The sequence below is a fragment of the Tiliqua scincoides genome, chromosome 5 (genome assembly GCF_035046505.1).
Source record: "Tiliqua scincoides isolate rTilSci1 chromosome 5, rTilSci1.hap2, whole genome shotgun sequence".
In the NCBI taxonomy this organism is placed as follows: Eukaryota; Metazoa; Chordata; class Lepidosauria; order Squamata; family Scincidae; genus Tiliqua; species Tiliqua scincoides.
In genome coordinates this window covers 132,535,345-132,596,526 of record NC_089825.1, presented here as the reverse complement: position 1 = coordinate 132,596,526, position 61,182 = coordinate 132,535,345, and the positions used below count along the sequence as shown (strand labels likewise).

The window sequence follows — 61,182 nt, the reverse complement described above, 5'->3', positions numbered from 1 at the left end:
ATCTTAAATCCACCTCCCCGTGGTCACACATTATGGGAGGAAGTCTGGCATCTTAAATCATTACTTAAGTGTCTCCTACATTACTGTATTCATTATATTGTTTTAACCCAATCACTGTTTATGCAAACTTGAACTGCCTTCTTATTCATTGTATTGTTTCTAGGAAGCCAGCCATAGACCCCATTGATTTTGCTGATAACGGATCCTTTCAATGTTTTACTTACTCCCAAGTACCCTGCTGTGTGGTAGTAAGCAAGCTACAATCCAGCTCAGACAGTCAGCAAACCCTTTTTTAAGAGAGGGCTTCCTCCCACATGCTCTCTCTCTCTGGCTTTCCCTCCAAGGACCAACACATCTGTGTTGTGTCAGAGGGTCCTCTACATAGGACTTCTCCCCCCAACTGCTCTACAGGACAGGTAACTATCTTGCACCTGGAACTCTTTCCCTTCTTCCCCCCCTTTTTTCTCCCCTTCTCTCCCCATCTTTAGTTAGCAGCTGGGATTGGCAGACCAGGGACCCCTAAAGTCCTTCCCTACAACCTTTCCTTTTTCTAATTTCCTCAGATGCACCAAATACTCTCCACACGCAACCACCACGGAAGCTAGGTACACTGGATTCAAGTATTAGGACCAAGAAACATACACTTATCATTTCTCCATGTGCATTGTGTTTACCTTTGTGCTTTTGTAATAAGACTATAATCTTTTATTAAAAGTTATCTTTCTCTCAGTCTCTTCTTTAAGCAAAAGGGAATTTCTCTGCATTACGCCATCTTGTTATCCAGCCTGCAATCCTGAGGTTCCAATAAGGGCAGTATAATAATTCCCCTAAACAAAACAGCCCTTTAGGTAACACAACCATCATATTCAGAATAGGGACAACTTTGATGACATCAGACGAAGAAGAAATGTGCTAATTTCCCATGACCAAAGCCCCCACAGTATAGCAGGACCAATGCTACCTTAAAGTTGAGTGCTGGACCAAATGTTTCACAAACCTGATTCATATTTAGGCAAAGGCTATGTCTTTCTTCCAAAGGCTTTCCGTAGGGCTTCTTTGACATCGTGATTTCTGATAGTGTATATGAAAGGATTTAGTACTGGTGCAACCATCATATTCAATATGGCAACCACTTTGTTAAGGCTGAGAGCAGACGTTTTGACAGTGGGTCTTAAGTAAATGAAAATGACAGCCCCATATAAGATACTGACCACAGCGAGGTGAGAGGCACAGGTGGAGAAGGCCTTCTGCCGCCCACTGCTTGAAGACATGCGGAGGATTGTGATGGTGATGAAGATGTAGGATAACACTGTCAGGAGCAGAGAAGTCAGCGTGATGGCAGAACCAACGAGAAAGAAAAGGACTTCAATGTGCTTGGTGTCCCCACCTGCAATCTTCAGCAGTGGGCCAAAGTCACAGTAGAAGTGGTTGATGATATTCGAGCTGCAGAAGGGAAGCCTCACTAACATTAGGAATTCAAGAAGGATGGAGAAAAATCCCCCACACCAAGCAACAAGTGCAAGCTGAAGACAGACATTGGAAGTCATGATGGAGTTGTACCTCAGTGGTTTGCAGATGGCTAAGTACCTATCGAAGGACATGACGGCCAGAATGAAGAACTCTGTGGAACCAAAGACGAAGTAGAAAAAAAACTGCGCCATGCAGCAGTTGAAGCAGATCGTGGTTGTTCCTGACATGAGGTTGGCCAACATCTTGGGCATGAATGCAGTGGTGTGTCCAATCTCAATGACTGAGAAGTTGCAAAGGAAGAAGTACATTGGTGTCTGGAGGTGGTGGTCCAGTATCACCGTGACAATGATGAGACCGTTACCGGTGATGCACAAGAGGTACAGCAGGAGTACGACGACGAACAAGGTGCTGTTCATTTTCTCCAGGTGTGGCAATCCAAGGACAATGAACTCTGTCACTTGTGAACAGTTGCTCAAATCCATAACTTTGGGGTTTCCATAAAGACTGCAAGAAGAAAAGACAGGTGGAGAACTCGTATTCCTTCAGGTGTTTATTTCAATCTAAATCTGAATATTTAGAGCAGAACTTAAAACAATCTCCTCTCCCCATATTGTCTTCTGAAAATGTGATGGAGAAAAACAAGATCTGCCTCAGATCATCTTTTCAACTTAAGACTTAAAAAAAAAAAAAAAGTACATACATACATACAATTCTGTATCTGCAGATCTCTGTATCTTTACACAGATAAATCCACACAGATAGACCCTGGGAATAAGGTAGAGAATATAGCAGATGGGGAGAGAGAGAGAGAGAGAGAGAGAGAGAGAGATTGTCCAGCTACTAGACCGGGGTGGGCAAACTTTCAACTTTAGGGATCCTGGACCTTTAACAATTGTATAGGAGAGGCAATTTCAGCAGGAGAAGCTTGTCATTATAACATTTGCAGGTACAGGTATGGATGCAAAGGGATTGATAGATGGGTGCGTTAGAAAGGAAGACAATATCAAAATATGATGACATTTGTGCTAGGGAAAAAAATTCATCTACAGTTTTATAAAAATCTACTATTGCATTTGTAGGTGTTCCGGTAAGGAAAGCAAGAGATTCTTGTTGCACCTTAAAGGAGAATTCATCCTAAGCTTTCATGGAGTATCTGTAGATTCCGTAGACATTTATCTCAAAAAGAAATGTGTCGAAAAATCTGATTAACATGCTCAGCACGTTAAAGGAATATCCCTTTCTTTTGTTTTTCCTGCGCTATTTAAAGGCTTTGCTACCAATTGACCAGGGAACATGCAAAATTATCCACCATCTCCTGCAGAAGCTCTGGGATTCTCCTACCAAAAGATAAACCTACCTACCTATCTCCTACCAAAGATAAACACTTTAATGAGTTCCTATGAGTACAGTCCGCACATTAGGATAGGAACAGTTTGTCTTGCATCAGCCCACTGGTTCATGGTATTAAACACTGGACAAGACTTAACGGCACAATCCTAGGCATGTCTACTCAGGAGTAAGTCTCACTGATCTCAATGGGACTTATTCCCAGTTGTCGATGGATAGGAGTGCAATTTTAATAAACTTAAAAAAATGAATGGAAGTTGAGATGCTTTGTACTTTTTTGCTGACATCTCAAGACAGCCTGCTTGAACAGTCACAGTAGAAAACCTGCCTTGTCTGCATTGTATTAATTTGTTTAAAGTATGTTTACCCTGAGTTTCCTCTGTCCAAGCAGGCAACAAGATTAAAGAAGACCATACTACTCACCCAAGATGGAAAATAAATATGAACCTGATAAAAACTCATTACATTCCTACAAACATGGAAAAGGATAGCTCCATATAACACACCACCCATTGAATGCCTGAGCACATGTGCCACATTTATCGTGTCATCTCAAAACTGGCATCTTGGCAGCCAATGACTGCTTCTGGAAAGGTGTCCTTCAGCCTTGGCCTCAAGTCTGGTTTGTGCCTAGTTGACCTTCCCATGGGAGCAGCATCCCATTCAATGCATGTGGGTTCTGCCAGAAGTCAAAGTTATGCATGCATGAAATGTTATGTATGTGGGCAGGTTGAGGTGTGGTTGGGAACTTGAGCTATTGCCTTGCCTGAAAAAGCTGAGCAGGATTGGTTGCTTAGATGGGAGGCAGAGACAGTGGCATCACTAGAGAGGTGTGGGGGGTGCGGGCTGCACCGGGTGATGCGCCAGGGGGGTGATGCGACCTGGGGGGGTGACGAGCTAAAATCACAGCATTAGGAGCTACCCCAGCATGCCATAAACCGTTGGATGCAGAATGTCCAGCGGAATGCAATGCAAAAAAAGAGAATTGAAATAGCTCCTTTCCTTCAAAAGTTATGGCCAAAAAAAGGAAAGAAAAAATGAATGGATCCCTATGGAAAGTGAAAGTGAGCCGTATCGCACGTTTACTAGTGAGTAGGGAAACTTGCCTTAGTCCGTCAGAAAGGGCAGACTGAGAGGAATCCAAGGATGCCAGAGTGGTACTGATCCAATGAATGCAGCCCCCCAAAACACAAAAGGGAGAAGGATATCCCTCCCTCCCAGCTGCAGTCTACTGAGCCCTATGGAAAGCGAAGCAGCCTCACAGTTGGTTTACTCATGAGTAGGCAGATGTTCCTTGGCTTGTGGTCAGGTCAGGCAATGGGGAACGTGAGGACATCAGAATGGTCCTGATCCGATGGAACTGGAGCGCAACAAAAGCTCCAGAAGGCAGCCCCCCCCCACTAAAAAGGACAAAAAAAGAGGCTTCAACTGTTAAGGGGAAGTTTTCTATTTTGCACTTGCAAAGTCAGGTGGGTCTTTATCTTGATATGCTTGAAATGGAAGAACTTTAAACTGGGCACTGGGGAGGGCTGGAAATCTCACTGATTCTTTTTTGGGGTTGTTATTGCAGGCAGGCTACAGAGTAAGCTCCATTGACCACTATGGGACTTACTTCAGAGGAGACATGCATACGATTGGGCCCACAGGCCGCAATCCTACCCACACTTTCCTGAGAGTAAGCTCCATTGACCACTATGGGACTTACTTCAGAGTAGACATGCATAGGCTTGAGCTCACAGGTTACAATTCTACCCACACTTTTCTGAGAGTAAGCCCCATTGACCACTATGGGACTTACTTCAGAGTAGATTCACTTAGTGGAACAGGACTGGCTCCCCCTTATTTAATTATTTCTTTTATTTTAATTTAATCATTTATAATTATTTATTTTAATTTGTTTGATGATGTCACTTCTGGCCATAGCATCACTTCCAATGGGTCCTGATTGTTATTCTAAAAAGTGGGTCCCAGTGCTAAAAGTTTGAGAACTGCTGCAATAAGGTGTTAGGAAGTTGATAAGGTGTGTGTGTGTGTGTATGGGACTCTACAAGTTTTCAAAATCACTAAAATCAGAGTTTGGAGGAATAATCCCATTATGTTATATATCAATCAATGCGTAATTTCATGCAGAATGCAATGAAACAAACCACATTGAAATATCTGTGTTCTAACAAAAGGTACAGCCAAAAAAACAGCGGGGGCGGGGCAATGGCACATCACCACGCCCACCACCTGAGGCGTTGCCCCGCCCATTGCATGGGGTGACGCGAATCCTAGTGACGCCACTGAACGGAGGCCTCGGGGCTTGTCTGGGGAGCAAAGTGTGGAGGAGTCAGTGGGCAAAGAACTCCCAGGTAACATCCTTGAGAAGCCAGTCTGAAGCTTGGTTCCTTCTGCCCTGTGAGAGCTTGGAAAGAGCCAGCAGGCAGGATGACTTCATGATGAAGGGAAGCACTTGGAGAAATGGAGGTTCTTTGAGATTGTCTCATGGAATAATACTTTTTAAAATCTCATTGGAAATGGATTTATGTTCAACCTGCCTATGTAATCCACCTTGAGTCTATTGAGAAAGGTGGTATATCAATATTGTAATCAATAAAGAAAACCTACACACAAGTAAATAGTTCTCTTTGGAGCTCAGCCCGTATGTATGTATGTATGTATGTATGTATGTATGTATGTATGTATGTATGTATGTTTCTTTCTTTCTTTCTTTCTTTCTTTCTTTCTTTCTTTCTTTCTTTCTTTCTTTCTTTCTTTCTTTCTTCAGGCAACAGGATACTCCACGATCTAAGGCTGCTCCATTTGATCAGTGAGTTAGGGGAAGCACTCAACTGATTAGGGGTCCCTAAACCCTAACCTTTGCCTGCCACCCCCTTCCAGGCTGCTGCCAACAGAGCCCACTTCCATTGGCTCTCTGATTCTCTTCCACTTGCTGAATAGGAAGAGGATCCCAGCAGCCGCCGCCACCACCTCAACCTTCTCTTTGCCCATCTAGCTGCTTAGGAAAACAGCCAGCTGGGCAAAGAGAGGAAGAATGTGGGGATCCTGCCTCTGCTCCATCCCCTACCTTCAGCTACAAAATGAAGAAGCCGCCATCTCACCTTCCTCCTTACCCATCTGATGCCTAGGAAAGCAAGTTGGGACAACTGCTTCCCTGGCCCTGCAGGGTACAATGGCAGCCATTCCTGTGCTTCTGTCCCACTGGCGGGCAACCCAGTTAGCAGTGGTGGGCCTAGAGGGGAGCAGGGAGGCTAAAGCCCTGAGCGCCATGCCCGAGTGGCATTGCAGACACCTCGGAAAGCCTTCGGAGGCTTCTAATGCGATCTTAAGCAGTACTTCCGTTTTCCTGGAAGTACTGTTGAAGACCGCATAGGAAGCTTCAGAAAGCTTTCCGAGTCACCGACAACACTGGGTGAGGTTGAGGTTCTGTTGAGCTGGATAAGTATGGGTAAGTATGATCTTAGTAAAACTAAGTAAAGCTAAGATCATGGCATCCAGTCCCATCATCTCATAGCAAATAGAAGGGGAAGAAATGGAAGCCATGACAGAGTTTATCTTCTTGGGCTCCGAGCTCACTGCAGATGGAGACTGCAGCCAGGAAATTAGAAAACACTTGCTTCTTGGGAGGAAAGCTATGGTAAGCCTAGGCAACTTAATGAAAAGCCTTCACTGTGTTGACCAAGGTCTGTATAGTCAAAGCTATGGTTTTCCCAGTAGTAATGATTGACTGTGAGAGCTTGACCATAAGGAGGGCTGAGTGCCGAAGAATAGATGCTTTCGAATTATGGTGCTGGGGAAGACTTTTGAGAGTCCCCTGGACTGTAAGGAGATCAAATCAGTCAATCCTACAGGAAATCAACCCTGACTGTTCATTGGAATGTGAACAGATGCTGAAGCTGAAATACTTTGGTCATCTTATGAGAAGGGAGGACTCTTTAGAAAAGACCCTGATGCCGGGAAAAATTGAAGGCAAAAGGAGAAAGGGATGGCAGGGGATGAAATGGTTAGATAGTGTCACCGAGGCAATGAACATGAATTTGGACATACTCCAAATTAGTATGTGGTAAGTTAGTTAATGGTTAGTGGTTAGTGGTAGTTAGTTAGTGGTAGTTAGTGATAGTTAGTGATAGTTAGTGGTAGTTAGTGGTAGTTAGTTAGTGGTAGTTAAGGGGGCCTGGCGTGCTGTGGTCCATGGGGTCACGAAGAGTTAGACACAGCTTAATGACTGAACAAGAAGTATGGGGGGGCGGTGTGGTGTGGGGGAGTGGTGTGGTGCGGGGGGCAGCATCATGGACTTTTACCCCGGGGACACGTCAAGGGGCAGGTTTTTTCTGCCAGTTAGCATTGGGCTGTTATTCTGATTTATTCCAATAATATATTGCCCTTCACCAAATATCAATAGCAATGAATGAAGATGATTTTAAATCGTATACTCCACACTCTATGTTGTTTTCTTATGGGAAATCCCAGGGCATATCCTTGTAGAGAAAATCCCAGCACAGTCCTATAAGGTATCTGGAGAATATCTTGTTTGCACTGAACAATCTATAGCTAGTGCTTTAAACAGTGCAGAAAAGGGGGGCAAAATCCTGCACATAAAACATTCATCTCATGTGCTGGGCATCTTAATTTGATTTTACCACCCATTTTTGTGGGGCAAAGGGACATGAATGCCTAGCTGGGTAGATAGACCCAGGGTAGGCAGGAAGAAAAAGCACAGGATAGGAAAAGGAACTGAAGAAATCATGATGAAAAAGATAAACTAGAACGAATATTGGATTGATTTCCAGAACCCTTGCAGGAAGCCTATTGGATTTAAAGTCACAAGAATTTCAGTTTTGAATTTTGGTGTGGAACTTGAAGAACATTTGAACTTCTGATTTTGAACTTAAATTTGTACCTCCAGCATATTTTTGATAGATCCATCCATTAGCGCGTGAGTATCTAGATGTTTCATAATCTGGTCCTTAGATGGTTCATAATCTGTTTTGGGGTTTTTCAAGAATACGATAGTTCCAGTTATGAACTTATTTCCGACAGAAGTTTGTGAAACTGTCAGTTGAATTTCACATCATCTTCTCAGATGAGAAAACCCATCTGCTGAGGGAGGTTATTTTTAGAAGTATCTATCTATCTATCTATCTATCTATCTATCTATCTATCTATCTATCTATCTATCTATCTATCTATCTATCTATCTAGCAACTGTAAAAAAATAGCTTTTACATGCATGAATCTAAATACACAGTCAGAAAAATCACACCATCTACATTTTTTTCTTCTATTGTAGGACACACATGGTGTAACTTTTCCAGTTAAAAATGTAGATGGTGTAACTTTTCCAGATCCTGCGTATTTAGATTCATACATGTAAAAGCTATTTTTACAGTTGATGATAGATAGATAGATAGATAGATAGATAGATAGATAGATAGATAGATAGATAGATAGATAGATAGATAGATAGATAGATAGATAGATAGATAGTACACTGAGGACTCAATCCTATCCAACTTTCCTGCGCTGATGCAGCTATGCTAATGGGTTGTGCACTGCAGTGTGTGGTAGTGGGGCAGTCCTGGAGGCCTCTTCAAGTCAAGAGAATATTTGTTCCCTTACCTATGGGTTGGATTGTGGCTGCATTGATGCTGGAAAATTGGATAGGATTGGGCCCTGACAGCACAATCCTGGCCACTTCTACTCAAAACTAAGCCCCACTGAGCTCAATGGAACTTGTTTCCAGGTCTGTATGTATAGAATTGCAGCCTCATTAAAAACTCTGATGCAGTCTTTAACCATCTGTCAGCCACTGAGTTACAATACCATCATGACCTCCAGCATTTTCCGTCAGCTTGCATACATCTTTTCATCTTTACTTGAAAGTAAGATCCACTGTGTTCAATGGGGTGTACTCTCATCCCATTGTCATTAATGGGCCTTATGTCTGAGCAGACACACGTAGGATTGTGCTTTCTAATCCAGTGGTTCCCATCCTGGAGCACATGTATCCCCAGGGGCACTTGCCAGGACCTTTAGGGGTACTCAAAAAAGAATTGAATAATGGAGAGAAAAGGCAGGTCTGTATGAGAATGCCTTGTGGGGCTGGCAAGGCAGAAGGAAGGCAGCTAGCTAGCTGTGAAAGCCCCAGAAACGGCTAGTTCCTGGTCCTCATTTTATCTTTTTATTATCAGATATGGATCAGTAGTTGAAAACACAAATTAGAGATAACAGAAACTATATAAATTACAAACATTTTGCTAATCTGAGGGGTACAGTTTATGGGCTTCCAAGGGGTTGTTGGCAACCTTCAGTCTCGAAAGACTATGGTATCGCGCTCTGAAAGGTGGTTCTGGAACAGCGTCTAGTGTGGCTGAAAAGGCCGATTCAGGAGTGACAATCCCTTCCACACCGGGAGCAAGTGCAGTCTGTCCCTGGTCTGTCTCCCTGGCTAAGGGCCTTCCTTCTTTGCCTCTTTGCCTCAGACTGTTGGCCAAGTGTCTCTTCAAACTGGGAAAGGCCATGCTGCACAGCCTGCCTCCAAGCGGGCACGCAAGTGAAAAAACACTGGGAACCACTGCTCTAGTACAGGAAACTGGAAAGATAAGTTTGTATTCTGCTCTGTCTTTAAGGGAAGACAGATAAAATATCTTCAAAAATAAGACCTCCATCTCTCCTCTCTTATTTCAGTCTCATGACAAAGTGGTCATGGATTTGAACAACTGTTCGCGGGCGACAGAATTCATTCTCCTTGGATTCCCCCACATTTGGGGAATGAATGTCACTCTGTTCGCAGTAGTCCTGTTGCTCTACATTTTGTCCATAGCAGGGAACGGCCTCATCATTGTGATGGTGCGGCTCAGCCACCAACTCCAGAAGCCAATGTATTTTTTCCTTAGCAACCTCTCTTTCCTTGAGATGTGGTACACCACGGCTGTGGTCCCCAAGATGTTGGCCAACCTCGTCTCAGCCAAGACCACCATCTGCTTCTACTGCTGCATGGCGCAGTCCTACTTCCACTTCCTCTTTGGCATCACCGAGTTCTACATCCTCACGCTCATGTCCTTTGATCGGTATTTAGCCATCTGCCAGCCACTGAGGTACAACACCATCATGACCCCCAGCGTTTGCTATCAGCTTGCGCTGTGTGCCTGGTTTGGGGGCTTTTTGACCATTCTTTTACAGACCATCTTGGTGGTAAGGCTTCCCTTTTGCAACTCCAATGTAGTCAACCATTTTTACTGTGACATCGGACCCATGCTGAAGATTGCAGGTGGGAACACAGAACTCATTGAAGCTCTTGGCTTCCTGATTGCTGTTGCGGTTATACTGACCTCTCTGCTCCTAACGGTGGTATCTTATATCTTCATCATTTCCACAATTCTCCGCATTCCTTCAACCAGTGGACGGCAGAGGGCCTTCTCCACCTGTGCCTCTCATCTGACTGTGGTCAGCATCTTGTATGGGGCAGTCCTTTTCATCTACTTGAGGCCAACAGCCATGCACTCTTCTTTCAGCCTCAACAAAGCTGTCTCTGTGCTGAACACGGTCATCACCCCAGTGCTAAACCCTTTCATATACACCATCAGGAACAATGAAGTCAAAGAAGCTTTACGGAAAGCCTTAGGAAGGTATTGACTGTTCCTCATGTCCAAGTGCTGGGCTTTGTTGGAAAGGGTGGCCTGAGCTTCCAAGGCTGATGCAGTCACCACTACATCACTTGGGTGAAAATCCCAAGTCACCACTCTTATCATTCTTTGTCCAGAAACCTAAATTAATCGTGGTTGTGTATGCTACACATTGAGGTTCTTCTTCCAGCACCATTTTCAGAGCAGCCTTGGAATAATGGGGCAAGGGTTTTTTTCCCACCTCTTCAGTGTGGATCTCAAGGGGTTGGCTCTGGGTTGTAGGGGTTTCCAAGGGGTTGGCAATGGGTTCTAGGGTGACTAATTCACTAGAATACCCATGAAGAACAGGGAGAGTCAATAGCAGGTATTTCTATTAGGAAAAATCTTATCAGTAATACATTTTCTTTCAGTCTAAATCCTCCATGTATATTGAAGGACTGTCAGCACTCAGAGCTCTATCTCAGGCAAAGAGTAGACTTTTCTGAGGTGGTCACCAGCAGTATTAGGCAACGGAAGGAGAAGGGCCCTTCAGAGTCCTACAAAGCCTGGGTATGCTTTTTTTGGGGGGGGGAGGGGAAGTACTTTTATGAAAGGACCATTTGCACACCTGCAATTTCTGGTCTCCCTTACCACCATATTCTAAAATGCATTCTCTTGTAGCACAGCTGGAGGGGATGCAAGGCACTGTTTTGCAGGTACCTCACCACCTCCGTTTTGCTTCCCCTGCCCAGAATGGCTCCAGAGGGGAGTGGGAGGGAACGCTTGCATGGCACTATGAGACTTTCTAGAAAACTTAATGCTCTGCACCCCCTCTAGCTGTGCTACTGCATGCTGGGTTACAACCCAGTGAGGTAGCCAGAAGGTGCAGAAGTTGTTGGTTGGCAGCCTTCAGTCTGGAAGACTATGGTATAAGCCTACAGCACCCAGTATTCCAAGGCGGTCTCCCATCCAAGTACTAACCAGGCCTGACCCTGCTTAGCTTCCGAGATCAGATGAGATCGGGCATGTGCAGGGTAACAGTTGCTACAGTTGGCGTGGAGCGAAGCAGGTGGATCAGGGGGCTTTGCAGGGGGGGATGGCATGAATGGGAAAGGACGAGCTGGGGGGTCTCACCAACATTGGACAGCACATTGTGGACCACCCCAATGGTTCATTCTTTGTTCACCCCAAGTTCATTCTTTGCTTGCAAGAAGCAGGTTGCCATTCCCAAGACACAGTTATCTAATCATGTTCATGCAAATATTCTTAAACCCAGAAAATTCCCAAATCCAGAAAACTTCTGGTCCCAAGATGTCCAGATAAGGGATGCTCAACCTGTATATGCAGACATGTTGAAACAAGTGTACAGAATTCACTTCAAAGGAAGGCAGAAGAGAATGGAGGGGTATAAAATCACACAGTGCTTTGGGCTTCTGGTTACCAGGTTGTTGCATGTTGTGGTGTGAATGCATTACTTAGGTGTGCCTGCATGGTCAGTCAGCGTCCCTGGCTCTATTTGTGAGTGAGAGAAAAGATGTGAGATGTTTGTGAGATGTTATATGAACATGCTTAGAGTTCTTTCCCAGCAGTTGGGATGTGTGGAATCTATTATTGTTGGCAACCTTCAGTCTCGAAAGACTCTGGTATTGCGCTCTGAAGGGTGGTTCTGGAACAGCATCTAGTGTGGCTGAAAAGGCCAATTCAGGAGTGACAATCCCTTCCACAACGGGAGCAAGTGCAGTCTGTCCCTGGTCTGTCTCCCTGGCTATGGGCCTCTTTGCCTCAGTCTGTTGGCCAAGTGTCTCTTCAAACTGGGAAAGGCCATGTTGCACAGCCTGCCTCCAAGCGGGCCACTCAGAGGCCAGGCTTTCCCACCTGTTGAGGTCCACTCCTAAGGCCTTCAGATCCCTCTTGCAGATGTCTTTGTATCACAGCTGTGGTCTACCTGTAGGGCGCTTTCCTTGCACAAGTTCTCCATAGAGGAGATCCTTTGGGATCCGGCCTAGATCACGTAGAAAAGGCCTATGTATTTATAGTTGTATTCTAGGGTGTTCTTTTGCAGAGGTCAGGCAATTTTGCTCCCCCACCCCAAGTTTATATCATGCCTGGAAAGGGGGGGGGGATCGAGAGAGACTAGATAGGGAGTGTTCCTCATTCGGGGAGCAAGAAGGATCTTCACAATGGATGCAGTGGTGGATATCTCTATCCACAGGAAAACAGGAAAGAAAAATAAGAATATAAAATACGCATCCATAACAACCATGTATGGATTGCTGGCTAAGGAACATAGCATTTTAGATGTCCACAGTACCACAAAACCTTGTGGTAACAAAATGAATCTCAAAGAAGACGTTAGCAACAGCCACCTCAATTTTCAGTCTCTTTTCCCATCTAGGAAACCACTAGAGGTATCGTTTTCACTTCGAGTCAGACCTGGATTGAATGGTGTCATCCAGCTGACACCTGCATGTGGGTTTATGGAAGCCCTAGCTCACAAACCGACCTTTGTGGCTGAGACTGGGACCTCTTTTGCTTTTTTTTTTTTCCTGTAAGTATCACATTACAATGGGAAAACCCCAGTGTGGGATGTATCAAGTACTCCTCTGCGGGTTGATTCATCACCTTTGCATTTCTCAGCTGTCTACACCTGGCCTGCCCAGGACCCCAAAATGGCTCATTTTTTCATTGCCTTACTTTCGTGTATAGCAGTGGTTCTCAAACCTTTCGACTGGCAGCTCCCTTGACCTAGTGGCCCATTGGCCAAGGCTCTTCATTAGGGCTACATCTTCTACAAAGTACTATTCGGCAATTTTTTCACCAGGATTTCATGGCTTCCCTAGTTGATTTCCACAGCTCCCCAGGGTGCCACCGCTCACAGTTTGGGAACCACTGGTGTACAATATTTGAGGATTGTCCACTGTGCTGCGGACACACACTCTCATCTCATCATCTACCCAGGAATCTCTGTGCCAGACCCAGAGTATAGGAAACTTCCTTCTTTGTCCTTTCTTCTCCCACCTGCTTCCAAGGATCAGACAAGTCTCTGCCCAGTCTCCATTGGGTTTGCAACCTGAAAGCTGCCTCTTGACTCTCTCACTCGGAAAGCTTTAATGCCACAAATGGCATCTCCCTCTCCTTCCTAAAACAGGCAGGCCATTTTTTCAGTGACACTGGGTTCACCTGTTAAACCCTTCATTGCCCACCTGCTTCTCCCATCTGTATCCCCAAAAACTGCTGACCCTTGGCTACCCTCTCTCTCTCTCTCTCTCTCTCTCGCTCTCTCTCTCTCAGCTTCTATATTCCAGAAAGCTGCAGACAAAAGAGTCGTCAACTTGATCATTAGTCCCACTCCCTATTTTCTCTTTCCCCATACATGGTCCATTGGCAATGCGATTCCATGATCCTTAACTATGTCCTGATATCTCAGCTTGAGCTCCCATTTCCTCCCAGCTTAGTTCCCCAGTTCTCCCATTTCTGCCTTCTTTACTTCAAAACCACCATTAGCTCACTGATCTGCCTCCAGGTAATCACCTCATCTTCAAAAAACACTAACTGCTGTCCATCCCCATCCTACTTTTTCCTGTGCCTCTTTCACTTCCTTGCATGTCTACCTTCCCCCTCCTTTTCAAAAGTTTGATTTTGTCCTATAATATTATTTTCCTTAGAAACAGAGGCATCTTTTAGCTGAGTGTGTTATACTAGTTGGCAACCTTCAGTCTCGAAGGACTCTGGTATCGCTCTCTGAATTGTGGTTATGGAACAGCGTCTAGTGTGGCTGAAAAGGCCAATCCGGGAGTGACAATCCCTTCCACACTGGGAGCAAGTGCAGTCTGTCCCTGGTCTGTCTCCCTGGCTATGGGCCTTCCTTCTTTGCCTCTTAGCCTCAGACTGTTGGCCCAGTGTCTCTTCAAACTGGGAAAGGCCATGCTGCACAGCCTGCCTCCAAGCGGGCCGCTCAGAGGCCAGGGTTTCCCACCTGTTGAGGTCCACTCCTAAGGCCTTCAGATCCCTCTTACAGATGTCCTTGTATCGCAGCTGTGGTCTCTTTTAACTGAGTGTGTTATATATAACCTATAAAATCACTGCTTGTTTATTTCACTGCATTCTTGATCCCCCTTCCACTAGTTTTAAACTAACCACCTCCACCCCCAAAAAAATCAAATTACTGTGTTTGAATTTATACCTAACTCTTAATTTCCTCTGGGGAGACATGCTAGTGTCCCAAACACCTGTAGAACACTCATGTCTTGGTGAATGTGTGTGTGAACTGACAATTCATGATGCAGAAGGCTACAGCTTTCTGTATATTGAACAAAGGCCATCATAGCTGGGGGCTCTTTTGCATTTTTTTTTCAGATTATGGGACAGCCCCCCCCCCCCTTCATTTGTTTTCCTAGGCAGGCTACTTCATCAACTTAAACATTGCTATGTAAACATTGTCATGATTTATTAAATCATTTTATTCAGATTTCCTAATACTGAATACCAGAAGAAGGAAATGGAGCAAGGTAACCTGCTCAGCACACAGGACAAAGTATAGCACCCCCCCAACCCACATGGGTGGCAGAAGGAGGAGAGTCACTGACTCTCCCCCCAGTTTCAGCCCCTCATGAGGATCGAGACATAACACTACCAGCTGTCTTGAGGCAAGAGGCAGACATCTGGGCACCTCTTGCCCATCAGTTGGGAGGATCCTATGCTTGGCAACACAGTCCTAGTCATCTGGGAAGAGCTTGGCTGGGCCCTGGAGTACCTACATTGTCCCTTCTTCTCGGGGAGGCAATGATCATCAACATGGGGGCCACCTGGATAGCTCTTATTCAGGGACCAAAGGACCATAAGAACATAAAGAACAGCCCCACTGGATCAGGCCATAGGCCCATCTAGTCCAGCTTCCTGTATCTCACAGCGGCCCACCAAATGCCCCAGGGAGCACACCAGATAACAAGAGACCTGCAAGGCCTCCTGGGAATTGTAGTTTAAGAACATAAGAACAGCCCCACTGGATCAGGCCATAGGCCCATCTAGTCCAGTTTCCTGTATCTCACAGCAGCCCACCAAATGCCCCAGGGAGCACACCAGATAACAAGAGACCTCATCCTGGTGCCCTCCCTTGCATCTGGCATTCTGACATAGCCCATTTCTAAAATCAGGAGGTTGCGCATACACATCATGGCTTGTAACCCGTAATGGATTTTTCCTCCAGAAACTTGTCCAATCCCCTTTTAAAGGCGTCCAGGCCAGTCACCATCACCACGTCCTGTGGCAAAGAGTTCCACAGACCGACCACACACTGAGTAAAGAAATATTTTCTTGTGTCTGTCCTAACTCTCCCAACACTCAATTTTAGTGGATGTCCCCTGGTTCTGGTGTTATGTGAGAGTGTAAAGAGCATCTGCCTATCCACTCTGTCCATCCCCTGCATAATTTTGTATGTCTCAATCATGTCTCCCCCCTCAGGCGTCTCTTTTCTAGACTGAAGAGGCCCAAACGCCGTAGCCTTTCCTCGTAAGGAAGGTGCCCCAGCCCCGTAATCATCTTAGTCGCTCTCTTTTGCACCTTTTCCATTTCCACTATGTCTTTTTTGAGATGCTCAAAAAAGGGTATGATGAGGGTATATGAGGGTATGATGTATATGATGTATATGAGGGTATGATGTATATGAGGGTTGAGGGTATGATGAGGGTATGTGAGCCGTATAATATTAGTCATGAGGGTCCGTTTCCTGCCTTTTTTTTTCTTGGGGGGGATCAAGACCCACTATTTGCTTATAAATTGTGTGCCAGTTTCAAAGCATAACTCCTGGGTCCAGCTTGCTTCCTCCTCCATGAGCTTAAGCCATTCCCTTCACAAGTCCTTTGAAGTCAAGTTCCCCCCCCCCCGGGCAAGGAGGAGGAGGAGGATGAAATTCACTTTTAATTATGTATGTAGTTCTGAAAGGATGGTACCATTTTGATGTCCTCTTCCCTATTTTCCCCACCTATCCATGACTTTCCCTTTTCAGAAGGAGGGATTTTTCTCCATCCAAAAAGTTTATGGACTGTGAATCACCCGATGAGTCAACTTCAAATACTTACAGAAGGAAGACTCTGCCATTCTCACTGAGTTTTCCCATGGAAATTTGATTTTTTTTTTTTTTGCCAACTTGGATGCGTATTGAAATAAACCCCAATTCCAATCAACTCCAACACAAGGCCAGCTTGTAAGCTACATGAACCTTCATGTAGATGAAGCAATCTTCATCTACAGATGTCAAGCAAGTGAAGGTTAAAACGCAGTCTAGGTATGACTGGAAATGGAAGCAATATCTCTGGTGCTTTCCCACATGAATGATGATCAGGGTTGAGAGAGGGGGGAGTACTACATCCTACTACTCTCCTGTCAGCCTCTACTGTCACCATGTGGCTGACACGCAGTAGAACACCATCTGTTCAATTTCTTTGCATTTTATTTCCTCCATCTCATTATCAGTTACATATGTTCATGGACACACACACATAAGGGCTGCTGTGTTTTTGTTCTTGAAAATGCAACCTTAGAGTCTGCCGTCTGATTTATTGTTCTGACGGACAAGTCTTGGGCCTGAACACTGTGAACTACATAGCTTGCAGGTGTCCTCACAAACCTTGACTGCACTGTGGGTATTTAAAAGAGTCATTACATTTTATTGCTGCTTGCAGAGTACAAAATACAACCGCTAACTGTGAAAAGCAGTGCCTTGCAGTAAAAATCCAAATGGATGACTACACAATATCCTTGTCTTTCTTTCATGTTTCACGTTAGCAGATTGTTGTGGGCCTGGGATAAAGTCCTGCCCTGGCTCCACGTAGCATTCCCTGCCCGTCAACTGATGGCACACTGGAAGCTGTCACTGGTATGGGGATTCAGGGAGGTGGTTGTTGGCCATCTGATGGTTCATTTAAGCCAGTGCCTAAACCGGATGACCCCATCTGACCCTATCCACTCGAGTACAACATTCTCCACTGAGAGCTTTTTGATTCAGTCCTAGTATGATTTCCAAACCATTTGCACAGGTTTATTTACTGTATTTATAGCTCACTTTTCACCCATGATAGGACTCAAAGCGGCAAAGATAAGCCTTCCTAGGTGCTATCCCATCCCCCAACACAGGCCTAATTCAGCACATGAGCATGTATGTGTGAGCCGGCCTGAATGTAATCCCATTGCCACACCAAAGTCAATCATTGCAATAAGGCAGTGGTTCTCAAACTTCCAGGGAGGTTGAGAACCACGGTGAGTGCGTGCGGGGGAGTGGGGAAGACAGCGGGGCGGAGGGAAGGCAGTGACGCAATCCCCAGGATTGCATCACTAAGGGGGGGCAGGGGCTGTCATGTGCTTGCCAGTCCCTGCAGCCGCCTCTCGGGGGTGCGGGGAGCCCTGCACAACCCTCTGCAGGCTTCCCCAACCTTCAGAAAGTGGAGCACTTGCAAACCGGAAGTGGGGTGCAATCGCTCCACTTTCAATTTCTAAAACTCGGGGAGCCCTGAGGAGGGTCATGCAGAGCTCCCCGCACCTCTGGGAGGCTGCTGCAGGGACTGGTAAGTACATGCCAGCCCCTGCGCCCCCCTTAGCGACGCTCTGGGGACAGAGTGCAGGGCCTTCAGGCTGGGGCATCATGATGCCTCAGTTTGAGAACCACTGCAATATGGGAAATGAATGAAGGGGCATCACACTGGTTGTAGACCACTTGGTGGCAGCAAAGGTCTAACAACCAAAAGATGAAGGGCAGCTGTTTTTAAGTGAAGCTTCTTTTCGGAAAACCACAGAAAGTTTCAATATCACTCGATGGGCCAAACTTATTTTAGTCCTGTTTTTATTTTTTTGCAACTGTCGCTTTCGGGTTTGGTAAAGAAGTTGTGGGGGAGGGGTTAGTCATGCACAGTCCTGCAGGTGGCGCTGTTGCACCACCAAAGTCATGGAGCTTGGTTGTGAAGCCATCATAAAGGATGAGGCTGGGCAAAAGTGACTTTCTGTGGGGGAGGGGAATTTAAGTTGTGGGCCCTATAGTTCTGTCTTTAAAAAAAAAAAATGAATGGTTTCAGAAAGCATGTTCTATTTTTTTTTTTTAATCGGGTTTTATTTATTTCTGTGACAATGCCCCAGCTCATATGGCTTCCCGACACAAACAAACAAACAAGCAAACAAACAAACAAACATTTATTTATTTATTTGATAAATAAAAAAAATATTTATTTATATCTAATTTAAATAAGATATAAATTATATCTAATTTAATGAATGAATGAATGAATGAATGAAACTAAGTGCATCTGCAAAAGACTGTGTGTGTGCTAATTTTACAAGTAAAAGCAGTGAGAGGATGTGGGCATTTAACCAATTTCCTGTACACTGTTTTCTCAAAATAAATCATTTGCTTCACAACTGCTATTTGCTCCCTGGAGAAAACTACTGTATTAAGTGAATTCCTGCAGGGATAGAACCTTCTGGGATGATCTTTCACAGAAGCATCTCCCCAGTGCAGGGCTCTGTGGTTACCTGGCATATCAGCAAGTTACTGCAGGCCAGTGGCGTTGCTATAGGGGTGCAGGGGGTGTGGGCCACACGAAGTGACTGGCAGGGAGGGGGGGTGATACCTATACTGGGCAATTTTTAAAAATCCTTGGTATTTTTGAATGATACCATCATGCTATATATCATTCGATGTGTGATTTCATGCAGTACGCAATGAAACAAACTGTCTTCAAATATCTCTATTCTACCAAAAGTTATAGCCAAAAAACAGATGGGGTAAGTGCAGTGCTGCATCAAAATGCCCACCCCCTGGGGTGTTGGGGGAGGACCATCATGATGGATGACATGCTGGCTTCGTGCACCAGGTGATGCAAACCCTAGCGCACTGCTGCAGGCTGGAAGATTAAGGCTTAGACTACAGGATGGAAGGTTAAGGCTTCCCCACCACCATCCCATGGGACAGATGAAATTGTGCAGTGGGCTGGATGTGACCCAAGGGCCATGATTTGGGGAGCCCTGTTATAGGAGATTTCAGTTATGAGAACAAATAGGTGGGAAGTGTACATTTGTATCTGAAATGCCTGTTGATAGCTTAAGTCATTTCTTGTGATGTGAGTGAACTGCTAAATTCCATGTCTTTGGAATCCATATCTAGGACTCCTAGAGAGATGTTGACAATGACCAAGTTGCAGGAGTAAATACTGTACAGTAACCGGCATCATGTTACGTCACAGCTCCTCCCCACTTAAGGAGGAGCCCACTTAAGGCTGATTAGTTTCCCTGGTTTTGCTCACCAGTGCAGCAAGCAAAAGTCAGAGTCAGTTCCCAGTCAAATCAATGAAAGGTGCCAAATCAGAGTCCAGATCCAATATGTCGAGTCACAGTCCAAGGTCAGTTTCCAGGTAAGCCAGTCCAATCCATCAAAGGTGCCAAGTCAGAGTCCAGAGCCAATAAGTCCAGTTACAGTCCAAGGTCAGTCAGTCTCCTCTCCTACCTCCAACCTGCACTCCTTCTACAACCCACAAACCCTTCCTGCCTCAGGTGCTCCTTATATCCCTGAGGGCCCTATTGCCTTCAAGTGGCTGCAGCTGTGCAGCACACTCTGCTGGATGCCCAGGCCTTACCCTTAAAGGGGCCGCTGCTGACACCACATCTACCTCCTCATCAGATCTTCCTCGATTCCAATACACACCATCAGGACTGTGAGAGAGTAGATGTGCAAGTAATGGGCAGCCCAGTCCTGAGCTGCTCGGTGCCCAGAGGAGCAGTGGCATGAAAATGGCAACTGCTGCATCCTGAGCATATCAGTGGCTCCTCGGGGGAAGCGGACATTCATCCCCTTCCCCCGGGTAAGGGAGCAGGCCCCACAATGGGGCTACTCAAGACTGCCCCAGATATTTAGCTGGTGCAAAGTTGAGCGGCCCCGTGGCTGTCCGGGAGGCCTGATTTGGGGTTCTGGATCTGGCAGAGCAGATCTCCCCTGGTTCCACCTCCTCTTGAACCACTCCCTCCTCCCTAGCCCTGCCTTCCTCCACCCGCCATCCCAGAACATCTCCTCTCCCCCCATCCCCACTCACCTTTCCACCACGCAGAGTTCACACTTTGCTCCAGGTGGTATACGACAGGCTTCCGGCTGACGCTAGATCTGGCTCAGCGTGCACTGGCACTGAATTGGTGCCAGCACTGACTCAGCGTTGAGTGTCACGGGTGTGCCATACAGGCATGTTTGCGACACTCAGCACCAGCGGATTGGGCCCTCTCACAACATCACATACTAGATAAACAAATTCCAATATAAACATTGCAGGCATTAACCAATTCCATTTTCCGGAACCTTACCGCAAAGAAAAACTCATCCATTAAGTTGATTCTCACATGAAATTTATTCAAACGAAACCAAAGTTCTAGAACGTTTTCCAGACAGATTGTCAAGTAGAAGAAAATAGCGTCTTGCAATTTTCTGTGGTCCATCTGATGAAGCAGACATGAAAGGATTTAACACTGTTCATTGTTTTTACTAGTCTAGTCTAGTCTGGACTAGTCTGGCTAACCCCCCCTGAAACCTGCAACTAGCTTTTTCACAAAGGATGCACAGATGTACACATGTGAAAGTGCATATAACATAGCTGGCACACAGCTATGGTTCCAGTCTAAACCAGTCTCTTTTCAATGCCTTGAGACTTCTGCTTGTCTGTGGAACTCCTTGCCACAGGACGTAATGATGGCATCTTGCCTAGATGTGTATAAGAGGGGATTGGACCAATATCTGGAGGAAAAGTCCATCACAGTTTACAAGTCATAATAGGTATATGTAAGCTCCTGGTTTTAGCGGTAGGCTACTTCAGAGTGCCACATGCAGGGTACCAGAGGATGCAGGTTGTGTCTTGTGTGCTCCCAGAGGCATCTGGTGGGCCACGGTGAGATCCAGGAAGCTGGACTAGATGGGCCTTTGGCCTGATCCAGCGGGACTCTTCTTATGTTCTAACAGTTATGTTGATGACAAGCATATTTTTATGGCCTTGCTTTGGCAAGAATGGTGGTATGTTTCAAAGTATCTCTCAAGACCTCCTTCACTTTCTCATTTCGAAGTGTATATATGAAGGGATTAAGCAGCGGGGTCACCACAGTGTGAAGAAGGGCGACTGCTTTGTAGAACCCCGACGAATGGATGTTCTCGGGGAGGAGATACATGAAAATGGAGCATCCGTAAAAGACAGAAGCCAGCGTGATATGAGCCAGGCAGGTGGAAAAGGCCTTTTGACGGCCAGTGACGGATGGAATACGCAATATGGTGTTGATGATGTACAAGTAGGACACTGAAGTTAACAGAAGGGAACTCAAGACTATAATGGCAGTGGACGTGTAGCTCAGCCTTTCAAGAACAGCGGTGTCTTTACAAGCTACATTCAGCACCGGTATGATGTCGCAAAAGTAGTGATTAATTACATTTGGGCCACAGAATGGGAGTTGAAAGACAATAATTGTTGATGGGAGGACAGAACAAAAAGCTCCAAGCCAAGTCCCCAGAGCAAGCTGGAATGTGAAGCCACCGCTCATGATGACGGAGTAGCGCAATGGGTTACAGATGGCCACGTATCGGTCAAAGGCCATCACAGCGACGAGAATGTAATCACAAGTTCCCAAGAAGAAGTAGAAATAAATCTGGGCCATGCAGCCCAAGAAGGAAATGACTTTGATCTCTGTGATAATGTTCCTCATCATTTGAGGAACAATTGTAGAGGTGAAGCAGAGTCCCGAGAAGGAGAGATTGCACAGGAGCCAGTACATGGGGGTGTGAAGACGGTAATCCCTCCACACTAAAAATATGATCATGAAGTTCCCAAGTAATGTCACCATGTAGGTCAGCAGTAGGGTTAGAAAGACAAAAACCTTCATCTTCCCGATCCCGGGAAAACCTACGAGGATGAATTCTTTTACTGTTGTGTAGTTCTCAAATCTCATGGCACCTTCACAAATATTATCTGTCGGGATAAAGAATGCTGGGTTGGTTCAGAGGCAGCTGGCCTACTTCCAGAGATAAATCTGTAGCAGAGTTGAAGTTAGTACTTCATGAAGTTAGTCCATGAGTTAGTACATGGACTTAGAAATGGGCTGTGCCAGATGCAAGGCAGGGCACCAGAATGAGGTCTCTTGATATCTGGTGTGCTCCCTGGGGCATTTGGTGGGCCGCTGTGAGACACAGAAAGCTGGACTAGATGGGCCTATGGCCTGATCCAGTGGGGCTGTTCATATGTTCTTAAACTACAATTCCCAGGAGGCCTTGCAGGTCTTCTTGTTGTCTGGTGTGCTCCCTGGGGCATTTGGGGGGCCGCTGTGAGATACAGGAAGCTGGACTAGATGGGCCTATGGCCTGATCCAGTGGGGCTGTTCTTATGTTCTCGGAATTCATGAGTAATACTCTCACGTCAATTCAGTTTTATTGGTTTCTCATTGACGACTGTGCAAAAACCTCTTTCTGCCACCGTTCCATTCTCTCCCACCCCTTCCTGACTCCCCATGCCAGACCCCTGCCTCAGGGGGTCCAGCAAGCTCCTCTGGCAGGCTCTGACCTTTCTGCTGGCGCTCTGGTAGCCTGCTATTTTGCATGTTGCCTGACTGACATTTACAGTAGCCAAATGAGAGGTCGCACTGGTGGAAGACTACTTCCACCAGTAGATTGGGCTGCCAATCCAGTGCATATTTACTCAGAATTAAGTCCTATTGTGCTGTATGGGTTTACACCTAGGAAAGTATGCTTAGAATTGTGGACCAAAAGAGTTGATCATGGATTGCATTTCATATGGAAAGGCTATTTGCCACGTAGGTAGATTGAAATTGGTTGAAATCTATGAGATACACCACCCGGGGCCCGATCCTATCCTTCCCCCCCTCTCCCGCTGGTGCAGTCATGAATGGGTCAAAAATGGGTGTGCTGAATCCAGTGGGCAGGGGGATTGGGAGGCTTTGGAGGGGAAAGGGGATTTAAATACCCTTACACCTCCATAATCCCCCCCCCACAATGAATCTTCTCAGAACTGCATCAGCTCTGTAGCTTTTGCAAGTCTGTGGAGAGAAAGTGGGTAGGGAGAATGCCCTCAAAGGGGATAGGATCCAGCGCATACCTTCACCAGTGGACCCACCTCCTCCCACAAATCTCCTGCCCAGTTCTGCCCCATCCCCACCTTGTTTCATCCCTTTCTGCGAGTCTGAACAAAGTCCCTGCTGTCTTGAAACAGTGAGTACTGCTTAACACACAGTTTCCATCAAAATCACATTTACGCATTATGACTAAAATTTGCTATTCCCAAATAAGCAGTGCAGAGTTCCTTTAAGGAAGGGTGGGATTGAAAAAAAACACGAGGCCTCTTTTGCTTGATGAACCTCTTTGAAAACTGTTTTGTGGAGAGAAAGAGTCTAAACTCTTATAATAGCTTATAAACTTATAAGCTTATAAACTCTTATGATAATTTAAGTTTTCACCATGATTTCAAGAACGCCAACTCACAGTGCAATCTTGTGCATGTCTACTCTGAAGAAGTTCCCACTGAATCCAATGGAATTTATTCCCAAGTAAGTATGGACAGGATTGCAGCCATATTCTCTTTTATATAGAGGTCCATGTTTGTCTCTTTTCCATCACATACCTTAAGAGATATTCTGCTGTCGTCCTGGTAAAATGAATTCTGCTGTCCGAAAGAGATCCAGCCAGATAGAGGTTTAACACTGATGATCATAGAGGGACCATTCAGAAGAGATACAACCAATCAACTGCTCTTGTAATTACAATGGAAGATTCCTCTGCCATAGAATCTTTTGTTTGCTGAACTATAATGTCTCATCAAAGTCACCATCCGCACTGTGTTTTTGCTGCAACTGTGCACCCAAGTTTGTCAACAGGGAATATAAATGGATTAATGAGATATATGTCTCACAGGAAATACAGATTGAAGTTGGAATCCCAAGGTATTGAAGGGTGTTTTTGCCCCGCTGTCCAACTACAAGACCATGGAGAGCAGCTCTCTTTTCGTGATTTTACGAATAGTAAAATTTTACGAATTACGTGATTTTACGAATAGTTCACACGCCAAAAACTCTAGAGCTCTACCAGCAGTGATCTGATTATTTCATATCAATATTCACTGATTTCTCTTCCACATTTCCATGACTTCCTTGGCTTGGCTTGTTCACCCACAAGTCCTTCTGTCACTTCAGTGTTGGAACATCACCATCCATAATCCCGAGCACCCCATTAAAGAGGTGGTCGGAGTTTGTTTGGCCTGGCCGGGACACGAGAGTCCAGTCCCTCCCCAAGGGGGAGGTGAAGGGGGCGGTGTCTGGCAGCCACGGCAGACCTTTAAAAGGGGACGAGACCCAGCCCTCTTCCTCCTTGTGCACATGGGCACCGTGGGAATACCCGCCCGCCCGCCCTAGAGGCAGTCTGAGTTTAACTGGTCGCCGTTTGGGGCCGGGTAGGAATTTTTTGCTGCCTGCCAAGATTGGCCAAAGGGCAGGCAGTTTTTTCGCCTACCCCAGACTGTTATGGGCCTGGGGGTTACACCCCCCCTGTTTGCAAGCTGCCATTGGTCACTTTAAGAGGGCAGGTGGTGCGGGTTAGGAGGCGTGAATGGGACTTTGGCATGCACCTTCAGGCGGCATAGGCAGGGCAGAACCCTATTTCAGTCCTCAGGGGCTTGGCGGCACGAGGAAGTAGACGGGGCCCTGGACGGGACCGCGGGGCACACCTCAGAGGCTCAGCGGCTCGAGGTGGCGCAGTCTGTGGTCCGGCTGCCTTCCCCTTAAGGGATAGACATGGATGAGACGCGCCGTCCCAGCAGCGGGGCGCGACTCGGAGTCGGGTGCATGCCCACCTGGGGGCAGAGGTTTCTGGTACCACCCAGAGGTCCCTCCCCGCACCACAGGGGCTTTTGCTGCCTCGGATGCTGCAGGTCTCAGCCTCTGCTTCTCTTGGTAACATGAAATAAAGTTGCCCTTTCTCCCATATCTGTTGTCTCGAGTGTTCATTGGACAGTGCGGAAACAAACAGAATAAAGCTTCTTCGTCAGCCATGTCAATAGAAAACTCTCAAAGGGCTGTCAGTACCTTTCAGATTCATCAGCTTCTGGGTTGGACCAATGGGTCCTCCATCTCTGCAGAGGTCAAATCCTCTAAAGGCTTTCAAGCCGAAATCCCAGCAGGTATGATTTATCCCCAACAAGGGAAGCACGAAAGGATTCCCCATCTAAAGATCACTGTCATGGGCAGCGCAATCTTGAGCTGCCTGGAGTGCAGGGCCGCTGCAGCAACAGCTGCTTCCACTGGGTCCTCAGGAGAAAGGGACTTTCATCCCCTTCCCCCAGGTAAGGCAAGTAGCCCAACAATGGGGCTACTCGATTCTGCAGTGGTTCCAGATGCCTCCCACGGGGCTCAGAATTCGGTAAAGCTGAGCTCCGCTGGTCGTGGCCCCCTCCCGCCCGGCCCCCTCTCCCCGCTATGCTTCCTCCCCACCCTCGCCCTTCTCCCCCATCCGGGAACACCACCCCCTGCCTCGCCCTCACTCACCTCCCTACTGCCCAGCGGAGTGGGCAAACACCAGGTGGTGAAATGCAGGCCCAGAGCTGGCCCAGAGCAGGCTTGCGCTGGGCCAGCTCTGGCGATGGGCTCGTGGTAAGGCTCGCAACATGCTTATGGCACATTTGTGACAGTGCACACCTGCAGTAAGCTGGCAGACATGGCTCAGGATCGGGCCCTCCATCTCCACGTTGATCAGCCCACAAGACTGGACAGAGGCAAGTGTGTCACTACGAACAGGTTGACTCCCACTCACACTGTGACCCTGCACATGCCCAATCTTGTCTGATCTTAGAAGCTAAGCAGGGTCAGGCCTGGTTAGTACTTGGATGGGAGACCGCCTGGGAATAACGGGTGCTGTAGGCTTACACTGTAAGACTGTAGGCTTCAGTCTTTCGAGACTGAAGGTTGCCAACCATTTTGCTTTCCCATCTTGGGCCACCTGCCTGGGGCTGCTGGGATATCTAGAGATTCCAAATGTGGCAGAAACATTCCCTCTACAGAAGGTTTCTTGTTATTGCAACCTCTGTGTGGAACATACAAACAGAAGTGTCACGTTTCTGGATATTGGTTGTGACATCCCCAACCACATTAAGAACGTAAGAAGAGCCCTGCTGGATCAGACCAAAGGCCCATGTAGTCCAACTTCACAGTGGCTCACCAAATGCTTCAAGGAGCACACAAGACAGCAAGACAACCTGCATCCTGGTGCCCTCCCCTGCATCTGGCATTCTGAGCTGGCCCACTTCTAAAATCAGGAGCTTGCACAGACCTATCATAAACTGTAACCCATGATGGACATTTCCTCCAGATTCATTGGCCCTCCCCAATTTCTGAACTTTTTATGATACATTTTAGTCTAGAATGAAAATAAATTCTTTTATTTTAATTATCATTGGTAGGGAAAATGAACTATGCCGTGGTAGAAAAGACAGATGTATGCATTTTCGTAGCATCTTCTCTCTGCTAGTGCACTGTTAAATATATCATGTTCTATCCCAGTAATAAAACTCATAAACCATCTTTTTTTTAATACTCTCTGTAGATGTCAAAAGGAAGTAGCAGAAAACAAATTGTGGGAGAGGAGCAGTTTTGAAATGCAAACTAACATGCTTGCCCTGGATGATATAAGAGTCCATGACTCATACTGGCAGGAAAACCCTCTACCAGCGCTCTGAAATCAAAACAAGGATCATTTGCTATTATGGGGTTGCTCATCTATATGTGCCTTTTTCCCTGGCTCTTCTTCTCAGGTGAGTAATACAAGTGCATTCTTTGAGTTAACTGACTGGAAATAGGGCAGGTAAAATCCCATCTCCGCAGAAACAGAGGAAGTGCCATTAGAACGCTGAATGTTGTTCACCAAACTCTGGGTTTTAGCATATTTGCCCATCATTCATCTCAGGAAGCTGAACTTAGACTCTGAGTTTGAAATGAAATTCACTATATGCTTCTGCAAACGAGAACTTCTCTGTGAAATGAGGATTCCAGCTTAAGATGTCTAAATTTGGATGTTCCTCTCAACAACAGATGGCATCTTGGTCCAAATGCAGGCCATGTTGCAGAATCAGCTGTGGGTCACTGATAAAGCCAGCCTTTGTGGGGCACCTTTGTGGCAGGCAAAATCAGTGAATGGTTAATTCAGAAACTGTGGGATCTCTCTGAGATATTTCTGCTGTGAATCCCTGTTTTCAGTGCTCTTATCTTGTGCTTTTTTTAAAACTAGGTTCTTCTGGATCCATCACTTTCACACAACCAAGTACAGCCGTGGCAACACCTGGGAGCTCTATTACCCTGGACTGTGTGGTATCTGGGTACAATATCAATGACCACCACATGATCTGGGTCCGTCAAGCCACAGGGCAAAGACTAATCTACATAGCAGGCTTCAGAACAGGGTACACTACAGATATTGCGAATGAATTCAGAGGACGTGTGACCCCCTCCACCAGCGGTTCCACAGGAAAACTGAGAATAGATGCTCTCACAACTGCAGACACAGCTGTCTACTACTGCTCAAGACACACAGTAACTCAGGATGGGCTTTTCTTTGCACAATAATTCTGGAGCCGAATTCTGAGCGCTGGTGGTTCACCACTGGTCTTTTGGGGATTGCTGTGGGTTTTAACAGGAAGGTGGAGGATGTTTATTTTGCTGCAGAAGATTTGATCTGAGGCATGCTGAGATAACCAACCTAAGACTTGTCTGTTCTTATTTAATGCACATAAAAGTAATATACTGGTATATAAAGTATTCAGGAAAAACATCTTAGAACTTCCCTTGTAACCTGTAAGAGAACAAGCACAGCAGTTCCAACTGATCAGCTTTAGGTTGACTCATGAGACGTTTCTCCTTCATTTCATCCCTGTGTCCTCCAAATCCAGGCCAATGGGACTACATAATGTGGGGTCAGGCAAGACCACATGAGTTCAGTGTCCCTCTGAACCAGCCCGTAAGCACCCAGTGGCACTGGGCGAGTTCAGTGCCACTTGACTGGAGATCCAATCCCACCAAGCATCTTCTGCCAGAGAGTTCTTCAGGAACTCACATGTGGAATTTCTGTTTTTTAAATAAAAATATATACTTTATTCCAAATCCCAACACTAGTCTAGCGGACTAGAGGCTGGCCAATGTAATATTGTTGGAAAACAAACAGACAAAAACATTAGGTTGTGGTTGGGAGAAAATATATCATTTCTTGATGAACTGGATTATGATTTTGTAATGCAAGATATTCCTCTTTGGAGCATTGTGTGTTTTGCCATGCTGACAATGTTGCCTTAATTAGGATTTATGGGAGATGCCTGAACATTAACTATGGCAAGCAGCATCTTGGGAAAACGATGTGAGAGGCGTCCAACAGACATCTATCTGATGAATCTCGAGCAAGAAATCATCAGACGTACAAAGATTGAGAGATAGCTAGAGCGGTCGTAGAAAAGGAATGGCTTCTTTCTCCCAAACACGGTTGTGATACCAGAATGAGCTTGTAGAGGATGAGGTTATTGTTAGGTGCAAATGATGCAAAAATCGCTGGCACAAATTTGAGCAGCCCATCTAATGCTGGATGGGCCAGTAGCTGAAAGGGGGTTAGGATTTGGAGTGAGCTGCCACAACTGATTCCACTCCATTCCGGGCCTGATCTGCTTCTCAGTTGGTCATCTTCCAGCACAAAAATGCCCATTACATTCTCCCATCACCCTCTCCCATCCCATGCTGGACTGCATCAGCCGGCAGAAACCTTCCCCATCTTGGCCTGAATTCAATGCCAGCAGGCAGGTGCACATCCTTGCACCATCACAGTTGCCTCTCAAGTAACCATGAATATGCTTTATGGCATGTTTACAAGACTCCTGGGCCAGCGCAAGGGCCTGGCTGGGCCATGTCAGTGTCTGGATTAGGCTCTTAATAGGGCAATATGTTTCTAATCCAAGCAGTTTAACTAGTTGATGAAGGTGGGTTCAAGATGAAATCTAGAGGTGCATTTTGTGCTATCTCTATAGAGGGGGAGGGTCTCAGTTGAGACTGAGCCACCTACTCTGAATTATTGAAGGACTGAGTCTGTGCAGTTCTTACGAATATTCTGCTAAGAAGAATTGCAATAGTTCATTGAACAGCATAAACTAACTACAAATATAACTCAAAGAATAGAATGGATTTAAAAAAAAAAAACATTGACAAAATTGTAATTGAACTTGGTAAGTATAGACTTACAAAATAAATAAATTTTACCACACCTCTGTTTATCAAGTTATTGATCCTCTGTGCACAGGTGTAGGTAAAACCTCACCAAGTGTGTGGGCACAACATATGAATGTCTTGTACATCCTCACAAGCCCACAATTTCTTGGGTTTAATGCAGCAATCAAGATTCAATCACAGGTCTTTTGATAATCAGGATAATGATCAACTATTATGTAGAAAGAGCTTTAAGTAGATTTGGTCAGTTGTTCACCAAACTGTGAATTTGTGTAAGAATGTCTTTTCGTAGAGACCGAGCAGAGCGGAAAAAGCTAGAAAAATATCTTTCTTCTTATGGCTTTCCACGCAGCTACCTTGAAGTCTTTGTTTCTGATTGTGTAGACGAAGGGGTTTAATGTAGGCAAGAAACTTGTGCATATAAGGGATACCACTTTGTTGACTTGGGTGTCACCTTGAGTTGAAGGTCTCAAGTACATAAACATAGCAACCAGGTAGAAGATGGTTACAACAGTGAGATGAGAGGCACAGGTGAAAAATGCTTTTGATCTCCCAGTAGCAGAAGGGATCTGAATTATGGTGGCAATGATGCATACATAGGAAATTAATGAAAAGCCAAATGAACCCCACATGAAAACAGCACCATAGATGAGACCTATCAGCTCCACCAAAGTCGTGTCAGAACAAGCTAATTTCAAAACTGGTCCAACGTCACAGAAGAAGTGATCAATGACATTGTCTCCGCAGTAGGGGTAAGTCCACACTACGACTGACTGAGAGAAGATGATCAAAAACCCTCCAACCCAAGCCAATAAAGCCAAATGAAGGCAGAGTCCATTGGTCATGATGGTTTTATACAGCAGAGGTTTGCAAATGGCCACATAGCGATCAAATGACATGAGTGTAAGGGTGATGAATTCAACACATGCTGTGGCAAAGACCATGAAACCTTGTGCCATGCAACAAGCAAAGCAGATGGTGGTTTTGCCTGAGAAACCATTGGTCAGCATCTTTGGTACCTCAGTGGTTGTGGAGCAAATCTCAGCCATGGAGAAGTTGGCAAGTAAAAAGTACATTGGGGTATGGAGCTTGGGTTCCACAATGACAACAACGATTATTAAGCTGTGCCCTATAACTGATAGAAGATACAGCAAGAGAAGGATGGTATAAAATGCCATCCCCAGTTTGCGTAGTTCAGGAAATCCCAGAAGAATAAACTCCGTGACAAATGTTACATTAGCCATATCCCTCTTTCCTGAAACAAAATTAAAATATATATTAAAGCAGAAACATCATTTCCTGGGTAATGAAGGAGCAAGGTTATTTCAAGAGCAGATATCTCTGTCCTATATAGGGCATAATTGGTTTGGATTTTGTCAATAAAAAGAATGTGTGTAAGGGACACCATCTTCTTGACTCTTGTGTTTGTAAGTAACAGAAGGGGAAAGTTTGGGACACCCTCAAGAAATATAATCAGACTTTTATTCTTCTGATACCTAAAAATTATATTTTTGTCATTTTATTTAAACATAAGAACAAAATACAAAACTCTTTTGCATTTAGGGAACCTGAAAATAAAATATAAAAGGAGTTCCATGGAGTCCAGACAAAAATACAAGTTCATACAACTAAACACAAATTTGCTATGTTGGTGGGGGGAGGGAGGGAAGGACTGAACTTCAGAGACTGTAGGTGGACACAGGACACCAGTGAGTTCATTCCCTTGCATTCATTACTTTGAGTTCATTCCATTGTATAAGAGAACCTCTTTTGGTCACCTCCACACCAGGCAATGTTAGGAATACATAGTGCTCAGAGCTTTTGAGAGATACAAGGAAAAAAACAAAAACATCCACACCATGTCACCAACACATACCATCAATGTATGGAGGAGAGCAATAGAGATTTGGAGAGAATTTCCAGATGCCTACTTGCTAACAGTGGAGCCAACCATTCTTGGAAGAAGGTTTTTTAAAATGGAATTCATTAACGGGAAACCCCAAATAGAGATTGAAGTTGTTCAGCCACAGGTTTACCATCTGAGAATGAGGCTGAAGGCATTTAGAGCTGAGAAATGTAAGTTTCCTCTTACCTTCTTAGAAGAGTTTGCACGTATTCATTCTCAAAGGACCAAGACAGCAATTCTGCTCCTTGAGGTGATACAACCTTAATGTTTTGCTATGGCCTCTTTCATAACATCTCATGGACTTCCCAAGAGGAAAAGGCATTTGAATGCTTCACAGGCTTCCCCATACCAATTAAGAAAACCAATTAATATTAAGGCTATTTTTAGAGCAGAAGATTAAACTCTTCAAGCAACAAAAATAACTCAAGATACTACTGCAAAAATCAACAGACAGCCTTGTGGCACCTTAACAAGTTGAGCAAATGTATTGTGTGATCATCTGTGAATTATAGTCTAGTGCAGGGTCTCCAAACCCTGGCCCAGAGCCAGATGTGGCCTGGGGCCAGCCTCTATCCGGCCCGCGGCCAGTCTCGGATCCCCTGAAAGCCTCTGGCCCAGTTGTTCAAACACAACCAGAGTTGTGCTTGTGGGGTGGGGGAATGGGGGTCCATTTAAGTGTGTGCTTTATTTCTTGGGCTGTGTTTGTGCTTGGAGAAGTCCTGGACATTTGAGCCCATTCATTCATTCATTCATTCATTCATTCATTGCTCTAAGTTCCATCTCTAATGTAATTATTTGAAATTTATATTTAATTTTTTTACGACCCTCAACACTGTGCCAGATTATTTTATGTGGCCCTTTGGCTGAAAAGTTTAGAGACCCCTGGTCTAGTGCACCAGGCCCGTTGTGAGGGATGTGTGAAGCCACTGATACTTAAGGAGGTAAGTAGGTGGGGTCCAGGCACATAGGCTTGGGAGCTGTGTCAACTGCTTTCCCCATTACCTAGGAGACCCTGGATGCCTTGGTCCCCTGGGACAGCGATGTTGCAGACAAAGAAGCTGGTGGTATATCACAACTTGTGTTGCTCTTTGTTGCTTCTCCCTATGATTCAGATCTTGAATGAGGACAAACCAGAACATTCTGGATTGTCCTTATGCCCATCTTCTCACCCAACTGGCCCTTGCCCAACTCCATCTCTGCTAAACCTTACAGAGATTTCCACACTGGTAAGGTTTCCTGTGTGCCAACCTCTCTATATTAAAAGATATCATCAGTGGCGTAGCAAGAGCCTCACCGCAGTGTGTAAGCAGCCTCCCCTCCCCTTCAGAGATGTTCCGGGCAGGGGGAGTAAAACGGAGGCGTAAGCCTGGAATGGCTCCGAAGGGGAGGGGGAGATACGGGAAATAAGTCTTCCAGTTCATCTACCATCACACGTACCGTGTGCACAAAGGGATACATTTTGTTAAAGGTCTGTGGCGTTTGCCTTTTCTTCTGAGTGATAATTAAACACAGGACCAGCTTCCTTTTCAAATAGGCTGAATGCTTGTTTTATAGCATCTCTTTCTTTCTAGATGTTGAATCTAAAGTTCAGGTGGTGGAGTCTTCAGGGGACTTCACTAGACCTGGGTGGTCCCTCTGCCTCTCCTGTCTAGCCTCAGGGTTCAGCTTCAGTGACTGGGCGAGACAGGCTCCTGGAAAGGGACTGGAATGGCTTGTATATTTGGCACTGTTCTGGAGGAGTAGAAACCAACCAATGTAAAACCCATCAGGCTGCTGTTGGTAGAAGTTATTTTTGATAAACTGGATTATGAGTTGTAATGCAGGACATTCCTGTTTGGTCATGTGCATGTTTTGCCATGCTGGTAATTATGCCTTAATTCAGTAGTTCTCATACAGTGGGTCAGGACCTACTAGGTGAGCTGCTAGCCAATTTCAGGGGGATCCCCATTCATTCAGTATTTTATTTTTCATATATTAGACTGGATTACACCATGGTCTGTGACTGCATTTGGGGAAATGTTACGGAGCTCTCCTTTCAACAGGTTACTTTGTATGTGCTTTCAACAATGATAGTCAATGGGACTTACTCCTGGGTAAGCGTGGATAGGATTGCAGCCAAGGATTATTAAAAAAATTTCCTGCTTGATGATGTCATATCCAGTCATGACATCACTTCCAGTGGGTCCTGACAGATTCTCATTGTAAAAAGTGGGCTCCGGTGCTAAACCACTGCCTTAATTGGGACTTGTGGGAGATGCCTGAACATTTACTATGGCAAGCTTCTTGGGGAAACAATGTGAGATGCATCCAATACATATTTATCTGAAGACTCTCAGGACTCAGTCCTACCCAACTTCCAGTGCAGATACAGCCGTATCAACCTACGGTGGCCCCAATGGGTCTACTTGGATCTGTGCCCGTTACTGAGCAAGTGCAGAACCCTGTGCTGGGTTTCCTGGTTCAGGAGGAGATTAATTATTTGGCCGCAGAATATGCCACCATCTCTACCTCTTCCTGCCCTGTATTCCGCCCTTCTTCCACCCCCTCCCTGCCTCCCCTGCCGCAAATTAGCTAGCGCTTGTCATGGGGTGGGGCAAGTCCCTTTCCCTTTAAGATGGTTTAGGCTGGGTGTTGGTTAACCAGGTGTAGGGTATTAATAACTTAAAGAATAAAACCTGGGCTTGGATGCCTGAAAAGAGAGAGCAGGGGGAAGGGTGCTAACAGCTTTTATATTGGAAGTAATACTGAGACCTGTAAGATGGTAGTTTTAGCCTCTATTTAGGTAAGATCTTTCTTGTTTTTAAAGCTATTGTGATGCATGTAGTTATGTCTTTTTGGAGCAATTGAAGCTCCCTTAAGCTTTAATAAAAATCTTTCATATAAAACATTGGGTGCAGTGATTGACCAGGGACATGTATGATGGGACCTGGGGCTTGGAGTGAGCAAAAATAAATAAGCATTGCTCTTGGGGGTTGTGGAAGGTGGTGTAGGTGGAGGAGAGTTGAGTCCTGGCTGGTTTGGGGGTCTCCCTTGGTCCTTCCCTACCCCAGGGGTGATGTTTGTTACATCAAACATGTACTGGTACTGCAACAGCGCTATCGTGTTCATGGCACTGAGCTTCAGTGCAGGCTGGTGCTGGCCTTAGCACCAGTCCCACACTGTTACCACCAGTGCCAAGGTGCTCTATAGGACACCCAGGGCTGGCAGTAAGCACAGAGTGTGGGCAGTAAGCCCATCAGGATTGGGCTGTCAATCAAGCCCAGGAATCTCATAACTAAAGAAGAAACTCCAAACTCCTTTGTTTAGCCAGAATTGCTTTATTTCCTTTATGCAAAGGATAATTTCCCCAGCTCTGGAAGCCGAATCCAAACCTAGCTGGTTCGTGCTGTGTTTCTTGAGGCCTCATCCATTCTGCACCCTGTCAAGGAGCTCCATTTGATCTGTCTTTCTTCTCTGGAACTGGAATCTTGCAGCCAGTTGCATAGCTAGAGCGGGTGCAAAGCACAAAGTTTTGCAGGGAGCCTCAGCACAGCCTGCAAGGGGCCCCTCCCATTTCCCTTCGGAGACATTCCAGGCAGTGGGAGCAAATCGGAGGTGTATAGTTTGTCTCTCCCCCTCCCCAAGGTTATCTTCTCTAACTAACTCCTAATGTCCAAACACAGCTATTTGCAAGAATCTCTTTTACCATTTTAAAGCACTGTAAGTGATTTCTTAAGAGTAATTGAAAATAAACAGACTTTTTCTGGTTATCTATATTTCTTTAATAAACTTATCTTCTTTGAAAAGCCCCTGTCTTCTGACAGTTTAATTTTGAAGCACTTTGAGATTGCACCACTCAAACCATGTCAACAATCCCAAAACTGTCACACTGTGAATTTGAACTCTCCCCAGCTAATTCCGCAATTTGAGCTGTGTGCATGACGTGTGTAGGACATGCATGTACATGTGAATGAGCAGTGTTGTCAACAGTAGCGATGGTGGGAGAGGAAGGGCCATGCAGTCTGACACAGAACTCCTTGATTCTGCACTGGCTAAAGAGTCACCGCAGAATTGAGTAGCCCCAATGTGGGGCTACTTCCCTTATTTGGTGAAGGGGATGAATAGCCCCTTCGCCCGAGGAGACAGCGGTGCCCGCCCTGCATGCTCAGGATGATGCGGTAGCCATTTTGGAGCCTGGCAGCACTGCGTGCTAGGCAGCTCAGGACTGGGCTGCCCAAGAGTAGAACTAGATCCTGTGGGTACAAACTGCAAGGAAAGAGATTCCAGTTGGAGATAAGGGAGAAACCTGTGTTGGTAAGGATGGTTCAGTAGTGCAACAGATTGCTGAGGGACATAGCGGCTTCTCCCTCACTGGAGACCTTCAGGCAGAGCCTCGACAAGCACCTGTTGAAGATGCTCTAGAAGGATTTCCTGCTCCAGGCAAGGGGTTGGATTAGCTGACCTGTAGATCCCTTCCAACTCTATGATTCAATGATCTAGAGCAGGGGTGCTCAAACTTTCAACTTTAGGGATGCTGGACCTTTAACAAGTGTATAGAAGAGAGAATTGCAGCAGGTGCAACTTGTCATCCCACAGATGACAAGCTACACCTGCTGAAATTCTCTCTTCTATACACTTGTTAAAGGTCCAGCATCCCTAAAGTTGAAAGTTTGAGCACCCCTGATCTAGAGGTACATTTTGAGCTACCTGTGTGAGAGGAGGAGGTTCTTAATTGTGACTGAGCTGCCTATTATGTAATACTGAAGAACTGAATCGATTGATCATTGTGGCTGAGTCCCCTGCCCCTCCCCCCCCAAAAAGGGCAACATTTTCAGATCAAAGGTAAGTTCAGGGGGACAGATGAAAGCAGAGTATGCTACTGAGCACATGAAGATCTCAGAGTGGTGAAGAGAACCCTCATAGCTGTGACTTCAGACGTGGAGACACCTTGTGCCCACTGAGTGCTTTCTGACCACAATGTTCACTAGCTAGAGGTTGATGATGCTTAAAGATATATGGAGTGAAAAGCAAAAGTAAGTCATGATACCAGTCAAACATTTGGAAACAGAATAAATTCCTGTGAACTAAGTGACTAGGAAGAGACAAGAAAAGACACCCATAGAAGGACAAAACTCTCCTTGGTTCTAGGAATTCAGTGGCCAGTAGGGATTACCCTGAATGATACAAATACTGCGAACATTCCTTGCCTGTGTAGTTCTAATGAACATTCTTCTATGATGCAGTTCATTCAAATACTGAATAGCATAAGCTACAACTATGGACTTATTTTGAAGTGGGCAGACACCACGTATGACTGCTTTGTACATTGTCAAAAGCCCACCATTTCTTGGGTTTAGTGCAGCAATCACAATTCAATCACAGGTCTTTTGATAATCAGGACAATGATCAACCATTATGCAGAAAGATTTTTAAGTAGATTTGGAGCCCAATCCTGTGGTCAGCAGCATGGCTCTGCGCCGTAAGGCACGTTTGTGGGGCTTACCACCAGGCTCCCGCCAGAGCTGGGCTGGCATGCAGCGGGCTCCCGGGCTCCGTGTCTTGGCAATCTCTCGGACCACCGGGCTGCGGAATAGGAGGTGGAGGCATGGCCTGGGGCGTGGGGGAGGCAAAGCCGGGGGCATGGGGGAGGCATGTTGGGGGTGAGGGAGAGGCAGATCCACGAAGCCGAGCTCCACAGGATCCAAGGCACTGAGGCAGGGCTGCTCGCCCTACACAAGCACCTTTACTTTAGCAGCGACCAAAAGGTTGCCACTAAAGTAAGTAGCCCCATTGCGGGGCTGCTTCCTTTACCCGTCCCCTTCTCCTGAGAATGTCCCCTTCTCCCGAGGAGCTTCCCGCGCTACCGCGGAGCCTGCCATGGAACCCCTGGACCTGGATGCCACGGGCAGCTCAGGATTGGGCTGCCCATCAATTGTTCACCAAATTGTGAATTTCTGTAAGTATGTCTTTTCGTGGAGACCGAGCAGAGTGGAAAAAGCTAGAAAAATATCTTTCTTCTTATGGCTTTCCACGCAGCTACCTTGAAGTCTTTGTTTCTGATTGTGTAGATGAAAGGGTTTAATGTAGGCAAAAAGCTTGTGCGTACAAGGGATACCACTTTGTTGACTTGGGTGTCACCTTGAGTTGAAGGTCTCAAGTACATAAACATAAGAACCAGGTAGAAGATGGTTACAACAGTGAGATGAGAGGCACAGGTGAAAAATGCTTTTGCTCTCCCAGTAGCAGAAGGGATCTGAATTATGGTGGCAATGATGCATACATAGGAAATTAATGAAAAGCCAAATGAACCCCACATGAAAACAGCACCATAGATGAGACCTATCAGCTCCACCAAAGTCGTGTCAGAACAAGCTAATTTCAAAACTGGTCCAACGTCACAGAAGAAGTGATCAATGACATTGTCTCCGCAGTAGGGGTAAGTCCACACTACGACTGACTGAGAGAAGATGATCAAAAACCCTCCAACCCAAGCCAATAAAGCCAAATGAAGGCAGAGTCCATTGGTCATGATGGTTTTATACAGCAGAGGTTTGCAAATGGCCACATAGCGATCAAATGACATGAGTGTAAGGGTGATGAATTCAACACATGCTGTGGCAAAGACCATGAAACCTTGTGCCATGCAACAAGCAAAGCAGATGGTGGTTTTGCCTGAGAAACCATTGGTCAGCATCTTTGGTACCTCGGTGGTTGTGGAGCAAATCTCAGCCATGGAGAAGTTGGCAAGTAAAAAGTACATTGGGGTATGGAGCTTGGGTTCCACAATGACAACAACGATTATTAAGCTGTGCCCTATAACTGATAGAAGATACATCAAGAGAAGGATGGTATAAAATGCCATCCTCAGTTTGCGTAGTTCAGGAAATCCCAGAAGAATAAACTCCGTGACAAATGTTACATTAGCCATATCCCTCTTTCCTGAAACAAAATTAAAATATATGTAAAAGCAGGAACATCATTTCCTGGGTAATGAAGGAGCAAGGTTGTTTCAAGAGCAGATATCTCTGCCCTATATAGGACACAATTGGTTTGTATTGAGTCAGTAAAAAGAATGTGTGTAAGAGACACCATCTTCTTGACTTGTGTGTTTGTAAGTAATGGAAGGGGAAAGTTTGGGACACCCTCAAGAAATATAATCAGACTTTTATTCTTCTGCTACCTAAAAATTTTATTTTTGTCATTTTATTTAAACATAAGAACAAAATACAAAAATCTTTTGCATTTAGGGAGCCTGAGAATAAAATTTTAAAGTAGTTCCATGGAGTCCAGATAAAAATGCATGTTCATACAACTAAACACAAATTGCCTATGTTGGGGGGGGGGGGAGGACTGAACTTCAGAGATTGTAGTTGGTGTCACAGGACACCAGTGAGTTTGTTCCCTTGTATTCATTCCCTTGAGTTCATTCCCCTGTATAAGAGAACCTCTTTTGGTCACCTCCACAGCAGGCAATGTTAGGAACATGTAGTGCTCAGAGCTTTTTGGAAGATACAGGGAGAAAAATAATTCACAGAGGCTTTGGAGGGGATTACCAGAGACCTCCTTGCCAACTGCTCCCATCAAAAGCACAGCCAACCCTGACAACCATTCATGGATGAATGAGAGAGAGCATTTTCTACATAGAGGAAGTTTTACAATGGAGAATTCATTAAAGGGAGATGCCGGCTAGAGACTGGAGTGGTTCAGCCAAACACAGGTTTACCATCCGAGAATGAGACTAAAGACATTTGCTGTCCAGAGTTGAGAAAGACAAGTTTCCCCTTACCTGATTAGAAGTCTTTGCACATATTCTGGAGATAATATTCACTATCAAAAGACCGAGACATCAGTTCCGTTCCTCAAGTTGCTGCAACTCCTCTCCCCTCCCGTGGCCTCTTTCTTAACATCTCATGGACTTCCCTTGTGAAAAAGGCATTCTCCATACTGATTATGAAAACTAATTAATATGTAGGGGATTTTTAAAGCAGGAGATTAAACTCTTCAAGCAACAAAAATAGCTCACCATACCACAGCAAAAAACAACAGACAGCCTTGTGGCACCTTAACAGGTTTAAAAAACACTTAGCACAATCATGCTCTGTGAATTACAATTCAGTACACCAGGTCCACTGTGAGGGATGTGTGAAGCCACTGATAATTAAGGAGGCGGGTTTCGGACACATAAGCTTAGGAACTATGTATACTGTGTATACGTTACCGGGAGACCCTGGATGCCTTGGTCCCTTGGGGCAACAACATTACAGTCACAAAAGGCAGCGGTATATCATAACCATACTTTTTGCTGCTTCTTCCTATGGCTCAGACCTTGAGTGAGGACAATCCACATTCTGGATTGTCCTCATGTTTATCCCTTTGCCCAACTGGCCCTCATGCATATCTGCCAACTCTTGCAGGGGCTTCCACGTAGGTAAGGCTCAATGCATGTCAATATTAAAAGATGTCATAGATCCGACTATTCCTTAGCAAACAAAGTTAGTTCTTTTTTCATTTTATTTTCAGTGTCTTTGGTCATCATAGCTTAGCTGGCTTATCTCCAACCTTTCCCTAGTTTGGCCTTCTGAAAACAAATCCCGCGAAAGCAGTTTTCACTCACTCCTCACATTCACACTTATTCCGGTGGCACGTGAATTAGCATGCCACCGGCATTTGCCCTGCCCCTGCAAGAGGCACAGGAAAGGCCAGCCTCGCAGCCAATTGGCTGGAGGCTAACTGGTTTGGGGCCACGTGCAGGCTGCTCGGAGAAGCCCGTGCAGTCAGGACCCACCCGCCCACCCTTTGGTAGTCCGAGACTAGCTGGTCGCCATCTGGGGCTGGGTAGGAATTTTTGCCATCAGCCTAATTGGCACGTCGGTTGGTGGTTTTTTTGCCTACCCCGGACTGTGGAGTTAGGGGCAGAATGGGGTTTTCCATAGGTCTTGTTGGTCACTTTAGGCAGGTGTCGTGCGGGTTTTGGTTAGGTAAGGTCATCTCGGTGTACACCACAAGGTGTAAAGTGCTGGGTGGACTCCACGCTTGGTCATGCTGGCATTCCCGGCTGGGTGACGCAGGCTGGATGAACCTCGGCCTGGTGGCAAAGGTGCACCACGGGTTCGCTCGGGTGGCCAGAGCTAGCCTGCCACCCTGCCCCTTCAGGGTGACACTGAAGGGGGCAGCAGGCTTGTACCGACACTGCCCAGAGTCAGGTGTGGTCGCCCAAATCATTATAGGGGGAAGTAGACGGGCAGCTCCGTTTCCCCAATGTAGAACCCGCGTGACTTATTTGTTAGTCCCTGTTGCAATCTGAAGTATATTTAAATAGTTAATAAAGTGGCCCTTTGTACCATATGCCCTTGCCTGTGTCTTTATTGGGGGGTGCTGGGTAATACCTCGTACAGCCAAAGTTTTTATTAAAGCCATAATAGGTATTACAGAAAATGATCTATACAATCATAAAAACCAACAGCCCTAAGTGTATACAAGAGCAAAAATCTGAACCAGACCATGATACTAGAAGCTTTGTTTGTAAAGTGTGGTGTAGAAAGGTCCCAAATAAACACAATAAATTAAAAAAAAAAAAGTTAAATCCAGAATTCCTATTCTAATGTATTCCATAGATATGGGAAGTAATTCTACAGGTTCATCTCGCATGTGCACAAAGGGATACACTTTGCCCAAGGCCTGTGATATTTCACTTTTATCTTAACCCAGTGTTTCTCAAACTAGTGGGTTGCAACCCACCAGCCTGGGAACAAATGCCGTTGCCAATTTAAGGAGGTAGGGAAAGCGGGAAGGCAGGGCCATGATTCCCAGGAGCTTGTGAGCAAGACTCCCTGCACCTCTAAACACCGATAAAATGCAATTGAAACCCACTTCCTTCCTTTGCAGGGGGCTCTGTGGGGCTCCCTACACCCCCAGACACTGGCAGGGATTCAGGAATTTTTTATTTTTTTTTAAACCCTAGGTCCCCCACAGCGGCATGATCCTGAAGATTGTGTCACTGTTCTCCACCCCATCCCTCACAAAGACTACTCTAGCCCTCAAACTCCCTGAGAGTTTGAGAAACAGTGTCCTAACCCATTCCATCACCATTTCCACCTCTGTTACACGTCATCCAGCCAGGTGGGACCAGATCCTTCTCCAAAGATAGAAGCTTGTGCGACCAAGGAAGCTGTTCCGCAGCCAAAATATTGACACACCACCTCAGCACCATCAGTATCCCAACCGTCATCACATAAGTTCCCCAGTGGTCCTCATGGAGTATTTCAGCTCCCCAAGTGCATCGATTGGGGCCATCTGATAATCGGATTGCAAGGAGTTCCAAGAAGCATGAAAACACCGACCAAAAAGTGGAAGTTTCTAGAGCTATTTGACAATCTACCTCCTCTTCTGGAACTGTTTCTAGGGCAATTGTCTGTAGTAACAAATTGCATGCAGAGCAAGAGGGATAGACGATTTGTTACTACAGACAGTTGCCCCAGAAACAGAGTCACAGAACCTGGAAGAGTTTCAGTGTTTTTCAACTGCTGTGCTCCGATGTCCACCGGCACACCTGCAGACCTTTCGTGGCACACCAGTGTGCCACAGCACACCGGTTGAAAATTGCTGCTCTGGTTCATCGTCTCCCCCTCCTCCATGCTCCACTGTTTTCCAAACCAGGAACTGGGAAGAGGAGCAGAGGAAATGAGTGAGTGGACAGAGGTGGGAGTCCTCTGCCAACCTACTCCCTGAAGCAACCTCAAAGTCAGTCTCATAAATATGCAGACTGTGGCAAAGCTTTTTATCTTTGGAACCTGTAATAAGCACTAAAGTTGTGACCTGCTGTAGCATACACCAATGTGTCATTTATCTTCTTTCACCTGCCTTGCATCAGTTCCTGCTGTGAGCAAAATATAATGCCCATATACAGTTCTATAGGGTGCTATGTACTTTGACATGCTATCTGATCTCGGAAGCTAAGCAGGGTCAGGCCTGGTTAGTACTTGGATGGGAGACCGCCTGGGAAGACCAGCTGCTGTAGGCTTATACCAGAGTCTTTCGAGACTGAAGGCTGCCAACCATGAGTGTACTTTTCGGATTGCTCCATTTAAAAAAGGAAATTGCTGAGCTGGAAAACGTGCAAAAAAGAGGGGAAATCAGCATGATGACAGGGTCATGCAGTCAGGGAGTCAGGGGAGGCAGAGCCTCACCAGACACAACAAGTAAATAAAAATGAAGCCCATGGACCAAATAAGTTCTTTTAAAAAAAAAATCCTTGCCTTTCTGTGCTGCTTCTTTCTTCTCCAGCATAGTTACTGAGAATAAGAAGCAAAGATACCCATTATAACACTCAGGGAAGCAACCAGGAGCCAATTCATTGTAATCATGACTGGCTGGGGACACACAAGTAAAGTTCCAGTGTCAGCAATTTCTGGGGAGGCAGCAGGAAGAGCGGCCTCCAGCAGTTAAGGCTGTACTCATGGGTGTCTTCCCATCCAACAAAAATAAAAGCAGCAAGAAGAGTTACCTCCATTTTTTTTAAAGCCATATAAAAACAGGCAGGCTGTGCAATGGACTTGCTCTCTAAGGGCCCAATCCTGGAGAATGTGCGCTGGCTCACCGCTGGCGAGCAATGTTGCAAAGGTGCAGTAAGTCATGCCTATTAGTGCCAGCCCAGCAGTGGGGCTGGCCTAGCGTGAGCCCACCCTGGGCCAGCGGTCATCGGAGGCTGGCAGAACCCCTCCCAGAGCTTGCCTGGAGCACTGGGAGGCAGAGAGGTGAATGGGGGCATGGGGGCATGGGGGCATTCCAGGGTGGGGGGAAGGTGGGGAGAAGGCGTGACGGGGGAGGGAGTGGGGCAGGAGGGGAGCAGGACTGGCAGAGCTCAGCTCCACCAGATCCATAGCCCCATGTTGCGCCTCGCAGCCTAACACAAGGCATCTTTACTCTGCAACAGCTAAATAGCCAGAGCAGAGTTGAATAGCCCCATTGAGGAGCCGCTTACCTTACTTGGGAGAAGGGAGCGAATGTCCCCTTTCCCCAAGGAGGCATCAGGAGATGCCAGCAGCTGCCCAGCCCTCTCAGGATGCTGTGACAGCCAATTTGGTTCTGTGGCAGCCCTGGGCATTGGGCAGCTCAGGATTGGGTTACCCAGCACCAGGAGAGGCAACTTTTCAGCTGCCTCATAGGCTGTGTCACTGAGCTCTCCATCCCAGGGGGGGTAAGAATGTATTGTAAAGATTGAACTTAAAGGGGGAGGGAGGGGGAGGTTGAGTGTGTATTTTCTCCTCGGGCCAGAACCTCACCACATGTCACCACAAGATGACACTTTTCCAACAGACGAGAAGCACAGTTGTCGCCCCTTGCTAGATTCTTTCATGTGTTTGCAATCAAAATCTGAAAGGAAAAAAAAAAAAGACTGTTCAAGTGAGACTTGATAATAGGCATGGGAGAATTTTGCGTTCTTGAAAGTCATTGCCATGGGAATTCGTGCAGAACTGAAGCATCTTCTGTTCTGCAAGTTCAGGGGAAAATAAAGATGGTGAATCTTATTTAGATCATTACAGCCTTACTATAGCTTAATTAATGGAAACAGATTTAGGCAATCCACTGTGTCTTGGAATGAAATTTCTCATGTGAATTGTTTGGAAAGTGTACAAGCTGAGTCTTTGAAAATGCAGAAGAACTACCAGACCCTTCTTAAAGACATTTTGATCATTGCACAGAACAAAGAAAGCCAAACGCTATATCCTTTTTAAAGCAGTTAAATGTACTTTCTTCATTCATTGACTTTAAGGTTCTAAGGGTTCTGGTGAACACAGCAAACCCCTGCGATATGGATCATCTTTAAGGGATTTGAGCACCATTTAAGAGCACCCATTTAAGGATTTGTGCCATGTACATTGAATTATTCAGGTAAGAATTATTCTGCAGGTTTGTTATATTATTTGCAGAATTTCAGTGTGCAAAAACTGGATTTTTTTTTTTTTGCAAGATGTTGAAAACCCTCCCGTAGAACATTCTGTCACCTCTGCCAGTTTTTATGGCTGTTCTTTTCTTTTATCCAGGATGTTGTGGTATTAATTGAAATTATTGTGGAATGAAGTTCTTCTGCAGATAAGCAATGACATGAATTATGTTCATTCACACAAACTGAATATAAGTCTGTTTTTCTAACCTGTCAAATGAGATGGGGGTTCTAACCCACTAGTAAACATTTGTGATCAGGATCTTAATAGAAATCCACATACAGGCTATCTTGACTTTTCTTTACAATGTCTGATTTTGGATCCTCTCTTTATTAAATGAATTACATATTGTTGTAGGTTTCCAGTTTATTTGAGAATAATACATCAGCAAGACTATTATTTTTTTTATAATAAAAAAATTGTTATATTTTGGTTCTAATCCCTTCCTTTTTTGTTTCATTCCATTTATTCTTCCCCTCCCATCCTAATTGCAGTTGAATATGAAAATTATCGGTTTGCAATCTGACAATGGCCAGGAATGTCAGAAGCATTTTCATCACAGTTAGCTCTTCCTTCCATTTGTTATTTTTAACTGTTGCCTTTGAGGATCAATCATATATTTTAAAAGGTTTAATTTTTGTCATATATCTACAACACTACATTTTCATTTATATCTACAACACAACACTTTCATTTCTACAAATGAAAGGAGCAAATACTAGAGGCATTCACTCTCAAAGATCAGAAATTATTTGTGCCATTTTCCCTTCTTCATCAGCCTAAGGTGGCATCATCCTTTACAAAAAGTATCCTCCTTTTGTGAGTCTGCATGAAGCTTTGGGACATTGTGAGCCATTTCGGACGGCTCTTTTGCTGTGTCGGAGATCATGAATGCATCAACAGTGACTGAATTTATCCTACTGGGGATTCCATTTCTACAGGACTTGCACAGAGTGTTCTTTGTCGTGGGTATATTGATGTACATCACAACCATTGCAGGTAATGGGTTCATTGTCGTAATCATAGCCATTGAACCAAAGCTTCAAACACCCATGTACATCTTCCTCGGCAACCTCGCATTTTTGGAGATCTGCTACACCACCACTGTGGTACCAAAGATGCTACAGACCTTTGTAGAAACACAGACCACTATTTGTTTCTTTTGTTGCATGGTCCAGTGCTTCTTCCACTTTCTTTTGGGTGCTACAGAGCTTTTCATCCTCACAGCCATGTCCTTTGACCGGTATTTGGCCATTTGCAAACCACTTCAATATCCAATGATCATGACCAATTCTGTTTGCATTCAAATGTCCATAGCCACCTGGTATGGTGCATTCCTCTGTTTGTTTTTCCAATCTGTTTTTGTGTGGAGGTTGCCTTTCTGTAAGTCTAACATTATTGACCATTTTTATTGTGATATTGGTCCTCTCTTGAGTCTAGCCTGTGCTGACACTCACCTCATTGAGTCTCTGGGATTACTCAGTTCTGTTTCCATTATTATCACAACCTTGATCCTCAGCATTGTGTCCTACATCTTTATTATCTCCACCGTCCTGCACATTCCCTCAGCCGTGGGGCGCAAGAAGGCATTCTCTACCTGCACATCTCACCTAATTGTGGTTTCCATATTGTATGGAGCTCTCATCTTCATGTATGTGAGGCCTGATGTCCATTCCTCATCTCGATTTAGCAGGGTAGTAGCTGTCCTGAATACATCCCTCACTCCAATGCTGAATCCCTTCATATACACTATCAGGAACACAGAGGTGAAAGAGGCTGTCAAGCAGACAATCAAAAGGAATAAAGGTTTCCTGAAATATTTGCTAAATGTATTCAAAAAACACGAATAGGCAGAACTGCTGTTGTGAGTATAAATAGTAGGATCCCCATTTCAGATTTTCATTCTAGGGCACAAGATCACCATTATAATGTAGAAGTTAAATTTGTAGCATTCTTATTTATTTAAAAGATTTATATACCACTATTCCATACTCAAAGCAGTGTAGAGCAGCAGGAGTGCAGTATTAAATTTAAATTGGTACCACATTTAAATTGGTACATTCAAGTTTAAATTGTTTAAAAGCAATACACTGTGATAGGGGTTACATTTTTTACACCATTGGGTATGCTAAATGGTGAGTATGTTAAGAGAGTTGCAGGAAAGAATTAGTGCTTTTATCAGTGTTTGATATGGACAAATTATATACACTTCCACATGCTTTCCACATGCGCTGTCCACATGCGCTGCCTCCGACACATCCTCGGCATCACCTGGCAGGACAAAGTTCCAAACAACCCAGTCCTGGAACGTGCTGGAATCCCTAGCATGTATGCACTGCTGAAACAGAGATGCCTGCGTTGGCTCGGTCATGTCGTGAGAATGGATGATGGCTGGATCCCAAAGGATCTCCTCTATGGAGAACTCATGCAAGGAAAGCGCCCTACAGGTAGACCACAGCTGCGATACAAGGACATCTGCAAGAGGGATCTGAAGGCCTTAGGAGTGGAACTCAACAGATGGGAAACCCTGGCCTCTGAGCGGCCTGCTTGGAGGCAGGCTGTGCAGCATGGCCTTTCCCAGTTTGAAGAGAACTTAGCCAACAGTCTGAGGCAAAGAGGCAAAGAAGGAAGGCCCATAGCCAGGGAGACAGACCAGGGACAGACTGCACTTGCTCCCAGCATGGAAGGGATTGTCACTCCCGAATCAGCCTTTTCAGCCACACTAGACGCTGTTCCAGAACCACCATTCAGAGCGCGATACCAGAGTCTTTTGAGACTGAAGGTTGCCAACAACAATATACACTTCATTTATCTATACTCTAATTTGATACTTTACAAACTGCATACATATAAACAACATTCATGTTTTCTTTGTATTTGATGTAAATAAATCAGAATTGAGCTTATTTTTTTTTAATCATTTCTGTACTAAAAAAAAATGTCTTCACATAAATATCCAGTCAAAAAAGAACACTTTTAATTTCAATGCAAAAATTACAATCCAATCCTATGGTTAGGCTTGGCAGCACTGCGAATGCAGCAACAATGCTGGGTGTTGTAAAAGTGCCATAAAGCACTTTTCAACACTCAAGTAGTACGTGGCACTGGCAGGATTTCCTGCACCAAACCACAGGGGCCAAGTCCCATCCAATGGCCACTGGTGAATGTTGTGCTTGGGGGTGAAGAGGCATGGGATAGTTGGTGGAGGGTGTTTCGTAGTTGGGAAGGGGATGTTTCTGAGTAGGGGAAGGTGGAACAGGGGTGCATCAGACACAGGGGTGGACCGTGATGGCATCCACTACATCCTAACCCCCATCCCGGGTCTGCTGGCATTACATGGGGTGCTGGATTCTGTGTCTTCCAACTGGCTGGCGCCAAATTCGAGTAGCCCATTGAGCACCCTGGGGTGCTTACACAGGGCAAGGGAACAAATATTCCCTGAGCCCGAGGAGACCTCCCACGTGCTCAAATCCAATGCTGGATACAGCATGGGCCGGGCAGCTCCTCTGCACCAGCATGGGATAGGATTGGAGTGCCCAGTACCTACTAAATGATTCCACTTGAAACCAGAGAAATGTATAGCACTTATTTTGGGTGGGGCATGCCTTCATTGTTTTCACATACACTCATGGGAAAATTTCACCATTTCACATCTTGATAATTTATCTTATTCTATCGCATGTATGCTCCAGACTTATTATGGGTGTACTCGGGTCAAGTTCCACATGGGAAGGAATCTAGGCTTATTAAATGGTTTTTTTAAAAGCACCATCGCTCTTGTCATTTGAAATTATATACGTTTGGTGGCTGTTTTTAACCAACTATTAGCGTTAAGTCCTCCGTTTGTTCGTGTGTTGGCTTGGAGTGAAAAGAGCAAGCAAAGCAAAAATGACTCCCTGAACTAGTCTACCTAGAAATACAGTCCCTATTGCTAGCTGCTTAGATTGCGCAAGGGATCCCGGTCCTCGCAGTTACTGGAGAGTACATGGGTATGCTTTCCACAAACCAGCTCTAGATTTCATGGAAGATCTGGAAGAAACGTACACGAGCAGGTCTAAGCTTGAACTCAAGTAAACTGTTGTGGAGTTACCTGATTGAGGTTGCAATCCTATACCCCTTGCCCTGGGAGCAAACCCCATTGATCGCAGTGGAATTTGCTTCTGAGTAGACAAGCATAGGATTGCACTTTAAAGGACAGTTTCTCAGTGGCCGTCAACTTTTTCATGCCGCAACCCCCATAAATAAATAAATAAAGTATGCGACTGGGGACCTACTGTTGATCCCCTCCTGGGATGAGATCTGCCCACTCCAGCCCTGTCCCCATCCAGCCCTGCCCTGCTCAAGCTGATGACTAGCCCCACCTGCTGTGTTCAGGCTGTGGTATGGCCAGGCCTGCTGGTTCAGCTTCCCCAGAGAGTGGAAGCCCAGTGAGGATGCCGTAGGAATGCTGGGCTGGGGGTCATGCAGGGTAAGGTTAGGCAAGCTCAGACAAAAATGAAGGATCCTGAGTGCTGGTGGCAGTATCTACAGCCTCTTTCAGTGCACCTTTGCACCATAAGCCCATTGGACTTTACTTTTGACTTCCAAACTACTCCTCCTCAGACCGCAACCCCACAAATGAGGCTTTGGGACCCCATTGGGGTTCCAACCCCAAGGTTCAAGAACACTGGTATAGTAGAACTGGCCACTCCATCCTACCCCTTTATTCAGAGACCGGGCTGCCCAGTCAGTTAGTGCAAGCTCTTCTCAGTAGGAGGGCTGGCTACATCAGACATGCAGAGGGACCCAATTCCACGTCCAGCCCATGACTATCAGGGAATGGCGTAGGATAGAAGCTGTTGCAAGAACACATCCTAGTAGCATTCTGAACCTGTACAGAAGCTTCTGGGGAGTCAGAAGAGAGCAGGATGAAGAGACCACCAGAAAAGAAGGGCATCATTACTACAGTATGTGTGGGAACTGCTAGGACAAGCCTGTGCTCAGAAGTAAGTCCCATCATGTTCAATGAGGCTCATTCCCAGGAAAATATGTGTAGCACCCAAACTTTCCAGTGCTGTGGCCCACCTTGCCTTCTGCGGTGGGTCACAAAACTGCTGGCCAGAATGACTTACCAGGAGCCTCCAGAGTACTCTTCTAGGTTGTGCCCGGCCCACCACCCACTCAGTTGGACTTCACAGACATCAAAATGGCCTGTAGAAGCATCCAGAAGTGAATTCTGGTCAAACTGGAAGTTACTTCCAAAAACAGGCAGCTGCTTCCAAATGCTTCTGCATGCCATTCTGAGATCCATGGAGGTCAATAGATTGGGTTCGGGGCTCAGAATGTCCCAGGCTTCTGGAGGCTTCTGATTAGCCATTCTTGCCAGCAGCATTGCTGGACCGTTTTCCAGAATGCTTCTATTCAGAGTCAAGCCAGCACAAGGGCAGGCGGAAGGGCTCACCTTATTACCCATGAGCTTGCAGCCCACACTTTGGGAAAAGCTGATGTATAGGACTGCAGACTTTGTGCTCTAAAAACATGACTGTAGATCAACTGAGCCTGGTGACACTGGGTCCCCTATCCTCAGAATCTGATGCACCAGTGTGATTTTTGGGCCTGCTTTCTAGCAAATGATGTTTTGTTTTAGAGAGGGCTCAGCTGATACACTTATACATCTCCAGACCAGGCCACAGACCACGGGAAAACATAGCTCCCCATGGAAATGAACCTGCAGAGTGCAAGCCCCCCAATGTGGCTCAAACTAGTTTGTCAAGCAAGATGCGAGAGGGAACTTGTAGCTCCTCCCCTTTCAAGGTCCACCTGGGATTATCTGCATCTCAAGGGGTTTGATCCCATTTTAACGTTGCTCAATGCTTTATGCAAAGCCAGGAATGTTTTGGCTTCTACTTAAACCCTAAGAGTGTCTCACTCACCGTGGACCAATTTCTTGTCCCAGCACACAGTGTCCTGTTGAGATCCAGCCCATCTTTCAGCTATGCCCTCCTTATTACAGCTTCTTATTGCTCTGGCTGCCTCCTCCTCCTGTACACTGGGTTTGAAATTTTCATTTGGTTCATCTTGCTAACTGTGAGTTGTTGCTTCTTCTATCTCAACTATTTATCTGTTCCCCTCCCCCCTTTGCAGGTACCCTTTCACAGCAGGTGGCTCTGACCCAATCAGAGCCAGTACTGAAAAAACCAGGAGAACCCCATACACTGACCTGTGCCGTCACCGGCTTTAATATTAACAGCCAGTGGATGAATTGGATCCGGCAGAAGCCTGGGGAAGGACTGGAATGGCTCGTTCACTATTATAACACTGCTTCCGGGCACAGTTTTTATTCCGCTGCAATCCAAGGGCGGTTCGCGGCCTCCAAGGACAGCTCCAACTTCTACCTGCAGATGAATGTCCTGAAGGAGGAAGACACAGCCGTGTATTACTGTGCGAGATACACAGTGAGAGGGATTTTACTAGAACTCAGCAGAAAACCCTTCTCTGAATTAACTCTGGGGGCAAGTTCCCCAAGGGGGAGCTCGAGTGCCACAAATCAGAAAAAATGCCTATAAAAGGTACAGTCTAGTCTGGGTTGCAGAGAAAGGATGACCCCTGAGGGATTTTCCTCCAGATCAGCACATAGTGAAACCCTGGTGTTCAGCAAATGAGGTTCTAACAAAGGCAATGTACATGTGACCAGTTTATTCTCCTGCATTTGATCTCCTTTTAAAGGGAGAGAATCATGTGTGAATAGACACCCCAAAGCTTTTTCCTAATTTCCACCACTGGGGACTTCTGTACTGATTTGAAGAAAGTAACTTATTTCCACTTCAATCGGAAGACAGAAAAAAGTTCCTGCTTCACTAAATTAAACATGTCTTCCATATTTTCTGCTTCACATATTACAGGACAGACGTTTTGCTCTGCTTTGAGAATAACAGATCGAGGAACAGAACTAATAAAGTACCATTAAAGTCTCTTCCAACTTTCTGCCCCCATTACTGTCTCCTTGCTAACCTTCAGACCCCCCACAAAGTCTGTCCTGCTCTTCAGTAGCTTCAGTGGCTTGGCATGGCCACTTGGACACTCCTTTTACCTGCTGTTTTTAATGTGCTTTTAATCTGCTGGATTAGTCTGTGCCGCTATCTCGGCTGTTATATAATTCCCTATGATTTTTATGCACAAAAATATAAGTCATTTTACTGCAAGCTGCCTCTAAGCTTTGTTTATGGTGCTGAAAAGACTAAAATAAACTCAATAAATGCATAAATTTAAACCCCAAATTATTTCATTCCATTGATATGGGAAGTAATTTTTCTGGTCCAACCAGAGAATAATGTACAATGTGTATACACAAAGCGATATAGATCACCAATATAGATCATCGGTCATGTCGTGAGAATGGATGATGGCCGGATCCCAAAGGATCTCCTCTATGGAGAACTCGTGCAAGGAAAGCGCCCTATAGGTAGACCACAGCTGCGATACAAGGACATCTGAGAGGGATCTGAAGGCCTTAGGAGTGGACCTCAACAAGTGGGAAAACCTGGCCTCTGAGCGGCCCGCTTGGAGGCAGGCTGTGCAGCATGGCCTTTCCCAGTTTGAAGAGACACTTGGCCAACAGTCTGAGGCAAAGAGGCAAAGAAGGAAGGCCCACAGCCAGGGAGACAGACCAGGGACAGACTGCACTTGCTCCCGGTGTGGAAGGGATTGTCACTCCCGGATTGGCCTTTTCAGCCACACTAGACGCTGTGCCAGAATCACCTTTCAGAGCGCGATACCATAGTCTTTCGAGACTGAAGGTTGCCAACATATAGATCACCAAAGGCCTCTGATGCTTGCCTTTTATCCTAAGTGATAGGAAAATGCAAGGCCCATTTCCTGTTTAAATTCACTGAATGCTCACCCACCCCCAGTCACATTCACAGACACAACCCTTGTGTGTCTGTAGTCACTTTCCAGTCAACCTTTGCAAAGCAGAGAAAAATGATCCTTTGGTTCCCATTTCTTTTCTTTTCAGCAGTCATCAGAGGTAATTAATTGTTCGTCCCAAGTTATAACTGGCCAGCAAAAGACATTCACATTGTAAGGATTGAACAGTGTTATAATATCTCTTTTTTTTCTAGTTGCTGAATCACAAATCCAGCTGGTGGAGTCTGGAGTGGATGTGAAAAAGCCCGGGGAGTCCCTCCACCTCTCCTGTAGGGCCTCTGGGTTTACCTTCAGCAGCACAGATATGCAATGGGTGAGACAGGCACCCGGGAAGGCACTGGAATGGATTGCATGGATAAAGAGTGATGGGAGTACGCAATACTATGCTGACATCACCAAAGGCCGTTTCACCATCTCCAGGAACAATCCCTCCAACATGCTGTATCTGCAAACGAACAGCCTGAAATCCGAGGACACGGCCACCTATTTCTGTGTGAGAAACACAGTGAGGGGAAGTGAATCTGAAGTCAGACAAAAACGCTCCTTTTCTTCTGGCAGCTCTCCAAGATGATTCAGTTGCCGGTTACTGGATAAAGAAATGTTTATGAGACAAAGGCTGCAATCCTAACCACGCTTTCCCGAGAGGAAGCCCCATTGAACAAAATAGGACTTATTTCTGAGCAGACCTGGTTGGGATTGTGCCCAAAGACTGATACCAATGGCTGACTTGCTGTGGATTAAACTTCATCCGTTTAAGTGGTGCAACCCAAGCACTTCCCTTGGTGGGCAAGAAGAAATCTACAGTCCAATTCTATCCATGGCCAGCCTGGCGGGTGCAGTGGAGCTTGTGCAGCCTCTACTGCAGCCTGCGGGCTGGCCGGAGACCACGGCCAAGCAGAGAGTAACAGAATTCTTACTGATCTACTCTGCCACACCGTACTTCACCATGGGTCTTACTTGGATCTGTGCCAGTTCTTTGGTTGGTGCAAGTCCAAGTAAACCCGAGGGGGTGTAGCAAGGCCAGTTGGCAGGCACAGGGTATTAGTAGTGCCACTGCTGCCAATACGAAGCCCCCACCCTCTCCAACATGTCTCCCAGTGACCCCGATTCCTGACACAATCCTCCCTCTCTTCACCTCCCAGCCCACAGGCCACTAATATTCCAACTCACTTCCACCAGCAATAGCTGGGTGCTCCAATGGCCCACCTTTTCTGACCTTTCACGCTGTTGTCTGACTGCTCATGTTTTCATTACAACTGGAGCTCTGATAGACCTCCCAGTTTGTTCCATCAGCATAGGATTAGATTTGTTCCATAGGATTGGACTCCTAGAGATGCACTTTGAGATTACTCTATGATAGGAGGAGGTTCTCTATGAGAATTGAGCCATCTGGTTCATATTACTGAGGAATTGAGTCAATTGCTCATTTCAAATGAGTTTCTCTCCCCCCCCCCATAGATTAAAACTTTCAGACATAAGGCGAGTTCAAGTGAACAGAGGAAGTAGGTTGTACTACTGAACAGCTGAAGGTATCAGCATGGTGAAAAGATCTCTCTTGGTTGTGACTAAGTGTGAAGTAGGACGGGGAGCCCCCCCCCCCCATGATCACTGATAGTTTTCTTGACCCTGAAGCCTGATGATGTGAGCCAGGAGGACAGGAGGAGACAAGAACAGGGGAGATACATATAAAGAGCTCTTCTTGGTCCTTGGAACCATACTGCCTTTCTCCTATCAGTGTAATTTGCCAGATTAAAGACAGAACTACAAACACTATTCCAAGAAATCCTAACTAAGTGAAAACCCCATTGGAGGAGGAAGGCTGATGCTTTGTCGCAGAGTCCCTGCACGTGTGCAGCCCCTGCTTGGGAGCAGAAGATTCTAGATTCAGACTTCAGGCAGGGATGGCAAAAGCTCCTGTCTTTTGACCTGCAGAGCCCTGCCAGTTGAGTAGTTAGAGGGCCAGTTAACTGGCTCATTGGAAAGCATCTTGCTGGTGCTTCAAATCAGGAATGTCTGAAAGCTCAGTCTGAACTGGGCTGCCCATTCCACAATCCAGTAGCACCAAAATGGCTGCCGCTATATCCTGAGCAGGCCAAGAGGCAGCTGGACATCTCCTTGAGGTCTGGTTAGTCAGTCACTGCAGCTAAATCACTGGAGTGGAACTGAGTAGCCCTGTGTAGGACTTTCAGGCCAGGGATGGGGTTAGGATATGGCGGAGAGGGGTTTCTAGCATGCTTGGGTCAATAATGGGATTGGTAATAATTGGACTGTTGATTTATGCTTTTTGCTATTGCATTACATGTCTTTGTAACTGTTGTCTTAAGCCTTCTTCGCCCAGCCCTGCACAAATCCATAATCAAGCGCAAGTTAGTCGTTATTTGATGCCGCATGCTAGAAGCGTCAGAATATGAGATTTTGACTGCAATCCTAACCAATTTTCCAGCACTGACATAAGGGCAATGCAACTCCAAGGTAAGGGAACAAACATTGCCCTACCTTAAGGAGGCTTCCATGATTGGCCTCCAGCTGCAGGATGCAGCACATGCCCCACTGGCACAGCTATGCCAGTGCTGGAAAGTTGGTTAGAATTGCGCCCTTTGATGTTGAAGGCTAGGAATGGGGCAGAATTGGAAAAGTTGCCAGAGGGGCGAATAATGTTAATAACCATCATGTTCAGAATGGAGACAGCTTTGAGGAAGAGTCAGTGGTTGTAGGTCTTAAGTAGATGAAAAGTAGACTCCATCTTGACCCCTGGACAAACTCAGTATGGCAACATTCTCAATTCTGTCCAGAAACAAGCTCTGTGTGTGAAATATGCAAGGAATAGCTGGAATCAAGGACTACAGAAAGCAGTCTGAACTGGCTAAAGAAATGTCAGCTAGAGGATAGTAACTGAAATTATGCAGCAAAATATGACTATATATTGGAACTGGTTGTGCATCCTAACCGAGTTCCCTCACTCCCGGGGAACAGCTCTCCTTGCCAAATCCACCTTTCAACTCAGCCATCTTTATTTACATCACTTGAGAATGTGGGCTCAGAAATGGAGGGCTTCCCTCTTTCTGCCACAGGAGCATGAAATAGACTGCATTCTGCCTGATACTATTGTCTTGTGCGAGCACAAGCTGTTGTAGCAGCCTCAGTATCCATGGAGCAATTGGATCTCCATTTCCTTAGGGGAAAGCTTTTCTGATAGGTTCCACCTCAAGGCAACCCTGACATTCTCCCATGTCTAAGGGCACCATCCTAACCAGGTCTACTCAGAAGTAAGTCCTATTTTGTTCAATGGGGCTTACTCTCAGGAAAGTGTGGTTAGGATTGCAGCCTAAGGGTTCAATCCTATCCAACTTTCCAGCTCCAGTGTAGCCACGGTGCAGTCCCACGGTCAGGGAACACATGTTCCCATACCTCAAGAATGCCCCAGTGACTGCCCCTCCAACACAGGATGCAGCACACACCCCACTGGCGCAAGTGCACCACTACTGGAAAAATGGATAGGATTGGGCCCTAAGTCAGGTTGCACTTCATTGCCCAAGATCCATTCCCTGCATGGGCACACACTGAAAACCATTGCGAATCTGCTCCACATTCAGCCAGATGCTATCCTGAAAATGGCACAACAGAAGAACCACACAATGTCTCGTACATCATTGACCCTTTCACAACAGCAGCCTCTTCTCAATGGAAAAGGACAATTCAGAGTGCATTGGGATGTTTTCCTGATCCCCATATCAATGAAAAATAATGGCTGGCATCCACAATGAAATTATTTTAAAGGAAAGCATCCCAGTCTTGAATGCAGTTGGGGGGGGGGGGTATATGGTTGCTTTACAGGTTAAAACTGTGGCCTGTGTAAATTTTGAATTAGGGCTCTTCCCATCACAGGAAGAAGTCAGAGCTTAGGAAAAGTCAGTGCCTTCTTTCCAATGGCTCTCCGCAAAGCATCTTTAAACTCATTATTTTTTAATGTGTATATGAAAGGATTTAGCACTGGGGCAACCATCAGAATGGAGACAGCTTTGACAACACCTGAGGAAGAGTCAGTGACTGTAGGTCCTAAGTAGATGAAAAGAACTGCCCCGTACAAGATGCTGACTACAATCAAATGAGAGACACAAGTGGAGAAGGCCTTCTGGCGCCCACTTGATGAAGAGATACAGAGAATCGTGGTGATGATGAAGATGTAAGATTCCACCGTCAGAAGCAGGGATGTCAGGACCACAGCTGTAGTAATGAGGAAACTCAGAGCTTCAACAGTACATGTGTCTCCTCCGGAAATCTTCAGTGTGGCTCCTGAGTCACAAAAATAATGGTTGACAATATTGGAGCCACAGAAGGGAAGCTTCAGTACCAAAGGTTGGAAATTAATCCAGCCACCCAAGTGACCAGTGCAAGCTGAAGGCATGAGCGGGAAGTCATGAAGGTGTTGTACCTCAGCGGCTGACAGATAGCCAAGTACCTATCAACAGATATGAGAGTGAGGATGAAAAATTCTGTGATCCCAAAAAGGTAGTAGAAGAAGGACTGTATCCAGCAGCAAGCAAAGCAGATGGTGGCTTTTGCTGAGAGAAAGTTGACCAACATCTTGGGCATGAAGGCGGAGGTGTGTCCGATCTCAATGATAGAGAAGTGGCTAAGGAAGAAGTACATGGGCTTCTGGAGGAGGTGGTCAGTACACGCCAGCACAATGATGAGACTATTTCCTGTGATGCACAAAAGGTAGAGCAAGAGAATAACCACAAACAAAGTGATGTTCAGTGTTCTGCTATGTGGATAAGCAAGGAGGATGAACTCTGTAACCCTGGTACAATTGCTCAGATCCATGGCTTGAGTTCTCAGAAATCTGCAACAATACAATAGAGACAGACAACCCGTGTTTTGTATTAGTTCTGGCCTATGAGTGACATCAGAGGTTTTCTAAAACATCTCAGAATGAGGAAGTGCAGTTACTTCCTTACAGTAGTTTGCTGTAGACATGTTACTTACTCTGGACAAATCAACCAGCAATCCCAAGTCTGTTTCTAACCAAATGGTTAAGCAATGTTGTGCTGGGACTTTCTAACCTGCAATCTCACTTATTCTGTATGGAAAAAGTTTCTCCAAAATGTTTCTTGTTTGTCTTGGTTCATTTTTTCCTTATAATTCAGCCTTCAAACATACATGTATTTGACCCCTTCATCAGCAAAGCTTCTACAATCAATCCTGGTGATTCACCCATTCCAATCTGATGGAGCGCTTACCCCCAGTGGCGTAGCTAGAAGGGGTGCAAAGTGCTGAGTTTTGCAGGGAGCTTCACAGTGGCATGTAGGAAGCTCCTCCCCATCAGAGCCAGGTGAATGTCTCCATTTTGCTCCCCCCCCCCCAACCTGGAATGTCTCCAAAGTGGCGAGGTGGGGCCACTTTCACATCACGGAGAGGCTCCTTGCAAAACTTAATGCTTCACAACCCACTAACTAAGCCACTACTTATCGCATTTGTTTACCTCACTCCATATGCTGTCTATTCTTGACTATCTATGAACATTAGTAAGTCTCTCCTATCTACAGCTGAAGTCTCTGCTACCCACAGCCATTTCAAGTGCCAGCTGTCTGTACTTGGCTATTCACAGCTACTGAAAGCTCTCTGTGGTGGCCATTTAAAGCTATTAACAGTGGCCATTTGAAGCTATGTGCAGCAGTCATTTGAAGCTATCCACAGTGGCCATTTGAAGCTATGTGTAGCTGCTACTTGAAGCTATCTATGGCCATTACAGTGGTGTTCACACCATTCTGAAGATATTCTGCAACCAGTCGAGAATGGGTAGCACCCCAGAATGCCTGGAGGTGCCTTGACTGGGTGACACCTTGGAATGTTTGGATCCTTACAGCCCACCTGGCCTTAGACACCTAACTTGTGTTGCATGTAAGTTCACGACTGAAAATACTTGCGTCCTTCAATGGCTCAAAGCAGATAGTGATCACCCAAGAAATGTCCCATGAACCCTCAAGAAACGGAGCCATCAAAAGATGTACTGAATTAGTTAGTAGAAGCCACATATTCCTGAAGGTAAAGTAAGGAAGAAACTTTTTTTACGTTCATTTGTATAAGCCTACTGGCTGCTTTTGGAACTCCTCAGTCCTATGTACTGATTATAAATTCACTGAGGTATGTCTAAGGAGAGCCAGAGGCAGGATTTCAGGGATATTGGGAAGATTGCCAATGAAGATGGACAAATCAAAATCAAAATCAAATCCACACACTTTTGTGTGTGTGCATTTCTGTGTGTATGTGGCAACAATGTAGTTGGATAGAATTGACCTCTTTGTACTGCTACCAAAATTCAACCCCATTTCTCTTAATACTTAGGACAATGATCAACCATCATGCAGAAAAGGCTTTAACGATATCTGTGATTTGTTTGGGGAATTATAGTGAAGTATTGACAGTTTCAGAGTCATGGGGCAGGACAGACTTCTGTAACAGTCCATTGTTTTCCAGACAGTGAATTCCTACAAGAACATTGTCACTTAGTGAAAGCTAAAAGACCGTCTTTCTCCTCATTGCTTTCCATGCAGCTGCTTTGAAGTCTTTGTTTCGGATTGTGTAGATGAAGGGGTTTAACATGGGGATGAAACTCGTGCGCACAAGAGATACCGCTTTGTTGACTCGGGTGTCACCTTGGGTTGAAGGTCTCAAGTACATGAACATATCTGCCAGATAGAAGATGATAACAACGGTGAGATGAGAGGCACAGGTGAAAAATGCTTTTGATCTCCCAGTGGCAGAGGGGATGCGAATTATGGTGTTTATGATGCATATATAGGAAATTAATGAAAAACCAAATGAACCCCACATGAAAACAGCACCATAGATGAGACCTATTAGCTCCATCAAGCTTGTGTCAACACACGACAATCTCAACAGGGGTCCAATATCACAGAAGAAGTGGTCAATGACATTGTCTCCACAGTAGGGGTAAGTCCACACTACAACTGACTGAGAAAAGATGATTGCAAAGCCTCCAAGCCATGTCAACAAGGAAAGATGGAGACAGAGTCCATTGGTCATGATGGTTTTATACTGCAAAGGATTGCAAATGGCCACATAGCGATCAAACGACATGATTGTGAGGGTGATGAATTCAACAGATCCCATTGTAAAGACCATGAAGACTTGGGTCATACAACAAGCAAAGCAGATAGTTCTTTTGCCTAAGACCATATTGAAAAGCATCTTTGGCATCTCTGCTGTTGTGGAACAGATTTCAGCCACAGAGAAATTGATGAGGAAGAAGTACATTGGAGTATGGAGCTTGGGTTCCATGCTGACAACTACGATTATTAAGCTATGTCCAATAACTGATAAAAGATACATTGAGAGAAGTGTAGGGAAAAGGATCATCTTCAGGCCAGGAATTTCAGGAAATCCCAGAAGAATAAACTCAGTAACATATGAATCATTGACCATCTCCTTCCCTTTCCCTGTAACAAAATCAATCATATATGTAAATTATATAATCAGGTGAAGGAAAATTCTAAAATTTTGTGGTTCAGGAATCTCTGCCTTTGGTATGTCTATCCAGACAGAAATATCTCTATTGGTCATAGTAATTGTATTAAATCATAGGAAACCTTTAGTCTTTGATAAAATCAAATCATTCTCCCCCCCCCCAAAAAAAAAAAAAAAAAAAAAGTCATATAATTATTTTTTGGGAACAAATATTCAGAATTAAACTGCTGATGTTTGGACTGATCAAAGAAAGGGCAAATTTTATGTTATTGTAAGTATGCTAAAACTAAGTAACATAAATAAACTAAAGTAAGCTTATTTCATTGGGAAGTTTACTTCAAAGTCTCAGGGCACAAGCCTAACCAGGTCTACTCAGAAGTAATTCCTATTGTGTTCAGTGGAACTTATTCCCAGGGAAGTGAGGTTAGGATTGAAACCTCAGTCATTTATACACAATTTATGTGCAACTAAAATATGATTTGGATTGCTATCATGAGTTACCTTTGGAATGAAATTCTATATGATCTTCCTCATTTAGATTTTGGATTGTTGAGATGTCTACATACTGATAACATTTATTTGGTTGGTATGGATCTATATTTTGTATATTCAAAAATAAGTAAGTAAGTAAGTAAGTAAGTAAGTAAGAGGACGTCTTTCTAGAAGGATGTCCTGAATGGCAGAGAAATTCCATGGCCTTTACATGATCACCTGCAGAAGTGATAACATTCAAGAACACGATGCATGTATGCATGGATATCACGTCCAGCCAAGGCATCAGCAGTAGCATAGCTAGAGGGGGTGCAAAGCACAAAGTCTTGTAGGGTGCCTCCCCACGATGTGGAACCCTAACCCTCCCCTTCAGAGCCATTCCAAGCGGGGGGAAGCAAAACAGAGGCGTACGCTTCCATTTTGCTCCCCCTGCCCTGACTGGTTCTGAAGCAGAGGAGAGGACCTACTTTCACACCATAGGGGAGGCTCTCTGCAAGACTTAGTGCTTTGCACCCCTTCTAGCTATGCCACTGACCTTGAGTAAAGTTGAGGCAGTTACTCCTGGTGGAACCATGATGGAGCTAGCAATTGGTTACTGCCGCCATAAAACTACACCCCTCCTCTACTTAATCCTTTACACAAATATATTAAAATTAAAAAAATAAATAAAATAAAACTTACTACCTAAAGCTTACAGTACCATAAGCTCCTTGAAGGAAATATTTACTTCATAGCTAGCTAATTAGCTAGTTAGATAGATATATTACAGTAAAGGTACCATCAA

General features: G+C 45.4%; 5 protein-coding genes and 1 pseudogene across 5 annotated transcripts; 2 read left to right on the top strand and 4 right to left on the bottom strand.

The window, feature by feature from the left end:
* Positions 1-1,019: 1,019 nt before the first annotated feature.
* On the bottom strand, positions 1,020-5,811 carry LOC136653598 (olfactory receptor 6X1-like). The gene is made up of 2 exons (XM_066630489.1): positions 5,678-5,811; positions 1,020-1,974 (listed from the first exon to the last, which is right to left on the bottom strand). The coding sequence occupies exons 1-2, from the start codon at positions 5,809-5,811 to the stop codon at positions 1,020-1,022; spliced, it is 1,089 nt and encodes a 362-aa protein (XP_066486586.1).
* Positions 5,812-9,525: 3,714 nt separating this feature from the next.
* Positions 9,526-10,455, top strand: LOC136653597 (olfactory receptor 6X1-like). The gene has a single exon (XM_066630488.1). It carries the CDS (start codon positions 9,526-9,528, stop codon positions 10,453-10,455), a length of 930 nt encoding a protein of 309 aa, XP_066486585.1.
* Positions 10,456-11,356: 901 nt separating this feature from the next.
* Positions 11,357-11,476, bottom strand: LOC136654780 (5S ribosomal RNA; annotated as a pseudogene).
* Positions 11,477-21,428: 9,952 nt separating this feature from the next.
* Positions 21,429-37,448, bottom strand: LOC136653596 (olfactory receptor 6M1-like). The gene is made up of 3 exons (XM_066630487.1): positions 37,381-37,448; positions 37,073-37,179; positions 21,429-22,399 (listed from the first exon to the last, which is right to left on the bottom strand). The coding sequence occupies exons 1-3, from the start codon at positions 37,446-37,448 to the stop codon at positions 21,429-21,431; spliced, it is 1,146 nt and encodes a 381-aa protein (XP_066486584.1).
* A 7,952-nt stretch (positions 37,449-45,400) lies between these two features.
* LOC136653595 (olfactory receptor 6X1-like) lies at positions 45,401-53,012 on the top strand. The gene is made up of 4 exons (XM_066630485.1): positions 45,401-46,319; positions 50,637-50,933; positions 52,613-52,911; positions 52,977-53,012. The coding sequence occupies exons 1-4, from the start codon at positions 45,401-45,403 to the stop codon at positions 53,010-53,012; spliced, it is 1,551 nt and encodes a 516-aa protein (XP_066486582.1).
* Positions 53,013-58,934: 5,922 nt separating this feature from the next.
* On the bottom strand, positions 58,935-59,864 carry LOC136653594 (olfactory receptor 6X1-like). The gene has a single exon (XM_066630484.1). The coding sequence runs from the start codon at positions 59,862-59,864 to the stop codon at positions 58,935-58,937; it is 930 nt and encodes a 309-aa protein (XP_066486581.1).
* Positions 59,865-61,182: the final 1,318 nt, after the last annotated feature.

Coding starts and splice junctions, on each gene's coding strand:
- LOC136653595 (XM_066630485.1), top strand. CDS start 45,401: ATGAATGCATCAACAGTGACTGAATTTATCCTACTGGGGATTCCATTT. Junction 46,320..50,636: donor GACAATCAAAAGGAATAAAG/GTTTCCTGAAAT, acceptor CCCCCTTTGCAG/GTACCCTTTCACAGCAGGTG. Junction 52,912..52,976: donor ACACGGCCACCTATTTCTGT/GTGAGAAACACA, acceptor TTCTTCTGGCAG/CTCTCCAAGATGATTCAGTT.
- LOC136653598 (XM_066630489.1), bottom strand. CDS start 5,811: ATGGGCAAAGAGAAGGTTGAGGTGGTGGCGGCGGCTGCTGGGATCCTC. Junction 1,975..5,677: donor GAAGGGGGTGGCAGGCAAAG/GTTAGGGTTTAG, acceptor TTCTTCTTGCAG/TCTTTATGGAAACCCCAAAG.
- LOC136653597 (XM_066630488.1), top strand. CDS start 9,526: ATGGATTTGAACAACTGTTCGCGGGCGACAGAATTCATTCTCCTTGGA.
- LOC136653596 (XM_066630487.1), bottom strand. CDS start 37,448: ATGGCAGGCTCCGCGGTAGCGCGGGAAGCTCCTCGGGAGAAGGGGACA. Junction 37,180..37,380: donor TTCTCAGGAGAAGGGGACGG/GTAAAGGAAGCA, acceptor CCCACGCCCCAG/GCCATGCCTCCACCTCCTAT. Junction 22,400..37,072: donor GCTCTGGCGGGAGCCTGGTG/GTAAGCCCCACA, acceptor TTATCCCGACAG/ATAATATTTGTGAAGGTGCC.
- LOC136653594 (XM_066630484.1), bottom strand. CDS start 59,864: ATGGTCAATGATTCATATGTTACTGAGTTTATTCTTCTGGGATTTCCT.